This window comes from Fringilla coelebs, assembly GCF_963513975.1.
Source record: "Fringilla coelebs genome assembly, chromosome: Z".
NCBI classification, from domain to species: Eukaryota; Metazoa; Chordata; class Aves; order Passeriformes; family Fringillidae; genus Fringilla; species Fringilla coelebs.
The window spans coordinates 139353-209207 of record NC_140031.1 but is presented as its reverse complement, the minus strand read 5'-3'; the positions used below and the strand labels follow the sequence as shown (position 1 = coordinate 209207).

The following is a 69855-nucleotide window of genomic DNA, read 5'->3' as shown; positions in this document are numbered from 1 at the left end:
TAAGTCAAGATATACTTTTAAAGCACATTTGTTTTTCTCAGTTAGATTAAACTGCTCCTACCAATCCATCAGCTCCAATGCGGCCTCTTCCTGTAACTCGAAAGGTCACTTCCACTTCCCAATATTCAAATATTGATTTGTTTTTTGTCCACACTGAGCCCTTCTGGCTTTTCAAGGAGGTTGTTATACGGATCTGATCTGCACTTGGGATGGCATCTGAAAGAAAACAAGATGTTCTAACTTTCTGTTTAGCAGTATAAAAGAACAACAGGCATACATTCGAGAGAGACTCATTTGCTCGCATTAAATAACATTACTTTTAGGGATTATTTTCTTGAAAAAGAAGGGGGAAAAAACCTCATCTGTAGACAGTTGCCTTCATGTCACTTGCATCATAACGTCAAGTAAAAAAAGGTACATTTAAGAACTAAGCAGTAGCAACTAAATTAAAGTCTGACAAAAACCAAAACCACAGCAAAAGTCACTGCAGAAAAACTATGCGAAGATGGAACTGTAAATGTCAACACCTTTCACAAGGGGGGACACTCAGGAAAGGCGACAAGCCTTTTGGAGCACCACGGAACCCTTAACCCAGAGCGCACAGAAACAAACGTTGTTCAACCAAGTCCTATTTGCCGAGGCACACTTTGCATTTCGAGCTTTGACACGACGAAACCCAACAGTTTGTCAGGCAGCACGGCCCGGGCCGATCTCGAGCGCGGCACAAGTGACACATCAGCACTTCCCGGCAGCGCCACGAGTGCCCTCCCCAGGGCCCGCAGCCACCACACCAGGAGGCCATAGGTGCCTCCGCACCGCAGGTGGGAGCCCGGGCCCGCCCGGGCACCTCCTCGCCGCCGCAGCATCTCCTCTGCGCCTCTGGTGCCACGTGCAGCCCGAGGGCACGGCCGGCACCCACAGCCAGCTTCGCCCGCGGCTTCTCCCCGAGATCCTGCGTCCCCCGACCGGACACTGCTGCGTCCAGCTCAGGAACACCACTGGCCCGGCCCCGTCACCCCCGCCCGGCACTTACTGCCCGTGTGCACCCAGAACGGCACCGTGCCATCCGCCTGCACCAGGTGCGGCCCCTTGAAGCTGTACTTGTACTCGAAGCGCCGATGCGGCGCAGCCGCCGCGCCCTCCGTGGCCTCCGCACCGGAGAGCGCCGGGCGGCCGAGGGCGAGCAGGAGCACCAGCGGGGCGAGCGGCGCCGCCATCTTGGCCGAGCTACGGGGCAATGCACAGGGCCAGCGGGGCGGCCCGTGATTGGACGAGCGCGGGGGCGGGCGCGTGAGGGGCGGGGAGAGAGGCGGGACTGAGGCGGGACTGAGGCGGGACTGAGGCGGGACCGAGGCGGGACCGAGGCGGGACCGAGGCGGGACCGAGGCGGGACCGAGGCGGGACCGAGGCGGGACCGAGGTGAGGGCGAGGAGCGGCAGAGGAGCGGGGCGGGAACGGGGCCGGGCTGAAGGGCGGGAACGGGGCCGGGCTGAAGGGCGGGAACGGGGCCGGGCTGAAGGGCGGGAACGGGGCCGGGCTGAAGGGAGGGAACGGGGCCGGGCTGAAGGGAGGGAACGGGGCCGGGCTGAAGGGCGGGAACGGGGCCGGGCTGAAGGGCGGGAACGGGGCCGGGGACCGCGCACCGGGCACCGGGTACCGCGCACGGGGCGCCGGACACCTTCGGAGCGTGGCCCCGATCCCTGTCCCTCCTGGTGAATTTCCGAGGTGCCCCAGGTCCGAGGGGCCGTGCGCTGTGAGCTGGTGTGCGGGTCAGCCGCGTTCCTGTGGCCTCTCGGACAGCTGCGAGCCGCTAACAGTGCACAGAATGTCTAAAAGATAAATACCCTGTTCGTTCCCCTCAATATTACTTTATTCGCAAAGACGGCACTTCCAGGGACTCTTTTCAGTTCATTTGCAGAGTAGTCGGAAGTCCCGCAGGAAAATCCACAGTTTCTCCCAAAATGCGAGACCAACCTTCCGCAGAGGTGAGCAAAACAAAGCTCAGGTGACAGTCAGGCCCCAGCCGTGACGGGTGACAGTGGTGACAGGTGGGGAGAGCCCCCGACACTGCCAAGATGAGAAACACGGCTGTTTGTCAGTGTGCAGCGTCACAGCACAGGGCAGGGCTTGTCTCAGAGTTAAACCAAGCACTGAACCAACAGTTAAGAGCTTCCTTTCCCATTCTCTTCGTTTTCAGCCTGTCTTACAGCCTTATTGGAGAAGAAAATAATTATCAGGAGTGCTTTTCTTTTTCAGTTTCTTTACACCCTTGGGTTTTGTTCTACATTTTTCATATCCGTTTGATTCTGACATCCCTTCTTTTCCTCTTAATCTGCAAGTATGAGCAATCCAAGACTCAGTAAGTAGGTTCAGAGCCTGCTAAAAAAGAGGATGACCTTGGAGGCATTTGGGAGAGATTAAGTTCTTTTTCTAAAATGGCACACATTTCCTTCAGCATGAGTGAAAGTAAAACCTTACATTCTCATTTCTTTTTCAGCTACACAAAGGTGTAAGCAAATATATGACCAGATGAAACTTGGCAAGCAAAATGTTTCTGAGAAAAAATTTAGAATGGCTACATATAAATATATTGAGGATTCTTGTTTCTATAGATAAATAAGTCCTTGATGTTTCGTTTTGGATAGTGTCTTCCATCCAACAATATTCTAAACCGTCCCTGATTTATGAATCTATTTTGCTTTTTTAGAGCAGATACATGGGAGATGTTAGGAGAATTGGGACTCTCTTCTTGGCAGCTTTCTAGGCCCAGAGAACTCACTTGCTTTTCTGTTCTTTAAAGATCTAGAAAGTAATTTTTGCGGTAAAATTCTGGAATTACTTCAGGGGGATAAAATGGTGTGTGCCTCAGAGGTCCAAACAGAGCAGCATGGGGCCCTCTCCCGTCTGCTTCCTTCATTTGCCAGTAACCTCAGAATTTATGCCTATGAAATACCAGAACCACGCTGAAGGAGACTAGAAAACCAAAAGCACAAGCCTTGAAACAATTCCCTCTTACCCACTCACCCACACATGTGAGAGCAGGCCGAAATTTTGCCATTTAGAGGCATTGACATAGACAGTGTCTTAGCAATTGTGCATGGAGGATTTGTAAAACCTCCTTTGAAAATGGAAAATCCTTTAAAATCTTCTTCCCAGGCATGGAAAGCTGCCCTCCAATCCACTGTGACATGCAGGAAAACATCTAGACTCCCAAAATTATAGATATTAGCAGTTTAGACTCTTCAAGGTAGGTCTCTTCAAATTATTTTGCTACATGAGCTCACTAAAGGAAACAAAAATGTTTCCTATTTGTAACAACTTCTTGAATTCTGTCCTGAAAATTGCATTTTAATTCAAAGCCAGTAACAGGGAAATGAAGGCTCAGCAAAGAGAACAGAAAATGCCCCACTGGCCTGAAACACAATTGGATTGGCAGGAACTGCCTACACTGGCAGTTTGATAAACTGTATAATCATAATAAATGAAATACCTTCACTTTCTCAAATTCTGTCTGGAAGTAGTTAGTATAATTTCTCTATCATTAGTCTTATTAAAATGCCATGATATTTCCCATAGGTCTTATCAGGGAAGTCAAAACCCCTGTGAACACACAGTAACTACAAATCTCTCCTTCAGCCTCCAGACCTCTGAGCATTTGGACACATTAACAAACCCACACTGGAAAGGGCAGAGGAGAAAAAAGGAAAACAAATGAGGCTCCAGTGAGTGAACTCCTAAAAAATGTGGGGAGAACCACTGCTTATACTAATAAATTTTTGAGGTATCTTGTGTTGAATTTGAGGATTTTGAGCAGAAATGCAAGACCTGTCTGGTCTCCCATCTGAGTGACCAGTCCATGATTTTTATAAATATCCCTGAAAGCAAGCCTCTGTACACAGGCAGAATTATTTCCTGCGCCACAATAGATGGGAATGCTGAAACAGACTGGGTTTTTTGCACTGGCTGTGCTTTAAATATGTGCAGTTAATTAAATGCTGTGTGGAAGTCACAGAGGATTGTACTTTTGATTTTTCCTGAGACCATGCCTTAGCATTTGAGCCTTAGCACAGCTTTATAAAGCCACTCATTGAAGCCAAAGACTCACTGTCCTTGAGTTGCCCCGGGAAACAATGGATAGGAAAAGCCCTGGGCATCTTAGAGAGCATTGCCTTTTCTTGTTATTTCTATTTATCAAATCAGTGAAGGGAAGGTGGGCTTTCAGAAATTTTAAGCCATTCTTCAACAACCAACCCGATTTAATCGCTACTCCAAGACATCTGGAAGTAACAACAAGTATTCTTTTTAGAATAATAAAATTATTAAGGTTGGAAAAGACCTCTAAGATCATCAATCCAGCCTTAAAAAAAAAACTTTTTTCCTTTTTTATTTTTTTTGACAGAAGAATTTCTTAAGATGTATCACAATTTTAAAAAGACAATATATTGAGCCCTGTTTTTCTGTGCTTCATCTCCCTGTCACAGCCTTGCAGATTCTCCCTTGCTCCTCCTCCTAGGCCAGCAATCTGTGTGTGAAAGTGTATTATTTAATTTCAATTACAATGTTAATTACAGAAGACAAGTGGTTACTGAATCTTGCACCGTAATTAATCAACCTGATATTTACTTACTCCGTTGTTCACACTGGATTAAGCTGGGTCTGGACAAGCAGGGCAAGGAAAGTGAGTGACAGGAGCATTATCATGGCACACTGCCTCCCATTGGGAAAGTTCATCTTCCTTCTGAAAGAGACGCCTTCAGGGATCATGGAATTTGAATTCCCTGTGAATTTGGTGTCATCTTAGCTTGACCAGCTCTGGAAGAACATATTAACCTCCTCTTGTGATTTTCAGAAAACCATTCTAATTTAGCAAGTAATTAAGGGTCACATGTAGGATAAAGAGCTAGATAAGCTTGGATTACGCACAGGAAGCTTTGTTTCCAAGGCAACCCGAGCAGAGGGGGTGTTAATGCTGAGGTCAGGCACTTAATGAACTGGGAATGGTTTCTGGCTGCAAAATGTATTCGAACTGGGCAAGGCGAACTAACGACTGCATTACCATTTAATGATTTGATGAGAGAAAACAAATGTCTACAGGGCTACTTATCGGGCAAATACTGAAGAAAAAGCTTACAGGCTGTGCCACCGTTCTGCTAAGCGAGGTCAGGAGAAGTCCAAAACAATGACGCTTGACAAGCCTGAAATACTTCAGTCAGCACGGATGGATTTCGTGACTTCCCAGTGCGAAGGTGTCGCTGTTTGCGTCAGCTGCCGCTGCTGACACGCTCGCCCTGTGCTGCGTGCTCTTTTCCCCCGAGGTTAGTCCTGCCCGGAGGTTGCTGCCTGTAGAATCGCCCTGGGGGATTTAGCACACTGAAAAGCAAGACAGCTCTTCCTGGAGCTCCGGACGCAATCCACTCCTGGGACTTTAGACTCTGGGAATTAATCCCTCGGGGCATTTGACAGGGCAAATCTCACACACAAATACCATGCTCATGGAAAAAGTGGCCAAATCTGTAGCAAAATAGATGGATTTAGTAAAACACGTTAATGTTTTCAAAATGGATTCTTGCATTGTTTTGTTCTGTATGCCTAAGGAACAGTTGGGAATGAGATTGCTGTGCTTGAAGAATATTAGAGAGTACAGAAATTGGAGATGACCCATTAAATACCTGCCGCTTTCTCAGTACACTTGGACCATAGCTCTGTGAGAGAAAGAATTGCACAGGCACTTTTCAAAGCTTTCTTTAAAACAGACAGGCATTCTCTGTTTTTTTGGGACAATCACAGGATATTCTGTAAGGCTGGGGTGTTCTTGTGGCAGGAACACAGGCACCTCTAATTTTGTGCCACGCTTTTTCAAAATATGTGGATGTATAAATCAGGGCAATTTTAGAGGTCAGCTGATCTCTCTTTTTCTTCTGTGTAGCCTTGGAATAAAAGCAGATTTTACATTAGGCCACCTGTTTGCACAGTGGAAATTGAAACACTCTGCTCTCTCAAACAGGAACTGTAGGACTTTCAGTTAAGGGTAACTGTGCTGAAGGTGAGCTGACAAAACCTGAGCCGCTCACAATATTCAAAAACAAACCAACACATAAAAAAGCCAGCAACCAAAAAACCCTCAAACCAAGCTAACAAACAAACATCCGGAAGGGAATTTACCTTTACTCACAGGCAGCCAGAAGGAAAAAAAATAGCCTTAAATAAGTTAAATAAGTTAAAGGTTTGAACAGCGGCAAAGAGAATTTATGCAAAATATTAGGGGATATTTTGCTTTTCTTCCAACTGCCAAATACCTGGCGAGAGGGCCAACAAGGCTGTAGTCTCTCTACACAAGATTTTTGAGGATGCCATCACAGGTTTTTTGTTTGATATTTTTTTGAGACACAATTTGATAATTATTCCTGGATCAAGTCTAAATCTTACAAATAATAGCTGGGCATCAATTAAAGGGCATCATGTCTTCCACAGCCCACTTCATAAAAAGGCTAGATTTCAAAAGGATGCATCAACTGGGTGCTAAATCCACTAAAGGAAGCGCAAAGAGCTTAACATGCCTAGGAAAATCAAATGCCTTAATCCAACTTTGGCCTGTAGAAGCTTCAAGGTGACAATTATTGGTTTGATAGTGACCAGAGTCAGGCCATCTGAGATGGAATCAAACTCCACCATCTTCAGTAAGAGACCCCCTTCTAACATGTTCTTCTGTGGTGGCGGATGGCTCTTTTTTATTTGAATTTTATTAAAATGAACGATTTGGCCTTGTTTATCTCAAACAAGGATGAGCTGAACAGATTTAAAACCATCTAAACCTCTTTGAACATTAGGAGTTTTCAAATTTAGAATCTCTATAACAGAATGACCCAGAAGTGAGCCATAAAAACCATGGGAGCACCCCTGCCTTTGAACTTTGGCTTCTGGACTGCCGGCTCTGGGTGAGCTGCTCATGTGATCCTCAGCACAGCTTGAACCACCCAATTTCTCACTGCTTCCTCTCTTCTGGTTGTGTGACAAGTCCCTGTCACTTGTCGGATGCCTACCCCAGACTCACCTCTGCTACACTTTTGTTATTTCCCTTGTTTTATCTCCCGTCCCTACCTTTGCTGATTTCTTTTGCTAGCACATTTCTCTCTCTGCTGACTCTAGGTCTTTCCTCAGCTCTGTCCAAGTTTCCATGTCCTTGTTGTTTCTCTAAAACCCTATATGTCCCAGTCTCAGTGGAGGGGGCAATATCGGGCATGATCCCTAATGCATCTCTTGATGAACAGAGAACCATCCAGATAATTCAATTTTTAATGCAAGCACATCACTGCCACTTTACTCTATTTCTGTATGTGAGCAGGAAGGAATTCTCAGTGGGTTTGGTAACCAAAGGAATAAGTATGGGGAAGTCCCCTTCAATTGAGTTTTACTGAGAAGAGCTCTTGGAAACACCATGAAGAAATCCGGGGAACCCAGGGGAAAATAGACCCACTTACACACCCACACCAAATTCTTTGCTGTCACCCCTTGTGTTTTTTGCCTCCAAACGAAAGTTGTAAACCTATTAGACATTACCCCATGTGAATTCTTATTGAACTAACATTTCTAGAGTGACCAAAATTGAGGAAAAGACATTTTCAGACTATGAGAAAAAACAGCAGGAAAGAGGACTTCCCAGCCTCTCCTCTGCTGCTTGCTTGCTTTCTCCAGCCTTACTGATGTCAGCGATTGATGGGTACACTGTCATCTGCCACCTCTCCTGCAGGGATAGCTGCCAAATTCCCTCTGAGGTCAAAGATGAGGTTTATTGGCCCCTGATGGTAGGAGCCACAGATGAGATGGCCTGAAAATGCAATCAGGTCCCACCAGAAACAAACCAAAAGATGCTCTTCTCTAGCAAAGGCGATGCTGATTACAAAGGTGATTTGGCACATGGCACTCCAGGAGCTTTGCAACCACTGAATTGCTCTCTGCATCTGCAGGAAAAAGCAGGGTTTACCAGTTTTGCATCTTTCTTGGCTCTTTTATAGCTGGATGGCTATGGGCACCCGTTTGGAGGAACTGGTTGTAACTTTGTTCTCTAGGAAATTTCTACCTAGCAGCCAGCAAGAGATCCCTCGTTTTCCTGACAAAAGAAAATAAGTGACCATGCATTAAAGTGAAAAGAATCCAGTTTAGAACGTGAATATAGCTACAAGTTGCCAAGCATAAACATAAACCCAAGGAACTCGTCGTTTGTATACTGATTGAGTTTTCTATACACAGGTGAAAAAAAAAAAAAAGAAGTGAGGAAAGGAGGAGCCCTGACACTTTATTGCTCATCTACATAAATAGATAATCAAAATTGTTTTACTGAAAAGTTCATTATGTTCTTGAGCTGACTGGAGGAGTTTCAGCTCCAGTTTCCTCTTTTCATCCAATAGGAAACTGTTTAGCTCCTGGATTTTGAAGAATTTAGAGAGCTGACTGTTTGTCCTGAGCCCGTGCCAGAGATTCTGAACCTGTCATCATAGGGCAGCCCCTTCCTGGAGGCCCAAAAGTGTTGATTACTTGGACAAACAGCCTGAAAAAGCATCCTGTGCCTACACATGTGCCTATATTGGATATTAAAAAAATCAGAAATAGCAGAGGATTGTGTTTAACACAGAAATTTGCAGTGTCACCTTCAAAAACCTCACAGAATTATTTCTGTGTCTTGCCAGGCAACATCAGCAACACCGCAAGGCCTTTTTGTACTCTCCTTTAGCACTCAGAATACTCCCAGTAGCTGGGAACTACAGAATTGGTCTTGAAAACCAGGAGCTGGTATCAACCCACCGACAGAATGCATGGGAAATACAGAGTATTTAACATTATGCTAACCGTTTTTAGGAAATGCATTTGCATATGGCAAAGGCAGGACCTCTGCTCCAGCTGTAGTGACAACAGGTTTAATACTCAGATGGCAGAACTTTAAATTAAAAAAAAAAAAAAAAAGAAAGAAAAAAAAAGGAAAAAAAAAAGAGAATGCCAAGGACGCTGGCCAAAGTGTGGGCATTCATTTAGTGCTGGAACAGGCCCTTTCGCTCCCAAAACTCAACCCCTTATAGCTATTTCCTTCATGCAGTCATTTTCCTTCTCGGTTTAGTTTCGAACAAGAGGAGTTGATTTGGGTTTTGAGGATGGTTGGTTTTGGTGGAGTGGTTTTGGTTTTTTGGTTGTTTTTTCTCCCCTGCCTTTTTTTTTTTTTTTTTTCCTAAGCCCTCATTAACTCCACTCACGCTGTCTTACTCTGTTTGCCAGTGGTTAAGTAGTGCTTTTTTTAAAAAGCAACCAATTAGCACCTCATCAGCTTCAATTAGAGGAGACAAAAGCAGTGTAAAGATAACTCAATGAGAGGGGGTGGCACAACATCATGTAATCACTTAAGACAGCGGTGAGCATTCACTGTACTGGCTCTGCCGGGCTGGGCCTATTCACCTTTTTTTGCTTCTTTCTGGATGCATGTAAGACCTTTTTTCTTTTTTTTTTCTTTTTCTTTCTTTTTTTTTTTTTTTTTCTGGGAAGCCAGGCCTCCCAGGAGTCTCAGAGTCTGTCATTCAGGGCTACCTGTTTACAGCTCAGCGACCAGAAGGACCTAAACAATCCTATATTGTACGCCCAGTGCTTCCTTAAACTTAGGCCTCTACAAAGGCATGTTTTCAGAAGCTGGGCAGAATAAGTTAAAGGCTGGCTTTATACTCATTAAGTGTTCTGCTTGTACTGTCTTCTAATTACATGGCAGGGCAACAATGTCTTTTTTTTTGTCAATGGCGTTCTTTGGAGCAGTTAATTTGGTGCCTGTACTAAATGCCCCCAAACATTAATTAGTGTGGAAGGAACCCTAATTTCCTCGGCAGCTTTCCTCTCCATTTACTTCCCTTGTTTTCACATAGGCTTGGATGAGCCTCTATAATGAAATTACCTCATTAATGCCTTTATTCTTTCAAAGTAATTCATTCAAGATCTACCATTTAGTTTTAATTTGATGCTGTCAAAAGCAAAAGGTGCATTCATGTCTTTGATTAGTGCATTTTTTTCCTCTCTAAAGAGTGGACAGATTTAAATTATTAAGATGGCAAGTAGTGAGTTATAATTGGATACAAGCAGCACTTCAGTGAATATTAAATGCTTTCAAAGCCTGGCCTATCTGCTCTGCTGACTATTAACTGTGTCCAGTGAGTTCTTCTGTGGGGTTTGAATTAACGGCACATTAGCTACTGTGAAGCAAATGAAGTTTAATTTTGTTTATAAAAAACGTTGCAGTTGCATTTATCAACATGACATTTCCTTGTAGCAGAGCTCAGTTTGCCCCATTATCCTACCCTGACCTCATTGCTTGGTTAGTCCAGCTCACACGGGAGCTCATCCTGTGCTCAGCCTTGCAAACTCTGGAGACCTACCTGGGTATGTCTTGGAGGATAAGATCTGGGAAACTCTAAGTATTGTCACCTTAGCTGCATTTAACCACCCGGATAATTTGCTTACAGAGGGGCACAAAGTGTATTTATGATTAATGGGGAATGCACAGGCATGGACTGAGCAGGGAGGATTTAACACCAAATCTTTGATCTTTTAATGTCTCCATCCTTCCTCCTTTCAACAACTACCTGCCACAAACTACCTGAGATGCATCAGAGAAAAACAGATGGCAGAAGACTTCTTCAATCTGCTTGGCATGTGCAATTTAGGACTAATTACTTAGACCTTATTGCATGGATGCAGTGCTCCTAGTCATCAAAGATCAGTCCCATACTTGGGCCAGGACCTCTGCAGGGCCCTGTGCTCCCAGGGCCTTTCAGCTTGGAATATCTCCAAGGATGGAGATCCCTCAACCTCTCTGGGCACCTGTTGCAGTAGTTACCCCACTCCAGATGTTTTCCTTCAGTAATAGGCAGGGAAATATTATATATTCAATGCAAGTATCAACTGTAATAGGATAACTTGAATTTATAATATTTTATGAATAACATCTATATTAACTTTATATTGTATTATATTTATTAAAATATCTGATACATTTAGTGCATATTACATAGGATATGTGTGATAGATATTATACATCTATTATGACTGCAATCACAAGGTGCACACAGAGCTGTGCTGTTTATACTTAGAATCTTTCCACCTGTGCTGTAAAAGCATCTTGGGTTTGGATTAATTTCTCCACCCAGCAAGAGCAGGAGCAAACCTTTGTATCTGTTTGTTCCACGGTAGAGCAAGGTCAGGGGAGTTTTGAAGTAGTTTCTGAATACATGGCTTTCACCATAAGCTGTGTCTCACTGCCCTCTCATGGCTAGATTATCCATGGGTATCCCATCTCATCTTCCTTAGGTTCTTGCACGAATGTTCTGGCCAGCATCATCTCTCTGAATTCTTGCCCCTCTCGGCACAGCCAAACACCACAACTCCATCATCCCAAAGGAACTCCGGCGTTGGCCTCTTCACCCCCGCCCTTTTCCAGCAGACGCGGGTAGGACCGGGCTGTCAGAAATGTCATTCTCTAGGCAGTTAGTCCCAGCAGACGGGAAAAGAGTTCCCAGGCACATGAACACAACCCCCACGTCCCACCTGGCTGAGCCCGGAGTCTATGCAGCACCCACCGAGAGCTGCGGGGAGCTGAAATTCTCCCTAGGAAGAATTCTGCCCTGCCCGGCAGCCCGCGCCCGCAGCCCCGGCCCCCGCGCCTCTCACCTCCCGGCAAAGAGCGGCTGCCTCCTCCTGCTGGCTGCCCCGGCTGCGGGCAGCTCCGCCGACTGTGCAAGGGCAGGTGACAATGCCAGTGGGTCACGCCAACGCCGAGGAACCTCAGGTTGTTTGCAGGGAACATCCAGCCAAGCAGGGATGCTTTTCCGTGGAAAGGGGACAACCGGGGACAAGAACTAAAGAGGCTGGGGCAGCACAGCCCCCAAACCTGCCCAGGCTCCAGCTACCACCGGCTTCTGTGGCCAGACAGGACCCAAATCCGCCCCCAGAACAGCCTGGAGGGAGGTCAGCTGCTCATCTCCAGCCATGCCCAAGCATCCAGTGCCAGTGTCTGTCAGCCCCGTCTCCTCTCTTGTCCTGAACTACCGGCGCCTGAGCCACATTGGCACTGCTGCATTGATTGAATACCCATTTACACGTATTGCCAGTATCAGATTTCTCTGCCCATCCAGGCACACCAGTTAGGTGTGTCACTTTCTCCTACCCTCCCAAGAGAGACCTCCTCATTCCACATCCCAGTTCAGGGAACACCACCTTAGCCCTGGGCTGGGAAAGACAACAAACATTCAAAAAAACATCCCTGCCTTGAGGCTGTCCAGGCCTGGGAGAAAATGCTTCCCACCACCCTCTTGGCCTTTTCCCAGTCCAAGTAACTGAGGAAATGCACATCCAACCCTAGAGCAGACAGGCTGGAATGTTGTCTGCGCACCAAACACCACAGCCCCAAGCACCAGCTCTGGATTGCACTTTCCAGCCTCAGTCAATGCCACATGGGAAAGCCAGGTGACTTTTCCTTCATTGAGAGACAAAAAACAACAGCAAGGGCTGTCCCAGCTGACCTGGCCCTCGTGGACAGCTGCATCACTGAACAAAATGATCCACCATATTCCACTCTGCTGTAGGAAAATACTGCAAGCCTGGGGTCTGTGATTTAAAAGCTACTTTTAGATTGGCAAAAAGGTCTCTGGCTGGGACAATTCACTGAATTTACTGGTGGGTCCCAAAATCCATTTCCAGGTGCATAAAAACCCAAAGGAAAAGCTGAGCACACAGGAGCTCAAGGTACTTTGGGCACAGGTTCCCTGAACTGCAGCAAAATGGTCCCAAGTCTGCACTTAAGGTACACTCCCTGCACCTTGTGTTCTCCGGACCAGTCCCCCTACCCGAGAAGGCCAGGGAGAAGGGAGGGGGCAAGGGAGCCATTCTGGGAGTGAGCAGTGATGCTGTCAGTGCCTGCAGCCCTCACCCCAGTTTGTCTCAGTCAGTCAGTGGCTCCTGATGTGGCACTTGGGGATGGGGTTGGGGGTGGCCTTGGCAGTCCTGGGGCAGCAGCTGGACCCACTGGTCTCCAAAGGCATTCCCAGCCTCAAGGATTCCATGGGACACTCCGCGACTGTCCTAGCTGCACAGGCAGGCACGGGAAGCTGTTACACACAGATTATATTGCCATGAGCCAGAGCACTCCAGGTCATCCTTGAGAGTGCAGAGAGCAGGAAAAAGACACGGCACTCATCCTGCTCCGTGCTTTCCCAGTGGGGCACGAACACCATTTCATCCTGACCCTGAGAGTTCCAAGGAAAAGAACTACTGAGATGGCACAGAAGATGCCACTTTCCTGACACTCCTGCCCCAGAACCACAGCTCAGCAAGTTTCTGTGAGAATTGGAATTATCTTATTAGCTCAGAAGCTGCATGTCCCTAAAGAAATCCCTTGGGAACATGAAGCTTCCTGCTGGCATTTTTTACTCCAATGTACAATTTCAGTGCACTGAGACTGTTTAAATCAGAATAAAGTGACTTGGTGACAGCACAGCACTAGATCAGGGACACTGGGAGACTTGCCAGACAACATTCACCATGGACTCTCCATTCCCATTGCTCCCGCTGCAGCATTCTCATTTCTCGCAGTTCTGTGTCAAGGACTCCCCTCAGGAAAAGGATCTCATTAGTCCCAGCAGCAAAGACCCAAGGCAATATTTACTCCCTGCAAACAGCAGGAATGACCAAGAACAGCTGCTGTCATAGGAAAAGCAGGGGGTTGTGATGATCAAACACCTTCCCTGGCGAAGGCTTCAGTTCCTACCACCACCCCTGAGCAGCTCTGCCTCGGTTTCCCCCACCTGCTCCAAATGGCTCCCCGGGGTTTAGCTCCAGCTCTCCCGACTTGTCCATCCCCGCTGCTCTGACAGGCAGCACCACCAGCACAGCAGGGGAGCACCTGACCAGGTACAACCAGGGGCACACCAAGGCCACCAGGTCCTGCAGCACAGCTTTTTGTGCTTCAGGGCCTCTGATTTTTGGTAGAGATTCACTAGAATTTATTTATAAATTCATTTTGAAATATGCCCTCTCGATCTACTGTACTATATACAGGAATATAAGAAACTCTGAAGATACATCCGAAGGTTTTGAAAGCAATGCCGTAACGTTTTTATCTGGGAACGAACCAAGCCGTGCCCTGAAACCACAGAGCAGCTGCAGGTGCAGAAGGGAATGGAAAGGGCTCTCCGCACCTTTGGCCGCCCTGCTCCGCCCGCCTCCGAGGCGCGCCGCAGCCCCGCCTGTGGCCCGCGGCAGTGCTGCCGCCTTGTGGACAGGGAGCGGGACTGCGTGCGTGCGCCTCTCAAGATGGCGCGAGCCGCACGTGCTCACTTCAGGAGCCGGCCAACCTCCGGACACGCTCCAGACGGCGCCGCCCCGGCGGGATTTTCCGCGGCGTTTTCAGGGGAGCGGACACGGGCTGCGGGCTCAGCGGCGCCGCGGGCGGGAACCGGGCGGGCGCAAACAGGCAGCAGCGGGGACGCCTCTCTCTGCGAGGTCCTGCCGCCATCCTCGGAGTGGCCCGGCGCCGTGCCGTGCCGGGAGCCCGTCCTGTCCCCGGTGCCTCCTCGGTGCCTCCCGCCGTCCCCGCTCTCCCCCGGCCCGGGGAAATGGAGGAAAACACAAAACATCAGGCCAGAACAGTCTGCCCGCAGCCGGGAGCTGCCAGCAGGAGCCAGCAGCTGCTCTTTGCCAGTAAAGGTGAGACGTGCTCCGAGCCGAGCTGCCTGGAGTCCGGGCTGAGGCAGCCGGAGCTGGGGGTGCCGTTCGCGTCCCCGCGAGCTGCTGGTGCCCAAGGGCAACTCGCGGGCAGCCTGGTGTCTGTGTGCGGAACCCGCTCCAGTGCTCCGGCAGCCCGGCGCGCTTCTTTATTGGATGTGTAGAAAACGCGGCGTTTCAAGCTAGGAGAGCTCCGTTCCCTGGGTAAGTAGCCAAGCTGGGCTTGAATTGCTGAGAATTCCAAGCCTATGTCCCCCTATTATTTTTGATGTGGTGTTTAAATGGTTACCATCGAGTTGAGGCAGCATCGAGTGGATTTGTTAGAGTGGCAGAAATTATTTTTCACATGGAAGTGTATTGGGATAAGCAACCCTCCTTAATGGCAGAATGAATCGGTCTTTCTTCCTTTCCCTTTTTATATTTCAATACTGTAGAGCATCAGGGAGAATATTTGGCATAAAGAAATGAAAGGCACGAAGGAAGGTCCATGTTCCCAAGGGAATTCTTTGGGCACTACGAGCAGATTCTGAACCCCACTGATAATCCTGGCCCCTGCAGAAAACTTCCAAAGCTGGAAGGGACAGGGAAGAAAATTCCAGGAGCAGTGGGAAGTGCTTTCTCACAGGTCAGGGTGGTGTTGAGGTTGGCACGAGATCCAAATACTTCTGGTGTCTCTCCTGTTGCCAGCCCAAGACAGAGGCCGTGTTTCTTGAGTGGCTGCAGTTCCCTGAATGTGGAGGGAGCAGGTCCGTGCTGGAGAGAGGGAGAAAGGTCCGTGCTGGTTGCTGTGTCCTCGGTGGGCAGAGGGCTCTGGCCTTGGCCGGATGGGCTGGTGAGTACTGGATCACTGGGGATGTGCTTTTATGTATTTAGTGACCTTTACAGATTTATTCCCCAGGTTTTTTGAGTTCCTAGAATGATGGAATCATTCCGGTTGGAAGGGTCTCAAAAGATCACCTCGTTCCAAGGCTGCTGCCGTGGGCAGGGACGTCTTTGCCTAGGCCAGCTTGCTCAGAGCCTCATCCCAGAGCACCAATGGACACTTCAAGGCGTGGGGCAGGCACAGCATCTCTGAGCAGCCTGTGCCAGCCAGGTGCCAGAGGAGGAAGAGAACCTGGAGCAGAGAACCCGGAGCAGAGGCCGCTGCAGCTCCGTGTAGCCTTGTGTCACCGAGTGTGTGAGACAGAAAGGCCCTTGCCACAGAGGGATAGCAGCACGGAGAGATCTTTTTTGGGAAAAGCAGAACAATGAAATGCCACAATAGCCTTCAGTTCTTCCAGCAGGTTTGGGAACGACTTGAAGAAGGAGCAGAGCTGGCCTGGCACCTGCCAGCTCTGCAGGCAGTGGGATGGAGAAGCTGCACTGATCTGTCTTCTTGCCTGAGTCTTTAGAATTGAGGCACTTTTCTGTAGCTCCTTTTCAAGCATTACACGTAAGTTCCCCCTAGAAGTCCGAAGGGAGCTGTTTTCTTAGCAGAAGGAAGTCAGGAAGAGGCAAAGCAGGCAAAGACTTCAGATAAGCCTGGGTCAAAAACTTGGCTAACCTATTTCTCCCCCTTCCTCCCAACAGGCTGTTTTGGAGCGCTCTGCAGAGATCTGCGCGGGAGGAAAAGCAGAGCCGGTCACTGAGAAGTGACGGGTGAGCTGCGGTGAGAACTGCTGCTCCCCCTGCCTTGGTGTGGGACCTCCTGAGCTCCCCTTCCCGTGGTGGCGGCGTTTCTCCTCTCATCCAGCCAAGCCAGACACCTCCGAGGTCACGAGCGGGGAAGGTTTAAGTTCCGAGATCTCCCCGGTAAGAAGCGACAGGACCAGAGGAAATGGCCTCAAGCTGCAGCAGGGAAGGCTCAGGTTGGATTCGAGGAACAATTCCTTCACTGACAGGGTGGTCAGGCACGGGAGCAGGCTGGGCGGGGAAGCCCCCATCCCCGGAGACATTTAAAGGATGTCAAGATGTGGTGTTTAGGGACCTGATTTGGGAGGGGCTTGGCAGTGCCGGGGCAGCAGCTGGGCTGGATGACCTCAGAGGGCTTTTCCAACCTGAAGGATCCTATGGTTCTGGAAAGCCTTGACTCCCCTGGCTCTACCACAGCCTCTGGATGCTGACAGAGTGAGGCTGGTCATAGGCCTTGGAGGTCCCTGTCCCCCGGGGAGGGGACAAGCCAGTGTCACCTGCAGGGAGGGTCTCGTCCTCAGAGAGCAGTCAGTGGCTCCATCCCTGCCCGGGGCTCTGTGTGCAGCCTCAGGGTGGACACCTGCCCTCAGGTTTCCCTCTGGGCATCCGGGAAGAGAACCGGGTCCATCCATGTGACAGCTCCAGGGCTTGCAGGCTTTGGGACTTTGCAGGTGTGTGCCTCGTGACAAGGTGGCAGGGACGTGGCACTGCCTGGCAACGCTCCCGGCCTCGGATCCTTGCTGCTTTCTTCCTTATCCCATAGGGATTTACCAGCAATCCTCTGTCTTTTCTTTAAAACCGTCCTTGGGATAGCTCAAAGAGAGGGTAATTGGTTATTTCAAAGCCTACGTGTTTTACCTGTTGGCACTCAAGAGAAAAGACAAAAAGCTGCTTTGCATCCTTCTGCCTGGAAGTCACTGTGACGCAGGGAGGTGAGGAGGGGGCTGGCCCGGGTCAGTCTCTGCTGAGCCTCAGCCCTGGCTGCTCCTGCTTCCAGGGTGAACCCAAAAGCTGTCATGATCAAAAGAGCAGGCAGCCCCTCTGTCCTGAGTCACAGGGGCCATTTCTTCCTAAGTGACTCGAGACGGGAAATCATTCTTGGATTGTCAAAAGAAAGAAAGAAAAAAAAAAAAGCCGTACGTCCATTTATAAGTGTGTGTATATACACATACATTTCCTTCAATGAAGCAGAAAATCTCAGGAATATCATGTCACGTCTGGCTTCCTAGAGAAGACCCTTAACTCTGGGCTTCTGAAAGCAAATGTCTGTGCATTTCTAGGACCATTTCCCTTCTTTTTGTGCCTCCCACAGTAATCCTCTCCCCTTCCCCATGGCAAGAGGAGTTTGGTGATTTTGCCGCCCTGCTCTCTCCGGGGTGTCGCAGGCTGTGTGGCAGGGAGTGAAGCCTTTGTCGCTGCTCATCAGACCTTTTCCTACAGAATTCTAGCAGCAGGGATAAAATTAGATTAGACTTGTGTTACTGAGCTGTCAAGTGGAGCAGGTAACATTAGGAAAGGGTTGTTTCTGAGCTGCTGTTCAGTAGAACGTGTTTCCCCTTTCCAGCACAATGCCCCCACCCAGGAAGGGATTTTTTGTGGGTCAGCCAGATGTGCTCCTGCCTCCCACTGAGGCTCTGAGATGGAGCTGAGTTTGCATTCCAGTGCATTGGAGCAGAGGGTCATCAGAAGTTTTCTCAGCTGCCTAAGGCACAGCCCCGTGGAATCGAGAGAGCCTGAGCTCCTGCGTGCTTGCTGTGAGCCTTGAGATGAGTGTGCACCATTGCAGGCTTGCAATTTCTTGAAGCGCACTAAGGGAACCAGCTCTGGGTTGGGAGGGAGGGAGGGAGGGAGGGAAATGCTCTGTATAACACGTGCCAGTTGGTCTGTGAAACTCATCCTGGCAGGACAGCATGAAGACTGGAAGTGTAAGAAGACACGGAGTGACATGGAGAATCTGACAGGAGCATCCAAAGGACAAGTACACGAGTTTTGCTTTTTGCTTGGATTCAAACTTGGAAGTTGTAAGGAATTTGGGAATGAGATGGGATGTTTCAGAAGAAGAGGAAGGAGAAGAAGTTGTTGTTACAGCCCTGGCAACATCTTTTGTTCTAGCTAATAGAAGAAAAAATAAAAAAAGAAAAAAAAGTGTGTTTTTTTTTTTTCCTTCAATAATATATTCATTGGTGGTGTATGCTGTGTTATTTTCTACTTTGGTATTATGAACTCTGTGCAATTTGTTTTTTGAGTGAAGCTGACTTTATGGATGGGTTGGTTTGTATTTGAGGTAGAATTAATTTCAGTAGGTTTCTGTAATAGACTTCTGATATGTATTACTGGGATTTTGGTGTTGTTGATTGTATGTGTAAACATAGAGATTTGGTAGGGCTAGCTCGGGTGCTGGAGTTTTGGGTGGTAATTGATTAGATGGCTTTTGTTAGATGCAGTTTTTAATTTCTGAAAGGTTTTTTTTACTGTAGTGGTTTTAGGGTGGTTTTTAAGAATTGACTGTATTGTTTTATGTTGTTTCTAGTTTGTGTATGATAAGGGCTATGGTGTGCTTCTTGAATGTGATGGTTTTAGTGTTCCCAAGTTCTGATTTATTTTTGGTTCAATGGGATTTTATTGGTTTTAATTTTGGGGACAGGGGCATTTCTATGTTGCGTTTTTATAGGCAATATTTTTAAAATTTGGGTAGTGATATGTTTTAATATTCTAAAAGTTTAGATTTTTTATTTTTATACTTTTACTTAGTGTTTTACATTTTTAAGATAATTTTTATAGATGTTTTTGTTATTACTTGTGAATTAGCATGCAGGTTGAGCTTTGGGGGCTTTTTGTAGTAATGTTTAGAGTCAGTTGTCCAGTTTTGAGTTGACTGAGTTGGTTTGATTTTTTTTAAATGGGTTTTTGTTATTATTAGCAGTTGTTTAATTTTCAATGTGTGTTTGAGTTTTTTGGGTTTCTGAGATGCTGGTTTAGGAGGAAGTTTAGAATTAGAATGTGCAGAGGTTTTGGGCTAGTTATAGTCAGGTTTTAAAATTTATTTGTAGTTAGGTTTATTTGAGCTTTTATGGGGTTAAATGTGTGGGTTCATTGTCAGTAATAGAAACGGGTTTTGTTTGGATACGCTGCGATGGGATGAGCGCGCGCTGCGCACCGGTGCTGACCGAGGGGCAGCGTTTCTGTGGGCCTGATGTGTAAGGTGAGTGATCTTCTATGGTTTAATATACAGTTGAAAATAGACATAAATATAAATGTAAAAAGAAATATAAAATTCTAACGGTAAACATAAACATAGAAAGCAGAGAAATACATAAAACTATAATATAATGTATATTATTGTAGCATAATAGATAGAAATTATAGTCATATATATACAAAGATATATAAATATAGATTATAAATATGAAAATATTAAATAGAGTTTACAATAAGTTGGTGATTTTTTGGTTTATATTAGGTTATACGCTGGGTTTTTAATAAATAATATAAAACAATAAATCCAACTGTACAAATATGTAATATATGTACTGATACCTATAAATATTTAGTAGAATGAAATAGTAATAATAGAAATATATACTATAAAAACATATTGATTAATATTTTAAAAGGTATTCTCTATGCTATATATAATACCTATAAATATAAAAATGAATAAGTGATTATAATTATGAAAAATGAATTGTTGAAATTTTAAATATAGTTTAAATAAAGGGGGTGTTTGGTTTTTATTTGGTTAGATGTGGGAGTTTTGTTTTAAATAATGTAAGTATTATAGAAATGTAAATCTAAGTATAGAAATATATAATAAATATATAAAGATATATAACTAAAACTGAGCTATAAATATAGATATAGATATAAATATATGTATGTAATATGAAGAAATGTAATATAGAATATCAATAACATTATAGGGGAATATAAAATATAAGTATAAATGTCAATATAAATATGAAAAATATAAGTATATAAGATGTAAATATAGTTTAAAAAAAAGGGATTTTTTTGTTGTTTTTATTTGGTTAGTGGCAGGGTTTTTATTTCAAATAATATGAATATAGATATTGTTTTATATTTCTAAATATAGAAATCTATAAACCAGATTAAAAATATAGAAATATAAAATAGAAAAAAAATATAAATAATAGGAAGATATGTAATGTAGAACAAAAATAACTCTATACATTAATATACATTTAAAATATAAATATGAAAAATTTTTAAAACTTAATGACAGTTGAAAAGAAAGGCGTTCTTTTTGGCTTTTATTTGGGTGGAGGCAGGGGATTTATTTTAAATAATAGAAATGCTACAGAGGTAAAAATCTTAACCAGAAATATGTAATCAATATATAAAAATATAGAAATAAATCTAAGTAACAGGAATAGATAAAATATAGAATTTAAATTTATATCTAAATAGAGATTAGAAATATAAATGTATAAATTAACATTATACATCAATATACATGATAAATATAAATGTGAATATAAATATGAAAATTTTTTAAAATAAAATACATTGAAATATTGTTTAAAAGGAATGATACGGTTAGGGTTTGTTTGTTTGTTTTTGTTCATAGTGGGTTAGAAGCAGGGTTTTTTTTATTCCGGGTTGTTAATTGGCGTTTATTCCGGAGGAGTTTTTGGCGGGGCTCCGCCCTGTTCTTTTTCGCCGCCTTCCCTGCCCGCAGCCCCGAGGCGCGCGGCGGCCCCCGGCTGGGGTGGGCGGCAGTGCTGCCACCCTGTGGGCAGAGCGCGGTACTGCAGCGGCGCAGCGGCAGGCAGCCCCCAGGCCGCCATGTTGGGAGTGGCATGCCGCGGGTGTCGCGGACTCGCTTGACCTTCTCAATGTGGCGGCGAAAAGGGCGGGCAAATCGAAGGCCCCCGGACCGTCTAACCGAACTGCCTATACAGAAAGCCGACGCCATGGCGGCGCCGGTGGGATTTTCTGCGGCGTTTCGAGTGCCGCGGACGCGGGCTGTGCGGTCAGCGGCGCGGCGGGCGGGCGTATTTGGGCGGGTTTCCGACAGGCATCTGCAAAAACGCCTATCTCTGCTGCGGGTCCTGTAGCGTAGCCGCCATGTTGGGAGTGGCGGGTCGCCGAAGTCGCGGACTCGCTTGACCTTCTCAATGTGGCGGCAAAAAGGGCGGGCAAATCGAAGGCCCCCGGTCCGTTTAACCGAACTGCCTATACAGAAAGCCGACGCCATGGCGGCGCCGGTGGGATTTTCTGCGGCGTTTCGAGTGCCTCGAACGCGGGCTGTGTGGTCAGCGGCGCGGCGGGCGGGCATATTTCGGCGGGTTTCCGACAGGCATCTGCAAAAACGCCTATCTCTGTTGCGGGTCCTGTAGCATGGCCGCCATGTTGAGAGTGGCGGATCGCCGATGTCGCGGACGCGCTTGACCTTCTCAATGTGGCGGCGAAAAGGGCGGGCAACTCGAAGGCCCCCAGACCGTCTAACCGAACTGCCTGTACAGAAAGCCGACGCCATGGCGGCGCCGGTGGGATTTTCTGCGGCGTTTCGAGTGCCCCGGACGCAGGATGTGTGGTCAGCGGCGCGGCGGGCGGGCGTATTTCGGCGGGTTTCCGACAGGCATCTGCGAAAACGCCTATCTCTGCTGCGGGTCCTGTCGCGGCCGCCATGTTGGGAGTGGCAGGTCGCCGATGTCGCGGACTCGCTTGACCTTCTCAATGTGGCGGCGAAAAGGGCGGGCAACTCGAAGGCCCCCAGACCGTCTAACCGAACTGCCTGTACGGAAACCCGACGCCATGGCGGCGCCGGTGGGATTTTCTGCGGCGTTTCGAGTGCCGCGGACGCGGGCTGTGTGGTCAGCGGCGCGGCGGGCGGGCGTGTTTCGGCGGGTTTCCGACAGGCATCTGCGAAAACGCCTATCTCTGCTGCGGGTCCTGTCGCGGCCGCCATGTTGGGAGTGGCGGGTCGCCGATGTCGCGGACTCGCTTGACCTTCTCAATGTGGCGGCGAAAAGGGCGGGCAACTCGAAGGCCTCGTCCCCGGTTAGTCTGCCGCCTTGTGGACAGAGAGTGGTATTGCAGAGCCCGCGTCAGCGCCCTGCCTCTCTCCAGCCGGTGGAACAGACTGCAAAAAGGCCGGTAAGATGATATATTTCTATACAGAGACATATAAACATAGATTGTCAATATAGAAACATGAAATTGTAGTTTAAAATAAATTGTGGAATGTTTGGATTTTATTAGGTTATTGGCTGGGGTTATCTTAAAATAATATAAATATAAAGAAGATAAAAATAGCAATCCAACTATTCAAATATATATTATGCATACCGATACCTAGAAACATTTAATATAAATAATAATAAGTAATAAAACTACCCAATATAAAAATAATTTTTTATTGTTATAATAAAAGGTCTTCTCTATAATATATATAATATCTATAAATAGAAAAAAAAATTACAGAAGTAGTTGTGAATATAGTTATGAATAATCAAATTATTTTAAAATCTTTAATATGGTGTAAATAAAGGGGGTCTTTGGTTTTTATTTGGTTAGAGGAAGGTAGTCTATTTTTATTAATAGAAGTAATCTAGGAATGTATATCTAAATATAGAAATATATGAAATATGTAAAAATATATATAAATAGAACTAAATTAGAAATTTAATTTTAAATATAAATATAAGAAAGTAATTGAAGAGATGTAATATAGACTATAAATAACATTATAGGGCAATAAAAATTGTAAATTTAAATGTCACTATAAATATGAAAAATATAAATATAAAAATATATCAATATAATTTAAAAGAAAGGGCTTTTTTTGTTTCCATTTGGTTAGGGGCAGGGTTTTTACTTTAAATAATATGATTATAGGTAGTATTGTTCTATATTTTGAAATATAGAAATATGTAATCAATATATTAATATAGATATAGAAACACAATATATACATAAATATAAATAATAGGAAGAGATGTAGTATAGAACACAAATAGCACCGTACATTAATATACATTTAAATGTAAATGTGGGTATAAATCTGAAAACCATAATCAAAAAAACAAACTTAAATACACTTAAAAATAAACGGGTTGTTCTCGGCTTTTATTTGGGTTAGAGGTAGGGTTGTTTTTTTAAATAATAGAAGTGTTACAGAAGTAAAAATCTTAAACAGAGATATACAATTGATATACAAGCATATGTAGAAACATATTAAAAATATATATAAGTAATAGGAGTGGATGTAATACAGAATATAAATTTATAAATAAATAGAAAATATAAATCTATAAATAAATGTTATCCATAAATATACATTTTAAACTAAAATATAATATAAATATAGAAACATATCTATTTAAATATTGTTTACAAGAAGGAGTTGTGGGGTTTTTTTGGTACTTATTCGGCTAGAGGCAGGATTTTATTTTAAAGACTATGAATATAGATATTGTTGTTTTCTATTTCTAAATATATACAAATATATAAACAAGATTTTAAAACATAGATCGAAATAAAAATATATAACTATATAAATAATAGGAAGACAGGTAATATAGAACACAAATAACACTACATATTATTAAAAATTAGAAATGTAAATGTGAGTATTAAGATGAAAAATATAATTTTAAAAAAAACTTTAAATACTGTTGAAAAGAAAGGGGTTCCTTTTGCTTTTTTTTTTTTTTTGGGTAGAGGCAGGGGCTTCATTTGAAATAATATAATGTTTACAGAAGCAAAAAATCTTAACCAGAAATATATAATCAATAGATAAAAATATGTATAAAAACATAGAAATACATCTAAGGAATAGGAATAGATAAAATATAGAGTTTAAATTAATATCTAAATACAAATTAGAAAAATAAATTTATAAATCAACATAATACATCAATATACATGATAAATATAATTGTGAATACAAATATGAAACAATATTTTGAAAAAAAATGTAAAATATTTAAATATTTTTTAAAAGAAATTGTTGGTGGTTCAGTTTTTTTGTTTTTTTTTTTTTAAGCCTGTTGGGTTAGAGGCAGGGGTGGGGTTGTTTTTTGGCGTTTATTCCGGAGGAGTTTTTGGCGGGGCTCCGCCCTGTTCTTTTTCGCCGCCTTCCCTGCCCGCAGCCCCGAGGCGCGCGGCGGCCCCCGGCTGGGGTGGGCGGCAGTGCTGCCGCCCTGTGGGCAGAGCGCGGTACTGCAGCGGCGCAGCGGCAGGCAGCCGCCAGGCCGCCATGTTGGGAGTGGCATGCCGCGGGTGTCGCGGACTCGCTTGACCTTCTCGATATGGCGGCGAAAAAGCGCGGGCAAATCGAAGGCCCCCGGTCCGTTTAACCGAGTTGCCTGTACGGAAACCCGACGCCACGGCGGCGCCGGTGGGATTTTCTGCGGCGTTTCGAGTGCCCCGGACGCGGGCTGTGTGGTCAGCGGCGCGGCGGGCGGGCGGGCGTATTTGGGCGGGTCTCTGACAGGCAGCAGGGTAAACGCCTATCTCTGCCGGGGTCCTTTCGCAGCCGTCGGGTTGGGGACGGCGTGTCGCGGACGCGCTTGACCTTCTCGAGATGGGGGGGGGGGGGGGAAATCGCAGTCTCCGGTAAGTCTGCTGCCTTGGGGACGGGCAGCGGTACCGCAGGCAGCCCCCCGCCCCGAGCCAGCGCCCTGCCCCTCGCCGCTGGGTGCCGGGGAAGGTGGAGGGGCGGCGGGAGCGAGCGGCGGGCGGGTCGGTGTCTGTGAGGGGAGGGGTGACGGGCATTCCGGAGCGGAAAGGGACGCCGCGGCTGAGAAGAATGGCGGGGCGGGGCCGGTTTCGGCGGGCGGCGGAGGCGCGGTGGCAGCGCTCCGCGGGCCGGGGGCAGCGGGCGGGGGCGGGCGAGCGGCGTCGGAACAGGGCGGCGCCCCCCGAGCCCCGTGCGCGCCCCGCTCCGGGCGGTGGAAGCGACCGCGTGCCCGAAAATCCCGCCGGGGCGGCGCAGGAGGCGGAGCGGGGTCCCGGCGCTGCCCGCCCTTTGTGCCGCCAGCTTGAAAAGGTGAGGCGAGTCGCCCGTCCCGTCCCGCCGCCTCCCTGTGCCGGTGAACTTGTGTCCGTGCTGGTTGCCGTGTCCTCGGTGGGCAGAGGGCTCTGGCCTTGGCCGGATGGGCTGGTGAGTACTGGATCACTGGGGATGTGCTTTTATGTGTTTAGTGACCTTTACAGATTTATTCCCCAGGTTTTTTGAGTTCCTAGAATGATGGAATCATTCCGGTTGGAAGGGTCTCAAAAGATCACTCGTTCCAAGGCTGCTGCCGTGGGCAGGGACGTCTTTGCCTAGGCCAGCTTGCTCAGAGCCTCATCCCAGAGCACCAATGGACACTTCAAGGCGTGGGGCAGGCACAGCATCTCTGAGCAGCCTGTGCCAGCCAGGTGCCAGAGGAGGAAGAGAACCTGGAGCAGAGAACCCGGAGCAGAGGCCGCTGCAGCTCCGTGTAGCCTTGTGTCACCGAGTGTGTGAGACAGAAGGGCCCTTGCCACGGAGGGATAGCAGCACGGAGAGATCTTTTTCGGGTAAAGCAGAGCAATGGAACGCCACAGTAGCCTTCAGTTCTTCCAGCAGGTTTGGGAACGACTTGAGGGAGGAGCAGAGCTGGCCTGGCACCTGCCAGCTCTGCAGGCAGTGGGGATGGAGTTGATCTGTTGATCTGGAGCTGCAGTGAGGCAAAGCAGGCAAAGACATCAGATAAGCCCGGGTCAAAAACTTGGCTAACCTATTTCTCCCCCTTCCTCCCAACAGGCTGTTTTGGAGCGCTCTGCAGAGATCTGCGCGGGAGGAAAAGCAGAGCCGGTCACTGAGAAGTGACGGGTGAGCTGCGGTGAGGACTGCTGCTCCCCCTGCCTTGGTGTGGGACCTCCTGAGCTCCCCTTCCCGTGGTGGCGGCGTTTCTCCTCTCATCCAGCCAAGCCAGACACCTCCGAGGTCACGAGCGGGGAAGGTTTAAGTTCCGAGATCTCCCCGGTAAGAAGCGACAGGACCAGAGGAAATGGCCTCAAGCTGCAGCAGGGAAGGCTCAGGTTGGATTCGAGGAACAATTCCTTCACTGACAGGGTGGTCAGGCACGGGAGCAGGCTGGGCGGGGAAGCCCCCATCCCCGGAGACATTTAAAGGATGTCAAGATGTGGTGTTTAGGGACCTGATTTGGGAGGGGCTTGGCAGTGCCGGGGCAGCAGCTGGGCTGGATGACCTCAGAGGGCTTTTCCAACCTGAAGGATCCTATGGTTCTGGAAAGCCTTGACTCCCCTGGCTCTACCACAGCCTCTGGATGCTGACAGAGTGAGGCTGGTCATAGGCCTTGGAGGTCCCTGTCCCCCGGGGAGGGGACAAGCCAGTGTCACCTGCAGGGAGGGTCTCGTCCTCAGAGAGCAGTCAGTGGCTCCATCCCTGCCCGGGGCTCTGTGTGCAGCCTCAGGGTGGACACCTGCCCTCAGGTTTCCCTCCGGGCATCCGGGAAGAGAACCGGGTCCATCCGTGTGACAGCTCCAGGGCTTGCAGGCTTTGGGACTTTGCAGGTGTGTGCCTCGTGACAAGGTGGCAGGGACGTGGCACTGCCTGGCAACGCTCCCGGCCTCGGATCCTTGATGCTTTCTTCCTTATCCCATAGGGATTTACCAGCAATCCTCTGTCTTTTCTTTAAAACCGTCCTTGGGATAGCTCAAAGAGAGGGTAATTGGTTATTTCAAAGCCTACGTGTTTTACCTGTTGGCACTCAAGAGAAAAGACAAAAAGCTGCTTTGCATCCTTCTGCCTGGAAGTCACTGTGACACAGGGAGGTGAGGAGGGGGCTGGCCCGGGTCAGTCTCTGCTGAGCCTCAGCCCTGGCTGCTCCTGCTTCCAGGGTGAACCCAAAAGCTGTCATGATCAAAAGAGCAGGCAGCCCTTCTGTCCTGAGTCACAGGGGCCATTTCTTCCTAGGTGACTCAGGATGGGAAATCATTCTTGGATTGTCAAAAGAAAGAAAGAAAGAAAAAAGCCATACGTGCATTTATAAGTGTGTGTATATACACATACATTTCCTTCAATGAAGAAGAAAATCTTAGGAATATCATGTCATGTCTGGCTTCCTAGAGAAGACCCTTAACTCTGGGCTTCTGAAAGCAAATGTCTGTGCATTTCTAGGACCATTTCCCTTCTTTTTGTGCCTCCCACAGTAATCCTCTCCCCTTCCCCATGGCAAAAGGAGTTTGGGGATTTTGCTGCCCTGCTCTCTCCGGGGTGTCGCAGGCTGTGTGGCAGGGAGTGAAGCCTTTGTCGCTGCTCATCAGACCTTTTCCTACAGAATTCTACCAGCAGGGATAAAATTAGATTAGACTTGTGTTACTGAGCTGTCAAGTGGAGCAGGTAACATTAGGAAAGGGTTGTTTCTGAGCTGCTGTTCAGTAGAACGTGTTTCCCCTTTCCAGCACAATGCCCCCACCCAGGAAGGGATTTTTTGTGGGTCAGCCAGATGTGCTCCTGCCTCCCACTGAGGCTCTGAGATGGAGCTGAGTTTGCATTCCAGTGCATTGGAACAGAGGGTCATCAGAAGTTTTCTCAGCTGCCTAAGGCACAGCCCCGTGGAATCGAGAGAGCCTGAGCTCCTGCGTGCTTGCTGTGAGCCTTGAGATGAGTGTGCACCATTGCAGGCTTGCAATTTCTTGAAGTGCACTAAGGGAACCAGCTCTGGGTTGGGAGGGAGGGAGGGAAATGCTCTGTATAACACGTGCCAGTTGGTCTGTGAAACTCATCCTGGCAGGACAGCATGAAGACTGGAAGTGTAAGAAGACACGGAGTGACATGGAGAATCTGACAGGAGCATCCAAAGGACAAGAGCACGAGTTTTGCTTTTTGCTTGGATTCAAACTCGGAAGTTGTAAGGAATTTTGGAAGGAGATGGGATGTTTCAGAAGAAGAGGAAGGAGGAGAAGTTGTTGTTACAGCCCTGGCAACATCTTTTGTTCTAGCTAATAGAAGAAAAAATAAAAAAGAAAAAAAAGTGTGTTTTTTTTTGTCCTTCAATAATATATTCATTGGTGGTGTATGCTGTGTTATTTTCTATTTTGGTATTATGAACTCTGTGCAATTTGTTTTTTGAGTCAAGCTGACCTTATGGATGGCTTGGTTTGTATTTGAGGTAGGATTAATTTCAGGAGGTTTCTGTAATAGACTTCTGGTACGTATTACTGGGATTTTGGTGTTGTTGATTGCATGTGTAAACGTAGAGATTTGGTAGGGCTAGCTCGGGTGCTGGAGTTTTGGGTGGTAATTGATTAGATGGCTTTTGTTAGATGCAGTTTTTAATTTTTGAAAGGGTATTTTTTGCTGTAGCGGTTTTAGGGTGGTTTTTAAGAAATGACTGTATTGTTTTATGTTGTTTCTGCTTGGTGTATGCTAAGGGCCATGGTGTGCTTCTTGAACGTGATGGTTTTAGTGTTCCCGAGTTCCGATTTATTTGTGTTGGACGAGTTTTTTTGGTTTTATTTTTGGGGACAGGGGCGTTTCTATGTTGGGTTTTTATAGGCAATATTTTTTTAATTTGGGTAGTGATATTTAGATTTTTAATTTTTATGCTTTTAATGATTTTTTTTAAATTTCTGAGAACTTTTATAGATGATTGGTTATTACTTGTGAGTTAGCATAAAGGTAGAGCTTTGGGGGCTTTTTGTAGTAATGTTTAGAGTCAGTAGTGCAGTTTTGAATTGACTGAGTTGGTTTGGTTTTTGGGTTTTTTATTGTTGTTTTGGGTTTGGTTTTTTTTTTTTTTTTTGGTTTGTTTGTTTGGGTTTTTTTTGGGTGTTTGTTTTTATTGGCAGTTATTTCATTTCCAGTGTGTATTTTGATTTTTTTCTGTTTTTGAGATACTGGTTTAGGAGGAAGTTTAGGATTAGGATGTGTAGAGGTTTTGGGCCAGTTATAGTGGGGGTTTTAAATTTCATTTCTAGTTCGGGCTCTTTGAGTTTTTAGCAGGGTTAAATGTTGTGGGATCTTTGTTCTGCTAGCAATAGAAACAGGTTTTGTTTGGATACGCTGCGACGGGATGAGCGCGCACTGCGCACCGGTGCTGACCGAGGGGCAGCGTTTCTGTGGTCCTGATTTGCTAGGTAAGTGATCTTGTATGGTTTGATCCATAGTTTAAAATAAAAACAACTATAAACTTAAAAATAAATATCATATGATAGTGGTGAACATAAATATAGAAGACAGATAGATAAATATATAAACCTATAGTGTAATGTATTATTGTAACATTGTAATCGATGAAAATTTTAGTCTATGATATAAATACAGGAATATATAAAAACAGATTGTAAAGATAAAATGTTTCAATGTAGTTAAAATAAATTGGGGATTTTTTGGTTTTTATTGTGCTATAGGTTTGGGTTTTCATAGATAATATAAAAATATCAATTCACACTTATAATATATATACCAATACTTATAAATACTTGATATAAATAAATATTAGTAAAAGAAATATCTAATAGAAAAATGATATATCTATTATTATATTAATAGGTAATCTCATATATATAATATCGATAAGTATAATAAATAACAATTTTAAATAGAATGATGAAAAATAAAATAATTTTTAAAGTTTAAATATGATTTAAATCAAGGGGTGTCTTTGGTTTTTATTGGGTGTGAGGCAGGGTTTTCATTTCAAATAATATAAGTATTTTAGAAATGTATATCTAAATATAGAAATGTATAATAAATAGATAAAGATATATAACTGTAATTAAAATATAAATATAAACATATGTAAGTAATATGAATAGATGTAATATAGAATATAAATAACATTAAATGGCAATATAAATGATAAATATCATTGTGAGTATAAATATGTAAAAATTTTAAAAAAAATTTAAATACAGTTGAAAACAAAGGAATTCTATTTGGCTTTTTTTGGGGTAGATGCAGGGGGGCTATTCTAAATAACGTCAGTGTTACAGAATGTATAAATAAATCTAAGCAGTGGAATACATGTAAAATAGAATATAAATTTATATATAATTGAAATTTATAATTACAAAGGTATAAATATTAGACAACAATATACATTATAAATAGAAATGGGAATATAAATATGAAAAATGATAGAAATAAAGTCTATTTAAATATTGTTTAAAAGAAAGGTTGTGGGTTTTTCTCAGCTGTGTTGGGGGTAGAGGCAGGAGATTTATTTTAAATAATAGAAGTGTTACAGAAGCAAAAATCTAAACCAGAAATATATAATCAATCTATAAAGATATATAAATGAATGGAAGTAATAGCAATAGATGTAATATAGAATATGAATTTATTTAGAAATAGAAGTGTATACATGAATAGAGATCAATATTCATTTTACATCTGAATATGAAAATGAAAGAATATTTTGAAAAAAAAATTTAAAACTATTTCAATATTTTTTTAAAGATATTGTCAGGTGGTTTTGGGGGTTTTTTTGGGTTTTGTTTGTTGTTGTTGTTGTTGTTGTTGTTTTTGTTTTTTAATCCTGTTGGGTTAGAGGCAGAGGATTTTTTTTTTTTCGGGGTTGTTTTTTGGCATTTATTTCGGAGGAGTTTTTGGCGGGGCTCGCCCCCGTTCTTTTTTGCCGCCTTCCCTGCCCGCTGCCCCCGGCTGGGGTGTGCGGCAGTGCTGCCACCCTGTGGGCAGAGCGCGGTACTGCAGCGGCGCAGCGGCAGGCAGCCGCCAGGCCGCCATGTTGGGAGTGGCATGCCGCGGGTGTCGCGGACTCGCTTGACCTTCTCGATATGGCGGCGAAAAAGCGCGGGCAAATCGAAGGCCCCCGGTCCGTTTAACCGAGTTGCCTGTACGGAAACCCGACGCCATGGCGGCGCCGGTGGGATTTTCTGCGGCGTTTCGAGTGCCCCGGACGCGGGCTGTGCGGTCAGCGGCGCGGCGAGCGGGCGTATTTGGGCGGGTTTCCGACAGGCATCTGCGAAAACGCCTATCTCTGCTGCGGGTCCTGTCGCGGCCGCCATGTTGGGAGTGGCAGGTCGCCGATGTCGCGGACTCGCTTGACCTTCTCAATGTGGCGGCGAAAAGGGCGGGCAAATCGAAGGCCCCCAGACCGTCTAACCGAACTGCCTGTACGGAAACCCGACGCCATGGCGGCGCCGGTGGGATTTTCTGCGGCGTTTCGAGTGCCGCGGACGCGGGCTGTGTGGTCAGCGGCGCGGCGGGCGGGCGTATTTCGGCGGGTTTCCGACAGGCATCTGCGAAAACGCCTATCTCTGCTGCGGGTCCTGTCGCGGCCGCCATGTTGGGAGTGGCGGGTCGCCGATGTCGCGGACTCGCTTGACCTTCTCAATGTGGCGGCGAAAAGGGCGGGCAACTCGAAGGCCTCGTCCCCGGTTAGTCTGCCGCCTTGTGGACAGAGAGTGGTATTGCAGAGCCCGCGTCAGCGCCCTGCCTCTCTCCAGCCGGTGGAACAGACTGCAAAAAGGCCGGTAAGATGATATATTTCTATACAGAGACATATAAACATAGATTGTCAATATAGAAACATGAAATTGTAGTTTAAAATAAATTGTGGAATGTTTGGATTTTATTAGGTTATTGGCTGGGGTTATCTTAAAATAATATAAATATAAAGAAGATAAAAATAGCAACCCAACTATTCAAATATATATTATGCATACCGATACCTAGAAACATTTAATATAAATAATAATAAGTAATAAAACTACCCAATATAAAAATAATTTTTTATTGTTATAATAAAAGGTCTTCTCTATAATATATATAATATCTATAAATAGAAAAAAAAATTACAGAAGTAGTTGTGAATATAGTTATGAATAATCAAATTATTTTAAAATCTTTAATATGGTGTAAATAAAGGGGGTCTTTGGTTTTTATTTGGTTAGAGGAAGGTAGTCTATTTTTATTAATAGAAGTAATCTAGGAATGTATATCTAAATATAGAAATATATGAAATATGTAAAAATATATATAAATAGAACTAAATTAGAAATTTAATTTTAAATATAAATATAAGAAAGTAATTGAAGAGATGTAATATAGACTATAAATAACATTATAGGGCAATAAAAATTGTAAATTTAAATGTCACTATAAATATGAAAAATATAAATATAAAAATATATCAATATAATTTAAAAGAAAGGGCTTTTTTTGTTTCCATTTGGTTAGGGGCAGGGTTTTTACTTTAAATAATATGATTATAGGTAGTATTGTTCTATATTTTGAAATATAGAAATATGTAATCAATATATTAATATAGATATAGAAACACAATATATACATAAATATAAATAATAGGAAGAGATGTAGTATAGAACACAAATAGCACCGTACATTAATATACATTTAAATGTAAATGTGGGTATAAATCTGAAAACCATAATCAAAAAAACAAACTTAAATACACTTAAAAATAAACGGGTTGTTCTCGGCTTTTATTTGGGTTAGAGGTAGGGTTGTTTTTTTAAATAATAGAAGTGTTACAGAAGTAAAAATCTTAAACAGAGATATACAATTGATATACAAGCATATGTAGAAACATATTAAAAATATATATAAGTAATAGGAGTGGATGTAATACAGAATATAAATTTATAAATAAATAGAAAATATAAATCTATAAATAAATGTTATCCATAAATATACATTTTAAACTAAAATATAATATAAATATAGAAACATATCTATTTAAATATTGTTTACAAGAAGGAGTTGTGGGGTTTTTTTGGTACTTATTCGGCTAGAGGCAGGATTTTATTTTAAAGACTATGAATATAGATATTGTTGTTTTCTATTTCTAAATATATACAAATATATAAACAAGATTTTAAAACATAGATCGAAATAAAAATATATAACTATATAAATAATAGGAAGACAGGTAATATAGAACACAAATAACACTACATATTATTAAAAATTAGAAATGTAAATGTGAGTATTAAGATGAAAAATATAATTTTAAAAAAAACTTTAAATACTGTTGAAAAGAAAGGGGTTCCTTTTGCTTTTTATTTTTTTGGGGAGAGGCAGGGGCTTCATTTGAAATAATATAATGTTTACAGAAGCAAAAAATCTTAACCAGAAATATATAATCAATAGATAAAAATATGTATAAAAACATAGAAATACATCTAAGGAATAGGAATAGATAAAATATAGAGTTTAAATTAATATCTAAATACAAATTAGAAAAATAAATTTATAAATCAACATAATACATCAATATACATGATAAATATAATTGTGAATACAAATATGAAACAATATTTTGAAAAAAAATGTAAAATATTTAAATATTTTTTAAAAGAAATTGTTGGTGGTTCAGTTTTTTTGTTTTTTTTTTTTTAAGCCTGTTGGGTTAGAGGCAGGGGTGGGGTTGTTTTTTGGCGTTTATTCCGGAGGAGTTTTTGGCGGGGCTCCGCCCTTGTTCTTTTTCGCCGCCTTCCCTGCCCGCAGCCCCGAGGCGCGCGGCGGCCCCCGGCTGGGGTGGGCGGCAGTGCTGCCGCCCTGTGGGCAGAGCGCGGTACTGCAGCGGCGCAGCGGCAGGCAGCCGCCAGGCCGCCATGTTGGGAGTGGCATGCCGCGGGTGTCGCGGACTCGCTTGACCTTCTCGATATGGCGGCGAAAAAGCGCGGGCAAATCGAAGGCCCCCGGTCCGTTTAACCGAGTTGCCTGTACGGAAACCCGACGCCACGGCGGCGCCGGTGGGATTTTCTGCGGCGTTTCGAGTGCCCCGGACGCGGGCTGTGTGGTCAGCGGCGCGGCGGGCGGGCGGGCGTATTTGGGCGGGTCTCTGACAGGCAGCAGGGTAAACGCCTATCTCTGCCGGGGTCCTTTCGCAGCCGTCGGGTTGGGGACGGCGTGTCGCGGACGCGCTTGACCTTCTCGAGATGGGGGGGGGGGAAATCGCAGTCTCCGGTAAGTCTGCTGCCTTGGGGACGGGCAGCGGTACCGCAGGCAGCCCCCCGCCCCGAGCCAGCGCCCTGCCCCTCGCCGCTGGGTGCCGGGGAAGGTGGAGGGGCGGCGGGAGCGAGCGGCGGGCGGGTCGGTGTCTGTGAGGGGAGGGGTGACGGGCATTCCGGAGCGGAAAGGGACGCCGCGGCTGAGAAGAATGGCGGGGCGGGGCCGGTTTCGGCGGGCGGCGGAGGCGCGGTGGCAGCGCTCCGCGGGCCGGGGGCAGCGGGCGGGGGCGGGCGAGCGGCGTCGGAACAGGGCGGCGCCCCCCGAGCCCCGTGCGCGCCCCGCTCCGGGCGGTGGAAGCGACCGCGTGCCCGAAAATCCCGCCGGGGCGGCGCAGGAGGCGGAGCGGGGTCCCGGCGCTGCCCGCCCTTTGTGCCGCCAGCTTGAAAAGGTGAGGCGAGTCGCCCGTCCCGTCCCGCCGCCTCCCTGTGCCGGTGAACTTGTGTCCGTGCTGGTTGCCGTGTCCTCGGTGGGCAGAGGGCTCTGGCCTTGGCCGGATGGGCTGGTGAGTACTGGATCACTGGGGATGTGCTTTTATGTGTTTAGTGACCTTTACAGATTTATTCCCCAGGTTTTTTGAGTTCCTAGAATGATGGAATCATTCCGGTTGGAAGGGTCTCAAAAGATCACCTCGTTCCAAGGCTGCTGCCGTGGGCAGGGACGTCTTTGCCTAGGCCAGCTTGCTCAGAGCCTCATCCCAGAGCACCAATGGACACTTCAAGGCGTGGGGCAGGCACAGCATCTCTGAGCAGCCTGTGCCAGCCAGGTGCCAGAGGAGGAAGAGAACCTGGAGCAGAGAACCCGGAGCAGAGGCCGCTGCAGCTCCGTGTAGCCTTGTGTCACCGAGTGTGTGAGACAGAAGGGCCCTTGCCACGGAGGGATAGCAGCACGGAGAGATCTTTTTCGGGTAAAGCAGAGCAATGGAACGCCACAGTAGCCTTCAGTTCTTCCAGCAGGTTTGGGAACGACTTGAGGGAGGAGCAGAGCTGGCCTGGCACCTGCCAGCTCTGCAGGCAGTGGGGATGGAGTTGATCTGTTGATCTGGAGCTGCAGTGAGGCAAAGCAGGCAAAGACATCAGATAAGCCCGGGTCAAAAACTTGGCTAACCTATTTCTCCCCCTTCCTCCCAACAGGCTGTTTTGGAGCGCTCTGCAGAGATCTGCGCGGGAGGAAAAGCAGAGCCGGTCACTGAGAAGTGACGGGTGAGCTGCGGTGAGGACTGCTGCTCCCCCTGCCTTGGTGTGGGACCTCCTGAGCTCCCCTTCCCGTGGTGGCGGCGTTTCTCCTCTCATCCAGCCAAGCCAGACACCTCCGAGGTCACGAGCGGGGAAGGTTTAAGTTCCGAGATCTCCCCGGTAAGAAGCGACAGGACCAGAGGAAATGGCCTCAAGCTGCAGCAGGGAAGGCTCAGGTTGGATTCGAGGAACAATTCCTTCACTGACAGGGTGGTCAGGCACGGGAGCAGGCTGGGCGGGGAAGCCCCCATCCCCGGAGACATTTAAAGGATGTCAAGATGTGGTGTTTAGGGACCTGATTTGGGAGGGGCTTGGCAGTGCCGGGGCAGCAGCTGGGCTGGATGACCTCAGAGGGCTTTTCCAACCTGAAGGATCCTATGGTTCTGGAAAGCCTTGACTCCCCTGGCTCTACCACAGCCTCTGGATGCTGACAGAGTGAGGCTGGTCATAGGCCTTGGAGGTCCCTGTCTCCCAGGGAGGGGACAAGGCAGTGTCACCTGCAGGGAGGGTCTCGTCCTCAGAGAGCAGTCAGTGGCTCCATCCCTGCCCGGGGCTCTGTGTGCAGCCTCAGGGTGGACACCTGCCCTCAGGTTTCCCTCCGGGCATCCGGGAAGAGAACCGGGTCCATCCGTGTGACAGCTCCAGGGCTTGCAGGCTTTGGGACTTTGCAGGTGTGTGCCTCGTGACAAGGTGGCAGGGACGTGGCACTGCCTGGCAACGCTCCCGGCCTCGGATCCTTGCTGCTTTCTTCCTTATCCCATAGGGATTTACCAGCAATCCTCTGTCTTTTCTTTAAAACCGTCCTTGGGATAGCTCAAAGAGAGGGTAATTGGTTATTTCAAAGCCTACGTGTTTTACCTGTTGGCACTCAAGAGAAAAGACAAAAAGCTGCTTTGCATCCTTCTGCCTGGGAGTCACTGTGACACAGGGAGGTGAGGAGGGGGCTGGCCCGGGTCAGTCTCTGCTGAGCCTCAGCCCTGGCTGCTCCTGCTTCCAGGGTGAACCCAAAAGCTGTCATGATCAAAAGAGCAGGCAGCCCCTCTGTCCTGAGTCACAGGGGCCATTTCTTCCTAAGTGACTCGAGACGGGAAATCATTCTTGGATTGTCAAAAGAAAGAAAGAAAAAAAAAAGCCGTATGTCCATTTATAAGTGTGTGTATATACACATACATTTCCTTCAATGAAGCAGAAAATCTTAGGAATATCATGTCACGTCTGGCTTCCTAGAGAAGACCCTTAACTCTGGGCTTCTGAAAGCAAATGTCTGTGCATTTATAGGACCCTTTCCCTTCTTTTTGTGCCTCCCACAGTAATCCTCTCCCCTTCCCCATGGCAAAAGGAGTTTGGGGATTTTGCTGCCCTGCTCTCTCCGGGGTGTCGCAGGCTGTGTGGCAGGGAGTGAAGCCTTTGTCGCTGCTCATCAGACCTTTTCCTACAGAATTCTAGCAGCAGGGATAAAATTAGATTAGACTTGTGTTACTGAGCTGTCAAGTGGAGCAGGTAACATTAGGAAAGGGTTGTTTCTGAGCTGCTGTTCAGTAGAACGTGTTTCCCCTTTCCAGCACAATGCCCCCACCCAGGAAGGGATTTTTTGTGGGTCAGCCAGATGTGCTCCTGCCTCCCACTGAGGCTCTGAGATGGAGCTGAGTTTGCATTCCAGTGCATTGGAACAGAGGGTCATCAGAAGTTTTCTCAGCTGCCTAAGGCACAGCCCCGTGGAATCGAGAGAGCCTGAGCTCCTGCATGCTTGCTGTGAGCCTTGAGATGAGTGTGCACCATTGCAGGCTTGCAATTTCTTGAAGTGCACTAAGGGAACCAGCTCTGGGTTGGGAGGGAGGGAGGGAAATGCTCTGTATAACACGTGCCAGTTCGTCTGTGAAACTCATCCTGGCAGGACAGCATGAAGACTGGAAGTGTAAGAAGACACGGAGTGACACGGAGAATCTGACAGGAGCATCCAAAGGACAAGAGCACGAGTTTTGCTTTTTGCTTGGATTCAAACTCGGAAGTTGTAAGGAATTTTGGAAGGAGATGGGATGTTTCAGAAGAAGAGGAAGGAGGAGAAGTTGTTGTTACAGCCCTGGCAACATCTTTTGTTCTAGCTAATAGAAGAAAAAATAAAAAAGAAAAAAAAGTGTGTTTTTTTTTGTCCTTCAATAATATATTCATTGGTGGTGTATGCTGTGTTATTTTCTATTTTGGTATTATGAACTCTGTGCAATTTGTTTTTTGAGTCAAGCTGACTTTATGGATGGCTTGGTTTGTATTTGAGGTAGGATTAATTTCAGGAGGTTTCTGTAATAGACTTCTGGTACGTATTACTGGGATTTTGGTGTTGTTGATTGCATGTGTAAACATAGAGATTTGGTAGGGCTAGCTCGGGTGCTGGAGTTTTGGGTGGTAATTGATTAGATGGCTTTTGTTAGATGCAGTTTTTAATTTTTGAAAGGGTATTTTTTACTGTAGCGGTTTTAGGGTGGTTTTTAAGAAATGACTGTATTGTTTTATGTTGTTTCTGCTTGGTGTATTCTAAGGGCCATGGTGTGCTTCTTGAACGTGATGGTTTTAGTGTTCCCGAGTTCCGATTTATTTGTGTTGGACGAGTTTTTTTGGTTTTATTTTTGGGGACAGGGGCGTTTCTATGTTGGGTTTTTATAGGCAATATTTTTTTAATTTGGGTAGTGATATTTTTTAGTATTTTAATAGTTTAGATTTTTAATTTTTATGCTTTTAATGATTTTTTTTAAATTTCTGAGAACTTTTATAGATGATTGGTTATTACTTGTGAGTTAGCATAAAGGTAGAGCTTTGGGGGCTTTTTGTAGTAATGTTTAGAGTCAGTAGTGCAGTTTTGAATTGACTGAGTTGGTTTGGTTTTTGGGTTTTTTTTTGTTGTTTTGGGGTTTTTTTTTTTGGTTTGTTTGTTTGGGTTTTTTTTGGGTGTTTGTTTTTATTGGCAGTTATTTCATTTCCAGTGTGTATTTTGATTTTTTTCTGTTTTTGAGATACTGGTTTAGGAGGAAGTTTAGGATTAGGATGTGTAGAGGTTTTGGGCCAGTTATAGTGGGGGTTTTAAATTTCATTTCTAGTTCGGGCTCTTTGAGTTTTTAGCAGGGTTAAATGTTGTGAGATCTTTGTTCTGCTAGCAATAGAAACGGGTTTTGTTTGGATACGCTGCGACGGGATGAGCGCACCGGTGCTGACCGAGGGGCAGCGTTTCTGTGGTCCTGATTTGCTAGGTAAGTGATCTTGTACGGTTTGATCCATAGTTTAAAATAAAAACAACTATAAACTTAAAAATAAATATCATATGATAGTGGTGAACATAAATATAGAAGACAGATAGATAAATATATAAACCTATAGTGTAATGTATTATTGTAACATTGTAATCGATGAAAATTTTAGTCTATGATATAAATACAGGAATATATAAAAACAGATTGTAAAGATAAAATGTTTCAATGTAGTTAAAATAAATTGGGGATTTTTTGGTTTTTATTGTGCTATAGGTTTGGGTTTTCATAGATAATATAAAAATATCAATTCACACTTATAATATATATACCAATACTTATAAATACTTGATATAAATAAATATTAGTAAAAGAAATATCTAATAGAAAAATGATATATCTATTATTATATTAATAGGTAATCTCATATATATAATATCGATAAGTATAATAAATAACAATTTTAAATAGAATGATGAAAAATAAAATAATTTTTAAAGTTTAAATATGATTTAAATCAAGGGGTGTCTTTGGTTTTTATTGGGTGTGAGGCAGGGTTTTCATTTCAAATAATATAAGTATTTTAGAAATGTATATCTAAATATAGAAATGTATAATAAATAGATAAAGATATATAACTGTAATTAAAATATAAATATAAACATATGTAAGTAATATGAATAGATGTAATATAGAATATAAATAACATTAAATGGCAATATAAATGATAAATATCATTGTGAGTATAAATATGTAAAAATTTAAAAAAAAATTTAAATACAGTTGAAAACAAAGGAATTCTATTTGGCTTTTTTTGGGGTAGATGCAGGGGGGCTATTCTAAATAACGTCAGTGTTACAGAATGTATAAATAAATCTAAGCAGTGGAATACATGTAAAATAGAATATAAATTTATATATAATTGAAATTTATAATTACAAAGGTATAAATATTAGACAACAATATACATTATAAATAGAAATGGGAATATAAATATGAAAAATGATAGAAATAAAGTCTATTTAAATATTGTTTAAAAGAAAGGTTGCGGGTTTTTCTCAGCTGTGTTGGGGGTAGAGGCAGGAGATTTATTTTAAATAATAGAAGTGTTACAGAAGCAAAAATCTAAACCAGAAATATATAATCAATCTATAAAGATATGTAAATGAATGGAAGTAATAGCAATAGATGTAATATAGAATATGAATTTATTTAGAAATAGAAGTGTATACATGAATAGAGATCAATATTCATTTTACATCTGAATATGAATATGAAAGAATATTTTGAAAAAAAAATTTAAAACTATTTCAATATTTTTTTAAAGATATTGTCAGGTGGTTTTGGGGGTTTTTTTTGGTTTCGTTTTTTTGTTGTTGTTGTTGTTGTTGTTGTTTTTGTTTTTGTTTTTTAATCCTGTTGGGTTAGAGGCAGAGGATTTTTTTTTTTTCGGGGTTGTTTTTTGGCATTTATTTCGGAGGAGTTTTTGGCGGGGCTCGGCCCCGTTCTTTTTTGCCGCCTTCCCTGCCCGCTGCCCCCGGCTGGGGTGTGCGGCAGTGCTGCCACCCTGTGGGCAGAGCGCGGTACTGCAGCGGCGCAGCGGCAGGCAGCCGCCGGGCCGCCATGTTGGGAGTGGCATGCCGCGGGTGTCGCGGACTCGCTTGACCTTCTCGATATGGCGGCGAAAAAGCGCGGGCAAATCGAAGGCCCCCGGTCCGTTTAACCGAGTTGCCTGTACGGAAACCCGACGCCATGGCGGCGCCGGTGGGATTTTCTGCGGCGTTTCGAGTGCCCCGAACGCGGGCTGTGTGGTCAGCGGCGCGGCGGGCGGGCGTATTTGGGCGGGTTTCCGACAGGCATCTGCGAAAACGCCTATCCCTGCTGCGGGTCCTGTCGCGGCCGCCATGTTGGGAGTGGCAGGTCGCCGATGTCGCGGACTCGCTTGACCTTCTCAATGTGGCGGCGAAAAGGGCGGGCAACTCGAAGGCCCCCAGACCGTCTAACCGAACTGCCTGTACGGAAACCCGACGCCATGGCGGCGCCGGTGGGATTTTCTGCGGCGTTTCGAGTGCCGCGGACGCGGGCTGTGTGGTCAGCGGCGCGGCGAGCGGGCGTATTTCGGCGGGTTTCCGACAGGCATCTGCGAAAACGCCTATCCCTGCTGCGGGTCCTGTCGCGGCCGCCATGTTGGGAGTGGCGGGTCGCCGATGTCGCGGACGCGCTTGACCTTCTCAATGTGGCGGCGAAAAGGGCGGGCAACTCGAAGGCCTCGTCCCCGGTTAGTCTGCCGCCTTGTGGACAGAGAGTGGTATTGCAGAGCCCGCGTCAGCGCCCTGCCCCTCTCCAGCCGGTGGAACAGACTGCAAAAAGGCCGGTAAGATGATATATTTCTATACAGAGACATATAAACATAGATTGTAAATATAGAAACGTTAAATTGTAGTTTAAAATAAATTGTGGAATGTTTGGATTTTATTAGGTTATTGGCTGGGGTTATCTTAAAATAATATAAATATAAAGAAGATAAAAATAGCAATCCAACTATTCAAATATATATTATGCATACCGATACCTAGAAACATTTAATATAAATAATAATAAGTAATAAAACTACCCAATATAAAAATAATTTTTTATTGTTATAATAAAAGGTCTTCTCTATAATATATATAATATCTATAAATAGAAAAAAAAAATTACAGAAGTAGTTGTGAATATAGTTATGAATAATCAAATTATTTTAAAATCTTTAATATGGTGTAAATAAAGGGGGTCTTTGGTTTTTATTTGGTTAGAGGAAGGTAGTCTATTTTTATTAATAGAAGTAATCTAGGAATGTATATCTAAATATAGAAATATATGAAATATGTAAAAATATATATAAATAGAACTAAATTAGAAATTTAATTTTAAATATAAATATAAGAAAGTAATTGAAGAGATGTAATATAGACTATAAATAACATTATAGGGCAATAAAAATTGTAAATTTAAATGTCACTATAAATATGAAAAATATAAATATAAAAATATATCAATATAATTTAAAAGAAAGGGCTTTTTTTGTTTCCATTTGGTTAGGGGCAGGGTTTTTACTTTAAATAATATGATTATAGGTAGTATTGTTCTATATTTTGAAATATAGAAATATGTAATCAATATATTAATATAGATATAGAAACACAATATATACATAAATATAAATAATAGGAAGAGATGTAGTATAGAACACAAATAGCACCGTACATTAATATACATTTAAATGTAAATGTGGGTATAAATCTGAAAACCATAATCAAAAAAACAAACTTAAATACACTTAAAAATAAACGGGTTGTTCTCGGCTTTTATTTGGGTTAGAGGTAGGGTTGTTTTTTTAAATAATAGAAGTGTTACAGAAGTAAAAATCTTAAACAGAGATATACAATTGATATACAAGCATATGTAGAAACATATTAAAAATATATATAAGTAATACGAGTGGATGTAATACAGAATATAAATTTATAAATAAATAGAAAATATAAATCTATAAATAAATGTTATCCATAAATATACATTTTAAACTAAAATATAATATAAATATAGAAACATATCTATTTAAATATTGTTTACAAGAAGGAGTTGTGGGGTTTTTTTGGTACTTATTCGGCTAGAGGCAGGATTTTATTTTAAAGACTATGAATATAGATATTGTTGTTTTCTATTTCTAAATATATACAAATATATAAACAAGATTTTAAAACATAGATCGAAATAAAAATATATAACTATATAAATAATAGGAAGACAGGTAATATAGAACACAAATAACACTACATATTATTAAAAATTAGAAATGTAAATGTGAGTATTAAGATGAAAAATATAATTTTTAAAAAAACTTTAAATACTGTTGAAAAGAAAGGGGTTCCTTTTGCTTTGTTTTTTTTTGGGTAGAGGCAGGGGCTTCATTTGAAATAATATAATGTTTACAGAAGCAAAAAATCTTAACCAGAAATATATAATCAATAGATAAAAATATGTATAAAAACATAGAAATACATCTAAGGAATAGGAATAGATAAAATATAGAGTTTAAATTAATATCTAAATACAAATTAGAAAAATAAATTTATAAATCAACATAATACATCAATATACATGACAAATATAATTGTGAATACAAATATGAAACAATATTTTGAAAAAAAATGTAAAATATTTAAATATTTTTTTAAAGAAATTGTTGGTGGTTCAGTTGTATGTTTTTTTTTTTTTTTTTTTTTGGTTTTTTTTTTTTTTTTTTTTTTAAGCCTGTTGGGTTAGAGGCAGGGGTGGGGTTGTTTTTTGGCGTTTATTTCGGAGGAGTTTTTGGCGGAGCTCCGCCCTGTTCTTTTTCGCCGCCTTCCCTGCCCGCAGCCCCGAGGCGCGCGGCGGCCCCCGGCTGGGGTGGGCGGCAGTGCTGCCGCCCTGTGGGCAGAGCGCGGTACTGCAGCGGCGCAGCGGCAGGCAGCCGCCAGGCCGCCATGTTGGGAGTGGCATGCCGCGGGTGTCGCGGACTCGCTTGACCTTCTCGATATGGCGGCGAAAAAGCGCGGGCAAATCGAAGGCCCCCGGTCCGTTTAACCGAGTTGCCTGTACGGAAACCCGACGCCATGGCGGCGCCGGTGGGATTTTTTGCGGCGTTTCGAGTGCCCCGGACGCGGGCTGTGTGGTCAGCGGCGCGGCGGGCGGGCGGGCGTATTTGGGCGGGTCTCTGACAGGCAGCAGGGTAAACGCCTATCTCTGCCGGGGTCCTTTCGCAGCCGTCGGGTTGGGGACGGCGTGTCGCGGACGCGCTTGACCTTCTCGAGATGGGGGGGGGGGGGGGGGGGGGAATCGCAGTCTCCGGTAAGTCTGCTGCCTTGGGGACAGGGAGTGGTACCGCAGGCACCCCCCCGCCCCGAGCCAGCGCCCTGCCCCTCGCCGCTGGGTGCCGGGGAAGGTGGAGGGGTGGCGGGAGCGAGCGGCGGGCGGGTCGGTGTCTGTGAGGGGAGGGGTGACGGGCATTCTGGAGCGCAAAGGGACGCCGCGGCTGAGAAGAATGGCGGGGCGGGGCCGGTTTCGGCGGGCGGCGGAGGCGCGGTGGCAGCGCTCCGCGGGCCGGGGGCAGCGGGCGGGGGCGGGCGAGCGGCGTCGGAACAGGGCTGCGCTCCCCGAGCCCCGTGCGCGCCCCGCTCCGGGCGGTGGAAGCGACCGCGTGCCCGAAAATCCCGCCGGGGCGGCGCAGGAGGCGGAGCGGGGTCCCGGCGCTGCCCGCCCTTTGTGCCGCCAGCTTGAAAAGGTGAGGCGAGTCGCCCGTCCCGTCCCGCCGCCTCCTTGTGCCGGTGAACTTGTGTCCGTGCTGGTTGCCGTGTCCTCGGTGGGCAGAGGGCTCTGACCTTGGCCGGATGGGCTGGTGAGTACTGGATCACTGGGGATGTGCTTTTATGTGTTTAGTGACCTTTACAGATTTATTCCCCAGGTTTTTTGAGTTCCTAGAATGATGGAATCATTCCGGTTGGAAGGGTCTCAAAAGATCACCTCGTTCCAAGGCTGCTGCCGTGGGCAGGGACGTCTTTGCCTAGGCCAGCTTGCTCAGAGCCTCATCCCAGAGCACCAATGGACACTTCAAGGCGTGGGGCAGGCACAGCATCTCCGAGCAGCCTGTGCCAGCCAGGTGCCAGAGGAGGAAGAGAACCTGGAGCAGAGAACCCGGAGCAGAGGCCGCTGCAGCTCCGTGTAGCCTTGTGTCACCGAGTGTGTGAGACAGAAAGGCCCTTGCCACGGAGGGATAGCAGCACGGAGAGATCTTTTTCGGGTAAAGCAGAGCAATGGAACGCCACAGTAGCCTTCAGTTCTTCCAGCAGGTTTGGGAACGACTTGAAGGAGGAGCAGAGCTGGCCTGGCACCTGCCAGCTCTGCAGGCAGTGGGGATGGAGTTGATCTGTTGATCTGGAGCTGCAGTGAGGCAAAGCAGGCAAAGACATCAGATAAGCCTGGGTCAAAAACTTGGCTAACCTATTTCTCCCCCTTCCTCCCAACAGGCGGTTTTGGAGCGCTCTGCAGAGATCTGCGCGGGAGGAAAAGCAGAGCCGGTCACTGAGAAGTGACGTGTGAGCTGCGGTGAGGACTGCTGCTCCCCCTGCCTTGGTGTGGGACCTCCTGAGCTCCCCTTCCCGTGGTGGCGGCGTTTCTCCTCTCATCCAGCCAAGCCAGACACCTCCGAGGTCACGAGCAGGGAAGGTTTAAGTTCCGAGATCTCCCCGGTAAGAAGCGACAGGACCAGAGGAAATGGCCTCAAGCTGCAGCAGGGAAGGCTCAGGTTGGATTCGAGGAACAATTCCTTCACTGACAGGGTGGTCAGGCACGGGAGCAGGCTGGGCGGGGAAGCCCCCGTCCCCGGAGACATTTAAAGGATGTCAAGATGTGGTGTTTAGGGACCTGATTTGGGAGGGGCTTGGCAGTGCCGGGGCAGCAGCTGGGCTGGATGACCTCAGAGGGCTTTTCCAACCTGAAGGATCCTATGGTTCTGGAAAGCCTTGACTCCCCTGGCTCTACCACAGCCTCTGGATGCTGACAGAGTGAGGCTGGTCATAGGCCTTGGAGGTCCCTGTCCCCCGGGGAGGGGACAAGCCAGTGTCACCTGCAGGGAGGGTCTCGTCCTCAGAGAGCAGTCAGTGGCTCCATCCCTGCCCGGGGCTCTGTGTGCAGCCTCAGGGTGGACACCTGCCCTCAGGTTTCCCTCTGGGCATCCGGGAAGAGAACCGGGTCCATCCGTGTGACAGCTCCAGGGCTTGCAGGCTTTGGGACTTTGCAGGTGTGTGCCTCGTGACAAGGTGGCAGGGACGTGGCACTGCCTGGCAACGCTCCCGGCCTCGGATCCTTGCTGCTTTCTTCCTTATCCCATAGGGATTTACCAGCAATCCTCTGTCTTTTCTTTAAAACCGTCCTTGGGATAGCTCAAAGAGAGGGTAATTGGTTATTTCAAAGCCTACGTGTTTTACCTGTTGGCACTCAAGAGAAAAGACAAAAAGCTGCTTTGCATCCTTCTGCCTGGAAGTCACTGTGACACAGGGAGGTGAGGAGGGGGCTGGCCCGGGTCAGTCTCTGCTGAGCCTCAGCCCTGGCTGCTCCTGCTTCCAGGGTGAACCCAAAAGCTGTCATGATCAAAAGAGCAGGCAGCCCCTCTGTCCTGAGTCACAGGGGCCATTTCTTCCTAAGTGACTCGAGACGGGAAATCATTCTTGGATTGTCAAAAGAAAGAAAGAAAAAAAAAAAGCCGTATGTCCATTTATAAGTGTGTGTATATACACATACATTTCCTTCAATGAAGCAGAAAATCTTAGGAATATCATGTCACGTCTGGCTTCCTAGAGAAGACCCTTAACTCTGGGCTTCTGAAAGCAAATGTCTGTGCATTTCTAGGACCATTTCCCTTCTTTTTGTGCCTCCCACAGTAATCCTCTCCCCTTCCCCATGGCAAGAGGAGTTTGGGGATTTTGCTGCCCTGCTCTCTCCGGGGTGTCGCAGGCTGTGTGGCAGGGAGTGAAGCCTTTGTCGCTGCTCATCAGACCTTTTCCTACAGAATTCTAGCAGCAGGGATAAAATTAGATTAGACTTGTGTTACTGAGCTGTCAAGTGGAGCAGGTAACATTAGGAAAGGGTTGTTTCTGAGCTGCTGTTCAGTAGAAGGTGTTTCCCCTTTCCAGCACAATGCCCCCACCCAGGAAGGGATTTTTTGTGGGTCAGCCAGATGTGCTCCTGCCTCCCACTGAGGCTCTGAGATGGAGCTGAGTTTGCATTCCAGTGCATTGGAACAGAGGGTCATCAGAAGTTTTCTCAGCTGCCTAAGGCACAGCCCCGTGGAATCGAGAGAGCCTGAGCTCCTGCATGCTTGCTGTGAGCCTTGAGATGAGTGTGCACCATTGCAGGCTTGCAATTTCTTGAAGTGCACTAAGGGAACCAGCTCTGGGTTGGGAGGGAGGGAGGGAAATGCTCTGTATAACACGTGCCAGTTCGTCTGTGAAACTCATCCTGGCAGGACAGCATGAAGACTGGAAGTGTAAGAAGACACGGAGTGACACGGAGAATCTGACAGGAGCATCCAAAGGACAAGAGCACGAGTTTTGCTTTTTGCTTGGATTCAAACTCGGAAGTTGTAAGGAATTTTGGAAGGAGATGGGATGTTTCAGAAGAAGAGGAAGGAGGAGAAGTTGTTGTTACAGCCCTGGCAACATCTTTTGTTCTAGCTAATAGAAGAAAAAATAAAAAAGAAAAAAAAGTGTGTTTTTTTTTGTCCTTCAATAATATATTCATTGGTGGTGTATGCTGTGTTATTTTCTATTTTGGTATTATGAACTCTGTGCAATTTGTTTTTTGAGTCAAGCTGACTTTATGGATGGCTTGGTTTGTATTTGAGGTAGGATTAATTTCAGGAGGTTTCTGTAATAGACTTCTGGTACGTATTACTGGGATTTTGGTGTTGTTGATTGCATGTGTAAACATAGAGATTTGGTAGGGCTAGCTCGGGTGCTGGAGTTTTGGGTGGTAATTGATTAGATGGCTTTTGTTAGATGCAGTTTTTAATTTTTGAAAGGGTATTTTTTACTGTAGCGGTTTTAGGGTGGTTTTTAAGAAATGACTGTATTGTTTTATGTTGTTTCTGCTTGGTGTATTCTAAGGGCCATGGTGTGCTTCTTGAACGTGATGGTTTTAGTGTTCCCGAGTTCCGATTTATTTGTGTTGGACGAGTTTTTTTGGTTTTATTTTTGGGGACAGGGGCGTTTCTATGTTGGGTTTTTATAGGCAATATTTTTTTAATTTGGGTAGTGATATTTTTTAGTATTTTAATAGTTTAGATTTTTAATTTTTATGCTTTTAATGATTTTTTTTAAATTTCTGAGAACTTTTATAGATGATTGGTTATTACTTGTGAGTTAGCATAAAGGTAGAGCTTTGGGGGCTTTTTGTAGTAATGTTTAGAGTCAGTAGTGCAGTTTTGAATTGACTGAGTTGGTTTGGTTTTTGGGTTTTTTTTTGTTGTTTTGGGGTTTTTTTTTTTGGTTTGTTTGTTTGGGTTTTTTTTGGGTGTTTGTTTTTATTGGCAGTTATTTCATTTCCAGTGTGTATTTTGATTTTTTTCTGTTTTTGAGATACTGGTTTAGGAGGAAGTTTAGGATTAGGATGTGTAGAGGTTTTGGGCCAGTTATAGTGGGGGTTTTAAATTTCATTTCTAGTTCGGGCTCTTTGAGTTTTTAGCAGGGTTAAATGTTGTGAGATCTTTGTTCTGCTAGCAATAGAAACGGGTTTTGTTTGGATACGCTGCGACGGGATGAGCGCACCGGTGCTGACCGAGGGGCAGCGTTTCTGTGGTCCTGATTTGCTAGGTAAGTGATCTTGTACGGTTTGATCCATAGTTTAAAATAAAAACAACTATAAACTTAAAAATAAATATCATATGATAGTGGTGAACATAAATATAGAAGACAGATAGATAAATATATAAACCTATAGTGTAATGTATTATTGTAACATTGTAATCGATGAAAATTTTAGTCTATGATATAAATACAGGAATATATAAAAACAGATTGTAAAGATAAAATGTTTCAATGTAGTTAAAATAAATTGGGGATTTTTTGGTTTTTATTGTGCTATAGGTTTGGGTTTTCATAGATAATATAAAAATATCAATTCACACTTATAATATATATACCAATACTTATAAATACTTGATATAAATAAATATTAGTAAAAGAAATATCTAATAGAAAAATGATATATCTATTATTATATTAATAGGTAATCTCATATATATAATATCGATAAGTATAATAAATAACAATTTTAAATAGAATGATGAAAAATAAAATAATTTTTAAAGTTTAAATATGATTTAAATCAAGGGGTGTCTTTGGTTTTTATTGGGTGTGAGGCAGGGTTTTCATTTCAAATAATATAAGTATTTTAGAAATGTATATCTAAATATAGAAATGTATAATAAATAGATAAAGATATATAACTGTAATTAAAATATAAATATAAACATATGTAAGTAATATGAATAGATGTAATATAGAATATAAATAACATTAAATGGCAATATAAATGATAAATATCATTGTGAGTATAAATATGTAAAAATTTAAAAAAAAATTTAAATACAGTTGAAAACAAAGGAATTCTATTTGGCTTTTTTTGGGGTAGATGCAGGGGGGCTATTCTAAATAACGTCAGTGTTACAGAATGTATAAATAAATCTAAGCAGTGGAATACATGTAAAATAGAATATAAATTTATATATAATTGAAATTTATAATTACAAAGGTATAAATATTAGACAACAATATACATTATAAATAGAAATGGGAATATAAATATGAAAAATGATAGAAATAAAGTCTATTTAAATATTGTTTAAAAGAAAGGTTGTGGGTTTTTCTCAGCTGTGTTGGGGGTAGAGGCAGGAGATTTATTTTAAATAATAGAAGTGTTACAGAAGCAAAAATCTAAACCAGAAATATATAATCAATCTATAAAGATATGTAAATGAATGGAAGTAATAGCAATAGATGTAATATAGAATATGAATTTATTTAGAAATAGAAGTGTATACATGAATAGAGATCAATATTCATTTTACATCTGAATATGAATATGAAAGAATATTTTGAAAAAAAAATTTAAAACTATTTCAATATTTTTTTAAAGATATTGTCAGGTGGTTTTGGGGGTTTTTTTGGGTTTCGTTTTTTTGTTGTTGTTGTTGTTGTTGTTGTTTTTGTTTTTGTTTTTTAATCCTGTTGGGTTAGAGGCAGAGGATTTTTTTTTTTTCGGGGTTGTTTTTTGGCATTTATTTCGGAGGAGTTTTTGGCGGGGCTCGGCCCCGTTCTTTTTTGCCGCCTTCCCTGCCCGCTGCCCCCGGCTGGGGTGTGCGGCAGTGCTGCCACCCTGTGGGCAGAGCGCGGTACTGCAGCGGCGCAGCGGCAGGCAGCCGCCGGGCCGCCATGTTGGGAGTGGCATGCCGCGGGTGTCGCGGACTCGCTTGACCTTCTCGATATGGCGGCGAAAAAGCGCGGGCAAATCGAAGGCCCCCGGTCCGTTTAACCGAGTTGCCTGTACGGAAACCCGACGCCATGGCGGCGCCGGTGGGATTTTTTGCGGCGTTTCGAGTGCCCCGAACGCGGGCTGTGTGGTCAGCGGCGCGGCGGGCGGGCGTATTTGGGCGGGTTTCCGACAGGCATCTGCGAAAACGCCTATCTCTGCTGCGGGTCCTGTCGCGGCCGCCATGTTGGGAGTGGCAGGTCGCCGATGTCGCGGACTCGCTTGACCTTCTCAATGTGGCGGCGAAAAGGGCGGGCAACTCGAAGGCCCCCAGACCGTCTAACCGAACTGCCTGTACGGAAACCCGACGCCATGGCGGCGCCGGTGGGATTTTCTGCGGCGTTTCGAGTGCCGCGGACGCGGGCTGTGTGGTCAGCGGCGCGGCGAGCGGGCGTATTTCGGCGGGTTTCCGACAGGCATCTGCGAAAACGCCTATCCCTGCTGCGGGTCCTGTCGCGGCCGCCATGTTGGGAGTGGCGGGTCGCCGATGTCGCGGACGCGCTTGACCTTCTCAATGTGGCGGCGAAAAGGGCGGGCAACTCGAAGGCCTCGTCCCCGGTTAGTCTGCCGCCTTGTGGACAGAGAGTGGTATTGCAGAGCCCGCGTCAGCGCCCTGCCCCTCTCCAGCCGGTGGAACAGACTGCAAAAAGGCCGGTAAGATGATATATTTCTATACAGAGACATATAAACATAGATTGTAAATATAGAAACGTTAAATTGTAGTTTAAAATAAATTGTGGAATGTTTGGATTTTATTAGGTTATTGGCTGGGGTTATCTTAAAATAATATAAATATAAAGAAGATAAAAATAGCAATCCAACTATTCAAATATATATTATGCATACCGATACCTAGAAACATTTAATATAAATAATAATAAGTAATAAAACTACCCAATATAAAAATAATTTTTTATTGTTATAATAAAAGGTCTTCTCTATAATATATATAATATCTATAAATAGAAAAAAAAAATTACAGAAGTAGTTGTGAATATAGTTATGAATAATCAAATTATTTTAAAATCTTTAATATGGTGTAAATAAAGGGGGTCTTTGGTTTTTATTTGGTTAGAGGAAGGTAGTCTATTTTTATTAATAGAAGTAATCTAGGAATGTATATCTAAATATAGAAATATATGAAATATGTAAAAATATATATAAATAGAACTAAATTAGAAATTTAATTTTAAATATAAATATAAGAAAGTAATTGAAGAGATGTAATATAGACTATAAATAACATTATAGGGCAATAAAAATTGTAAATTTAAATGTCACTATAAATATGAAAAATATAAATATAAAAATATATCAATATAATTTAAAAGAAAGGGCTTTTTTTGTTTCCATTTGGTTAGGGGCAGGGTTTTTACTTTAAATAATATGATTATAGGTAGTATTGTTCTATATTTTGAAATATAGAAATATGTAATCAATATATTAATATAGATATAGAAACACAATATATACATAAATATAAATAATAGGAAGAGATGTAGTATAGAACACAAATAGCACCGTACATTAATATACATTTAAATGTAAATGTGGGTATAAATCTGAAAACCATAATCAAAAAAACAAACTTAAATACACTTAAAAATAAACGGGTTGTTCTCGGCTTTTATTTGGGTTAGAGGTAGGGTTGTTTTTTTAAATAATAGAAGTGTTACAGAAGTAAAAATCTTAAACAGAGATATACAATTGATATACAAGCATATGTAGAAACATATTAAAAATATATATAAGTAATACGAGTGGATGTAATACAGAATATAAATTTATAAATAAATAGAAAATATAAATCTATAAATAAATGTTATCCATAAATATACATTTTAAACTAAAATATAATATAAATATAGAAACATATCTATTTAAATATTGTTTACAAGAAGGAGTTGTGGGGTTTTTTTGGTACTTATTCGGCTAGAGGCAGGATTTTATTTTAAAGACTATGAATATAGATATTGTTGTTTTCTATTTCTAAATATATACAAATATATAAACAAGATTTTAAAACATAGATCGAAATAAAAATATATAACTATATAAATAATAGGAAGACAGGTAATATAGAACACAAATAACACTACATATTATTAAAAATTAGAAATGTAAATGTGAGTATTAAGATGAAAAATATAATTTTTAAAAAAACTTTAAATACTGTTGAAAAGAAAGGGGTTCCTTTTGCTTTGTTTTTTTTTGGGTAGAGGCAGGGGCTTCATTTGAAATAATATAATGTTTACAGAAGCAAAAAATCTTAACCAGAAATATATAATCAATAGATAAAAATATGTATAAAAACATAGAAATACATCTAAGGAATAGGAATAGATAAAATATAGAGTTTAAATTAATATCTAAATACAAATTAGAAAAATAAATTTATAAATCAACATAATACATCAATATACATGACAAATATAATTGTGAATACAAATATGAAACAATATTTTGAAAAAAAATGTAAAATATTTAAATATTTTTTTAAAGAAATTGTTGGTGGTTCAGTTGTATGTTTTTTTTTTTTTTTTTTTGGTTTTTTTTTTTTTTTTTTTTTTTAAGCCTGTTGGGTTAGAGGCAGGGGTGGGGTTGTTTTTTGGCGTTTATTTCGGAGGAGTTTTTGGCGGGGCTCCGCCCTGTTCTTTTTCGCCGCCTTCCCTGCCCGCAGCCCCGAGGCGCGCGGCGGCCCCCGGCTGGGGTGGGCGGCAGTGCTGCCGCCCTGTGGGCAGAGCGCGGTACTGCAGCGGCGCAGCGGCAGGCAGCCGCCAGGCCGCCATGTTGGGAGTGGCATGCCGCGGGTGTCGCGGACTCGCTTGACCTTCTCGATATGGCGGCGAAAAAGCGCGGGCAAATCGAAGGCCCCCGGTCCGTTTAACCGAGTTGCCTGTACGGAAACCCGACGCCATGGCGGCGCCGGTGGGATTTTTTGCGGCGTTTCGAGTGCCCCGGACGCGGGCTGTGTGGTCAGCGGCGCGGCGGGCGGGCGGGCGTATTTGGGCGGGTCTCTGACAGGCAGCAGGGTAAACGCCTATCTCTGCCGGGGTCCTTTCGCAGCCGTCGGGTTGGGGACGGCGTGTCGCGGACGCGCTTGACCTTCTCGAGATGGGGGGGGGGGGGGGGGGGGAATCGCAGTCTCCGGTAAGTCTGCTGCCTTGGGGACAGGGAGTGGTACCGCAGGCACCCCCCCGCCCCGAGCCAGCGCCCTGCCCCTCGCCGCTGGGTGCCGGGGAAGGTGGAGGGGTGGCGGGAGCGAGCGGCGGGCGGGTCGGTGTCTGTGAGGGGAGGGGTGACGGGCATTCTGGAGCGCAAAGGGACGCCGCGGCTGAGAAGAATGGCGGGGCGGGGCCGGTTTCGGCGGGCGGCGGAGGCGCGGTGGCAGCGCTCCGCGGGCCGGGGGCAGCGGGCGGGGGCGGGCGAGCGGCGTCGGAACAGGGCGGCGCACCCCGAGCCCCGTGCGCGCCCCGCTCCGGGCGGTGGAAGCGACCGCGTGCCCGAAAATCCCGCCGGGGCGGCGCAGGAGGCGGAGCGGGGTCCCGGCGCTGCCCGCCCTTTGTGCCGCCAGCTTGAAAAGGTGAGGCGAGTCGCCCGTCCCGCCGCCTCCTTGTGCCGGTGAACTTGTGTCCGTGCTGGTTGCCGTGTCCTCTGTGGGCAGAGGGCTCTGACCTTGGCCGGATGGGCTGGTGAGTACTGGATCACTGGGGATGTGCTTTTATGTGTTTAGTGACCTTTACAGATTTATTCCCCAGGTTTTTTGAGTTCCTAGAATGATGGAATCATTCCGGTTGGAAGGGTCTCAAAAGATCACCTCGTTCCAAGGCTGCTGCCGTGGGCAGGGACGTCTTTGCCTAGGCCAGCTTGCTCAGAGCCTCATCCCAGAGCACCAATGGACACTTCAAGGCGTGGGGCAGGCACAGCATCTCTGAGCAGCCTGTGCCAGCCAGGTGCCAGAGGAGGAAGAGAACCTGGAGCAGAGAACCCGGAGCAGAGGCCGCTGCAGCTCCGTGTAGCCTTGTGTCACCGAGTGTGTGAGACAGAAAGGCCCTTGCCACGGAGGGATAGCAGCACGGAGAGATCTTTTTCGGGTAAAGCAGAGCAATGGAACGCCACAGTAGCCTTCAGTTCTTCCAGCAGGTTTGGGAACGACTTGAAGGAGGAGCAGAGCTGGCCTGGCACCTGCCAGCTCTGCAGGCAGTGGGGATGGAGTTGATCTGTTGATCTGGAGCTGCAGTGAGGCAAAGCAGGCAAAGACATCAGATAAGCCTGGGTCAAAAACTTGGCTAACCTATTTCTCCCCCTTCCTCCCAACAGGCGGTTTTGGAGCGCTCTGCAGAGATCTGCGCGGGAGGAAAAGCAGAGCCGGTCACTGAGAAGTGACGTGTGAGCTGCGGTGAGGACTGCTGCTCCCCCTGCCTTGGTGTGGGACCTCCTGAGCTCCCCTTCCCGTGGTGGCGGCGTTTCTCCTCTCATCCAGCCAAGCCAGACACCTCCGAGGTCACGAGCAGGGAAGGTTTAAGTTCCGAGATCTCCCCGGTAAGAAGCGACAGGACCAGAGGAAATGGCCTCAAGCTGCAGCAGGGAAGGCTCAGGTTGGATTCGAGGAACAATTCCTTCACTGACAGGGTGGTCAGGCACGGGAGCAGGCTGGGCGGGGAAGCCCCCGTCCCCGGAGACATTTAAAGGATGTCAAGATGTGGTGTTTAGGGACCTGATTTGGGAGGGGCTTGGCAGTGCCGGGGCAGCAGCTGGGCTGGATGACCTCAGAGGGCTTTTCCAACCTGAAGGATCCTATGGTTCTGGAAAGCCTTGACTCCCCTGGCTCTACCACAGCCTCTGGATGCTGACAGAGTGAGGCTGGTCATAGGCCTTGGAGGTCCCTGTCCCCCGGGGAGGGGACAAGCCAGTGTCACCTGCAGGGAGGGTCTCGTCCTCAGAGAGCAGTCAGTGGCTCCATCCCTGCCCGGGGCTCTGTGTGCAGCCTCAGGGTGGACACCTGCCCTCAGGTTTCCCTCTGGGCATCCGGGAAGAGAACCGGGTCCATCCGTGTGACAGCTCCAGGGCTTGCAGGCTTTGGGACTTTGCAGGTGTGTGCCTCGTGACAAGGTGGCAGGGACGTGGCACTGCCTGGCAACGCTCCCGGCCTCGGATCCTTGCTGCTTTCTTCCTTATCCCATAGGGATTTACCAGCAATCCTCTGTCTTTTCTTTAAAACCGTCCTTGGGATAGCTCAAAGAGAGGGTAATTGGTTATTTCAAAGCCTACGTGTTTTACCTGTTGGCACTCAAGAGAAAAGACAAAAAGCTGCTTTGCATCCTTCTGCCTGGAAGTCACTGTGACACAGGGAGGTGAGGAGGGGGCTGGCCCGGGTCAGTCTCTGCTGAGCCTCAGCCCTGGCTGCTCCTGCTTCCAGGGTGAACCCAAAAGCTGTCATGATCAAAAGAGCAGGCAGCCCCTCTGTCCTGAGTCACAGGGGCCATTTCTTCCTAAGTGACTCGAGACGGGAAATCATTCTTGGATTGTCAAAAGAAAGAAAGAAAAAAAAAAAGCCGTATGTCCATTTATAAGTGTGTGTATATACACATACATTTCCTTCAATGAAGCAGAAAATCTTAGGAATATCATGTCACGTCTGGCTTCCTAGAGAAGACCCTTAACTCTGGGCTTCTGAAAGCAAATGTCTGTGCATTTCTAGGACCATTTCCCTTCTTTTTGTGCCTCCCACAGTAATCCTCTCCCCTTCCCCATGGCAAGAGGAGTTTGGGGATTTTGCTGCCCTGCTCTCTCCGGGGTGTCGCAGGCTGTGTGGCAGGGAGTGAAGCCTTTGTCGCTGCTCATCAGACCTTTTCCTACAGAATTCTAGCAGCAGGGATAAAATTAGATTAGACTTGTGTTACTGAGCTGTCAAGTGGAGCAGGTAACATTAGGAAAGGGTTGTTTCTGAGCTGCTGTTCAGTAGAACGTGTTTCCCCTTTCCAGCACAATCCCCCCACCCAGGAAGGGATTTTTTGTGGGTCAGCCAGATGTGCTCCTGCCTCCCACTGAGGCTCTGAGATGGAGCTGAGTTTGCATTCCAGTGCATTGGAACAGAGGGTCATCAGAAGTTTTCTCAGCTGCCTAAGGCACAGCCCCGTGGAATCGAGAGAGCCTGAGCTCCTGCATGCTTGCTGTGAGCCTTGAGATGAGTGTGCACCATTGCAGGCTTGCAATTTCTTGAAGTGCACTAAGGGAACCAGCTCTGGGTTGGGAGGGAGGGAGGGAAATGCTCTGTATAACACGTGCCAGTTCGTCTGTGAAACTCATCCTGGCAGGACAGCATGAAGACTGGAAGTGTAAGAAGACACGGAGTGACACGGAGAATCTGACAGGAGCATCCAAAGGACAAGAGCACGAGTTTTGCTTTTTGCTTGGATTCAAACTCGGAAGTTGTAAGGAATTTTGGAAGGAGATGGGATGTTTCAGAAGAAGAGGAAGGAGGAGAAGTTGTTGTTACAGCCCTGGCAACATCTTTTGTTCTAGCTAATAGAAGAAAAAATAAAAAAGAAAAAAAAGTGTGGTTTTTTTTGTCCTTCAATAATATATTCATTGGTGGTGTATGCTGTGTTATTTTCTATTTTGGTATTATGAACTCTGTGCAATTTGTTTTTTGAGTCAAGCTGACTTTATGGATGGCTTGGTTTGTATTTGAGGTAGGATTAATTTCAGGAGGTTTCTGTAATAGACTTCTGGTACGTATTACTGGGATTTTGGTGTTGTTGATTGCATGTGTAAACATAGAGATTTGGTAGGGCTAGCTCGGGTGCTGGAGTTTTGGGTGGTAATTGATTAGATGGCTTTTGTTAGATGCAGTTTTTAATTTTTGAAAGGGTATTTTTTACTGTAGCGGTTTTAGGGTGGTTTTTAAGAAATGACTGTATTGTTTTATGTTGTTTCTGCTTGGTGTATTCTAAGGGCCATGGTGTGCTTCTTGAACGTGATGGTTTTAGTGTTCCCGAGTTCCGATTTATTTGTGTTGGACGAGTTTTTTTGGTTTTATTTTTGGGGACAGGGGCGTTTCTATGTTGGGTTTTTATAGGCAATATTTTTTTAATTTGGGTAGTGATATTTTTTAGTATTTTAATAGTTTAGATTTTTAATTTTTATGCTTTTAATGATTTTTTTTTAATTTCTGAGAACTTTTATAGATGATTGGTTATTACTTGTGAGTTAGCATAAAGGTAGAGCTTTGGGGGCTTTTTGTAGTAATGTTTAGAGTCAGTAGTGCAGTTTTGAATTGACTGAGTTGGTTTGGTTTTTGGGTTTTTTTTTGTTGTTTTGGGGTTTTTTTTTTTTGTTTGTTTGTTTGGGTTTTTTTTGGGTGTTTGTTTTTATTGGCAGTTATTTCATTTCCAGTGTGTATTTTGATTTTTTTCTGTTTTTGAGATACTGGTTTAGGAGGAAGTTTAGGATTAGGATGTGTAGAGGTTTTGGGCCAGTTATAGTGGGGGTTTTAAATTTCATTTCTAGTTGGGGCTCTTTGAGTTTTTAGCAGGGTTAAATGTTGTGGGATCTCTGTTCTGCTAGCAATAGAAACAGGTTTTGTTTGGATACGCTGCGACGGGATGAGCGCGCACTGCGCACCGGTGCTGACCGAGGGGCAGCGTTTCTGTGGTCCTGATTTGCTAGGTAAGTGATCTTGTACGGTTTGATCCATAGTTTAAAATAAAAACAACTATAAACTTAAAAATAAATATCATATGATAGTGGTGAACATAAATATAGAAGACAGATAGATAAATATATAAACCTATAGTGTAATGTATTATTGTAACATTGTAATCGATGAAAATTTTAGTCTATGATATAAATACAGGAATATATAAAAACAGATTGTAAAGATAAAATGTTTCAATGTAGTTAAAATAAATTGGGGATTTTTTGGTTTTTATTGTGCTATAGGTTTGGGTTTTCATAGATAATATAAAAATATCAATTCACACTTATAATATATATACCAATACTTATAAATACTTGATATAAATAAATATTAGTAAAAGAAATATCTAATAGAAAAATGATATATCTATTATTATATTAATAGGTAATCTCATATATATAATATCGATAAGTATAATAAATAACAATTTTAAATAGAATGATGAAAAATAAAATAATTTTTAAAGTTTAAATATTATTTAAATCAAGGGGAGTCTTTGGTTTTTATTTGGTGTGAGGCAGGGTTTTTATTTCAAATAATATAAGTATTATAGAAATGTATATCTAAAGATAGATAATATCTAAAGATATATAACTGTAACTAAAGTATAAATGTAAATATAAATAAATGTAAGTAATATGAAGAGATGTAATATAGAATATAAATAACATTAAATGGCAATATAAATTATAAATATTGTGAGTATAAATATGTAAAAATTTTTTTAAAAAATTTTAATACAGTTGAAAACAAAGGAATTCTATTTGGCTTTTTTTGGGGTAGATGCAGGGGGGCTATTCTAAATAACGTCAGTGTTACAGAATGTATAAATAAATCTAAGCAGTGGAATACATGTAAAATAGAATATAAATTTATATATAATTGAAATTTATAATTATAAAGGTATAAATATTAGACAACAATATACATTATAAATAGAAATGGGAATATAAATATGAAAATTGGTACAAATAGGCTACGGGGAAAAAACAGAACTGTCCATTCCTTGTGCTGTGTATGGAATTTTGGGGGGGTGGAGGGGGTGTTTAAATAAAATCGAGACGCAAATGAAGGAATTGCTTGTACACGTACATATTCTTCTCCTACAGGAGCCCTCAGCTGTGTCCCGAAAGTTAGTTAAACTGACATTTCTTTAAAAACCCGCAAGCATTTTGGAGATTGCAGTTTGTGTCACGTAGAATTCCTAGGGGCTGCCGTCAGGAAATGTGTGAGCCGAATCCAGCCGGGCTGCGCCGAACCGAGCCGAGCTCTGCCGAATGTGGCCGAGTGTAGCCGATAATGGCTGAGGGTAGCCCGAAGCGCCGAGTGTAGGCGACGAGCCGAACCTGGCCGAGATTTCCCGAAGCAGGCGGGTTCAGACCAAAGGCCGAACGGAGCCGAGTGGGACCGAACAGAAGCGAACGTCGCCGCCTTCAGCCGCATCGAACGAGCTCAGCCGAACAAAGCCGAGGTCGGCCGAGCCGAAGAGAACCAAAGCGGATCTTACGAGCTCGGCTGGGCCGAACCGAGCTCCGCCGAACCCAGCCTCCTGCTTTCATGGGCATGAATTAGCGTGAGTACGGTTACTGCCCAATTAGCTCCTGCCCAATTAGCTCCGTCCGTGTCCCTGCGATGGCCGAGCCCGCGGGAGGCGGCAGTGGGAGAGCCCCGAACCGTGCGAGTTGAACGTGAGGGGCGGCGCTTTCCCGCCCTCAGGGAGCCGTCCCGCCCTCAGGGAGCCGAGCCCAACCGAGCCGCGCCGAACACACAGAGCGGCTCCGAGTTGGCTCGAACCGCGCCCAAGAGGCGAATCTAGGTGAATACAGCCTACAATAGCCGAGGTTAGCAAAAAAATAGCAAAAAAATTTAGCCGGACAGTGTCGCCGAACCGAGCTCCGCCCAGCGCACCATCCCGGGCAGGCCGGGGCGGGCTCGGGGTGGAGCCGGGGCTCTGTGGGGCTTCCCCGCCTGTCCCTCTCTCTACCCCTCCTTTCCTCCTCTCTTCCTGGCCTTCTCTCCCTCCCTTTCCCCCGTTTCCCTCTCCCCCCACAAACCCGGCTCCTTCCTGTCCTGTCCCTGTCCCGCTACTCCCTTCTGTTCCCCCTCTCTCCTTCCTCTGTCCACTGTCCTCCTTCCTCCCCTCACGGGAGAGGCGCTGTTGGAGGGCGGCACCAGCCCCAGGTGTGAGTGTGAGGATGATGAGGGCTCGGAGCAGCCCCAGGTGTGAGCTGTGAGGATGATGAGGGCTCGGAGCAGCCTCAGGTGTGAGCTGTGAGGATGATGAGGGGCCGGCCCGTGCCGGGGGCTGTTTTAGGGGGAGGGTATGCCTCAGCTCTTTTTTGTGTGGAGCTGCTGAGTAGAGGGGTTTATAGGGACTCCCGGGGCTGTCTCCTGGAAGGACGGTGAGAGCTTCTCGCAGGGTCTGGGGGAACACCAGGATCCGCACTTGGATGCTGGAGCGTTGCCTAAAGGAGGTGCCGAGGGACGAATGTTTGTGGCGGGAAGCAGCATCCGAACTGGTGAGCCCGTGTGGATTTGGAGCGGGGACTTTTGTCCTTTCCCTTTTAAATTTCATCTTGCCAATCCCTCCCCGGTGCCCCCAGGAAATAAAAATGGAGCTTCTGAGGAGAAAAAAAATGAAGCAGAGGGAAGCAGCTACTCTTCTATTATTGTCTGTGTTTGAGCTGGGGAGGGATCCCCCTTCACTTGCGGTTTTAAGGGTGTTGATTGAAGGCAAACCTGGCTTTTCCAGGCTGTTAGGGGTACCACAGGGGTTTAGAGTGCTTTGTCCGTAGGTTTTTTTTTTTTTTTTTTTTTTTTGTTTGGTGTGTTGTGTTTTTTTGTTTTGTTTTGGTTTGTTTTTTTTTTTTTTTTTTGCCTGTTGATGCATTTGGTTTTTGTTTATTCGTTTTATTTTTTGGAACATGGGTATTTATATGGTGGGTGTCTTTAGTGGTTGAGATTTTTATACCTTGTGAATTTCTTCTGTTTATTAAATTATTTTTCTAAAGTATCGGTTATTCCTTAAGTTAGAGGCCGAGTTTTGGTGGTTTTTTTAGCAACATTCAGGGTCAGTTGTACGTTTTGGAGTTTAGTACGTTGGTTTGATTGGTTTTTTTAGTAGTTTTTATGGTTTGCTGTATGTGTGTCTCTAGGGTTTTCTTTCATTTTCGTTCTACTTTTCTGATGTGATAGGAGTTGTTAATGAAAAGAATCTTGTGTGGGTTCTTTTTGCAGGCAGCTGGTTGGCTGGGGGAGGTATTTTGATTTTTTTGGACGATATTGGTGGGAATTTGAAGCTGTTCATTTTGTCATTTTATTTGGGAATTGGATTTTAAATGTAGAGTTTTAACTCTATTTAAACAAAACAAATATATGTATAGAAATAGGAATAAAAAACGAATGTTTTAAATATAGTCCGAAGATAGAAGAATAAAACCTATGTAGTATTATATATTACAATATATTTGAAACTATACATGTCAGCTATTCCTGATTTCTTATAATATGCTATATATATTATTTATGTATAATTTATAATATGTATTGCAATAAGTTACTATATTGTTTAATATGGAATGTGTTATATGTTTATAAAGTAAATATGAATATAGATTATAACTATTTTTAAAACCCGTACAAAATATAAATCTGGAAATGTATTACAAGTATATGCATCCATATATGAAGATATAAAGCATTCATAAATAATAACTAATAAAAATCGATACAATCCATAATACTAGTAATACTGCATATATCCTATTGCAATATAGGAAATATATATAAAAATATATATTTATAGTACATCAGTATGGTATCATATATAACAAATTTTAAATATAAATATCTTTTAAAAATAGTTTAAAATGAAAGGTTTGTTTTTTTTTATTTGGCAATAGGCAGGGTTTATATCAAAGAAAATATGAATACAAATAATATAAAGGTAGAAATTTAGGTATGGAAATAGATGATAAATACCTAGATAGGTATAAAATTTGAAAAAAATAGTTGTAGCAGGAAATATGATACCTAAAAATAATAATTTATTTTATTTGAGTAATATATTTATTATATATATATATATAATATAATGTATCAATAGACCTAAATATAAATATGGTGGATTTGTTAAGCTATTTTCTTTATTTGAGTAGTTATGCTCTTATCTTTTAGTGGCTTAGATATTGTTTCTATCGTCAATTTGTCTGGAGTTTTAAGTTAATTTTATAGAGCATTGGTTTCTCTGAGTTCAAGTAGTAGTGCTTTGGTTATTTTTTTTTAGTACCATTCAGGGTCTGTTGTACGGTTTGGAGTGCAGTAATTTGGTTGGGTTTATTTTCTCTTAGTTGCTTTTGTGATTTGCTGTGTGGGTTTCTATAGGGTTGTTTTATATTTTTGTTCTATTTTTGTGCTGTGATAAGAAATCTTAGTTAGAAGGGCGTAGTGAGGGTTTTTTCCTGGTAGTTGGTTGCATGGTGGAGTTTTTTCAGTTTGTGTAATTTAGGGGTTTTTTATTAGTTAGAGATCAGTTTTTTCATTAGAGATTCAAGTTGTTATTTTGGGGTATTTTGATACTATTTTCAAGGTTTGAGGGTGAAACAAATTATCGATATGGGTGTGCTGTATGATGAGAGTAATTTATTTGTTTTATGTGGAATTGATGGCAGAGCAGAGGAGGTTTTTGTATCGAATATGTGTTTTAGTCACAGTACTTGGGAGGGTAGGAGGAGTTGTGTTTCAGTGTTTGTTTTTGAGGTGCTTTGGAGTTTTCTTGTCGGCTGTGTTTTTTTGTTGGCCGGTGGAGCTATTCTGACTTTCTTATGATATTGGTGGGAATTTGATGCTGTTTCTTTTGTTATTTTATTTTTAGGAAATTGGTATTTTCATTAGGCTTAGGATTTTGCTTTATTCAATGGTAAATTTTATTAAGGAGAATGTGGATGAGTTTTGAAAATATTTTGTTATTCAGAGTTTTTTTTAGTTCAATTTGGATGAATTTATGGTAGACAGTAGGATTGTGTTTTTATTTTTGGGGTAGTTGGTTATAGGCGTATTGTATGTTTCTTAAGTGAAGGTGAATTGAGGTTTGCATTCGGTTGTTAGAGGATTGGAGAAAAAGGTATTGGTAATGTTAATAGTGGCATGTTATTTTGTTGCTTCGGATTTTAGGTTGTACTGGAGTTGTAATAAGTTGTTACAGTAGTGTTGAATGGTGGAGTTATTTAAGGTATGATAGTATATAGTAAATTTTGTAAATTTCTATTTCTATTAGATTTGTGTATAGGTTGAATGGGGTTGTGGAAGGCTGAGTGGGCTTTATTGATTCCTTTTTGGTGTTTTAGTTAATGGAGTATTTTTTGGATGGGAGTTACACTATTTTGTTTGGTGTTGCTGGAGGTGTATTGTTGTGAGATGGCAATGGGTATTTAGGTTTTCTTTTAAACACGTTTTGTTGTAGCTGGTCCTAGATAGCTGAGGTGAGGTGTTTAATTGTTTTATGTTCTTTGGCTTGATAGAAGTTATTTTAAATGTTTATTGGAGTTTTTTTGGTTTTTAAGATATTTGGTTTGGGGGAAGTTCATGTATAGAATGTATGAATTTTTGTATCATAATAGATCTATAAATTCTTCCTGTTAGTGAGTTTTTCTAGCTTTTATTCCAGTTAAGTTTTGTGATAATTGTGTTCAGTTAGGAATAGAAGTAGGTTTTGTCTTCTATGTTGCGATGAGGGTAGCAGGGACTGCATAAGGGTGTAAATGTTAACTAGGGTTGTTATTGTTGGTGGTTTGAATGTGTTAGGTTAATTAATTTATATAGCTCACAAGACAGGTTTTTTTTTTTTTTTATTTGGTTAGAGGTGCAACTTTTTTAGCTTTAAGGGGGTTTTGACAGAGATTTTAGAATTTTTCTTAAGGAGATTGGGCATGGGGTCTTTCTAATTGCGTTCAAGAGTTTAGTTGGGGTAAAGGGAGTTGACTGTTTTTGGTGGAATATTTGGGTTTTGTTCTTTTTTTAAATGTATGTCTGTGTTCTTGATTGTAGCTGACCAAGGGACCTCAGCTGGGTGACTGCGGGAAATTCCCGGCGGGCGAGGCGGCCTTCCTTCGCACCAGGCGTGGATTCTCATCTCCGGACGTCCAAGAGATAAGCTGAGGGCTATGTAACCCAGAGGGGATGAAAGCGAGGTGCTGGGAGGGCCTTTGGAGTGGCCACTTTGGGGGCGGGCATGTGGGAGAGGTGGGCCCGGTGCTGAGGTGCTCAGGGCAGAGCAGTCCCGGTGCTGCATGTCACTTGTGTCACTTGTCTCTTGTGCCTTCTGTGTCTTATTGTCCCTTGTGTCTCTTTTGCCTTAATCCTTTGAGGGGCTGATCAGAAACCCCGGTGTCCATCTTTGCAAGCGAGATCTCTCTGTTCCTCGGCCCAGTGCTGATTCCTTCCAAGCCTGTGCCCAGGAGCCTGGGCAGGCATTGGCATAGCATTTCTCTTCAGACCCACTCAGTCAGATGTCTTCTCAGGTCTTGTTCGGAGCTGTTCAGGACAGCTGTGCATTGCAGTGATCCATTCTGACTGATTGGGACTTGCGCAGATTCCAGGCTAGCTAGAGGATTCTGCCGGTAGGATCCTCGGGCACCCTTCTTTGCCGTGCTTGCCCTAAGTCCTTCAGGTAGCGTCTTGTTCCTCCAGGGTTCTCTGAGCCTCGTGGGCTCGCCCTCACTCACACCTCAGTCATCTCGTCCCGCCTTCTCTCGGTCCTCACCGGCATCCTTCTCGCCGAGAGCTTTCTCTCCCCGCTGCGTCCCCTCGTTTGTCTTGTTCTGTGTCACTAGTGTCTGGGTGTTTGGCCCGAAGCTGCTCTGCTCTGCTGCCCAGCCTGCTGTAGGCATATTAGGACAAGTCCTGGAGATTGGTAATGCAGGGTGTAGCTGGACTCGAGATGGGATTTGCAGATTGGCACAAGATGTCTGGAGCTCTTAAGTTATCCTGCAGCGGTCTGCCTTTTGTCCTCCCATTCTTTCAGGTGCTGCCAGATGAAATCCATGGCAGAGCGTCCCGTGCCTGGTGTTCGCTTCTCTGGAGCAGGTGAGGCGCCGTTTGCCTTTGCAGGGGAAGCGTTCATGGTGACTGTGTGTTTACAGCACTGTTCTTTGCCTTTATTTTTAGGAAGTGAAGCAGGAGGAGTGAAGGTAAGTGGGCAAGGTGAGCAGTGGCCCCCGGATGGAAGCGGTCGGTGTTGCGCAGGTCTCGCTTTCTGCTGCATCTCTCAGCCTCCGCTCTCCTTTGTGCGCTTCAGGCGGTCCGGTGGAATTAGGCCGAGACCCCCTCAGCAACTGGCCGTCAGACCCGGTTCGTCGCTCTCGTAAGAGCTGTTATTGAGGATCGAATTTGTGTTTGAGTCATTTTGGTTTTTTTTTTCATGTGTTTTTATGATCACTCCTGGTCATTTTGATTCTTTTAAATTATAATTTTGCTTCCTTGAGGTATCTTTTTTGTGTTTTTTTGTGAGTTTTCTAACTAAATATTATACAATTGTGTATATATTGTGTTAATTTTAGTGGTTTTTATTTGAGTGGTTGAATGTTTTTTAGGTAAGAGCGTATAAATGTTTTTTTAAGAATTTATCTTATGTATTGGATTGTTTGATTTGCAATTTCAATTTTTTGAGGGATAAGTTTTGTTGTTACCAAGTATACTAACCATGGATGTAGGAAATGGATTTTAGGATTGGTAGCCAATAAACAGTGTATTTGGATGTGTGGTTTTAGTTGGAGTTGCTTATAAGTTTTGTTTTGGTTTTAGAACTGTTTGTGTTAGTTTTTCTTGTGTGTTTTAAAAAAGGTTTGACACAGTAAGTAGCAATCTCCTGTGATTTCTTTTCTGTGGAAACAGAAGTATAACTTTTAGTTTAGGTTATGAAATTTACTGGCTAGCCTGGTGGAATAGGAAAAGTCCTAGGGACTTGCAGTTTGTGGTGTGGCGTTGCACTCTAGATGGTATTCCTAGATTGACACAAGATGTTTGGAGCTGTGAAGTTTTGACTTTTGTCCTAACTTTTTTTCAGATGCAGAAGGATAAAATCTGTGGCAGAGTGCCCCATCCCAGGTGAGGGGATTCACCTGAGCAGATCAGTCACTGTTTGTCTCTGCTGCAGAAGTGTAAATGGTGACTCTGTCAGAGCGCTGTTCTTTGTCTACATTTTTAGGATGCAAAGCCACATATGAGCATTTAAGGTCAGGTGGGCAAGGTGAGCAGTTACCAGCAGAGAGAAGTAGTTGTTATTGCTGAGGTCTCAATTTCTGGTGCAACTCTAAGTCTCCATTCGTGTTTGTGTGCTTTAGGCAATCCAGTCGGAGAATGCCAAGCCCCCGTCACCAACCGGCTGATGCACCGAGTTTGCTGCTCTTGTGAGTCCTGGGGAAGTATTGCAGGACTCTGTGATGAAGCCTTTGTTTTTCTGTTCAAAGGTGTCACCCGGGTAGCCTTTGGCCAGAGCCAAGTGAGTCAGGGAAGCAGAGAGGAGGAGCGAGGCTCCCCTCAGGTTTCAGCAGTGCCACATCACCTTGTCTCCTCTTAATCCAGGTGTGCCCTGCGACGACGGCGTCGGCTTCCGAGCAGCCAGGCGTTCTTAGGAGAAGAATGGTTAGGAGCAGAATGGCTGTGTTTTGGCCAATGTGCTGCCAAGATCAGGCATTGATGTTTGGTTTTCTTTATTGTAGCAGACTAAGGGACAACAGCCTGCTGACAGCAGGGACTTCCCAGCTGGCGAGGTGGCCTCCTTTGGAACCTGACACGGACTGGTATCCCCAGATGTGCGAGAGATAAGTCAAGGGCTACAACCCACAGAGGAGATGAAAGTGGGGTGCTGGGTTGTGACCCACTGAGCAGGGGTTTTGAGTCTGTATTGGAGAGGGGGATGTCCTTGAAGTGACCCCTTAGCCCAGATAATAGGGAAGTGTCACTTTTGGTCACAGCGCTGAGGTGCACAGGGCAGAGCAGTACCGGTGTGTGTTGTGTCACTTGTCTATCGTGCATTGTGTATCTGGGTGTCTCATGTCTTTTACCTAAGCCCCTTTGAGGGGCCTATCAGAAACCTTGGCACCATCCTTAGCATCTGTGATCTCTGTGTTCCTTGGCCTGGCACCAATGCCATAGAATTTTTGACTCAGGAGCTCAGACTGGCATCAGACTCGCATCTCTCTTTGGAAGCATCCATTCCCATGTCTTTTCAGGTCTTGTTCTGAGCTGTCTGGACAGCTGCACCCTGCAAGGATCCATTATGGCAGATTAGGACTTGTTAGAATGTGAGGTCAGGGAGAGGATTCTGGCTGTAGGATTCTCGGGCATCCATCTTTGATTTATTCCAGGAACTGCATTCAGTTAGCATCTTCTTCTTCCAGGCTTTTCTGACCCTCATCAGCGCACCATCAGTCTCATCTCAGTTATCTCATTTTGCATTCTCTCAGTCCTTGCAGTCTTTTTCCTTGCCAGGAGATTTCTGTCCCTGTTGTGTCCCCATTGTTTGTCCCGTCCTGTCCTGTGTCACGGGTGTCTGCACAGGTTTGTGCTGGAGCTGCTCTGCCCTGCTGCTGAGCCTGGTTCAAAAGGGGAAGTCGTGGGGACTTGGAGTTTGTAATGTGGGGAGTAGTGGGTCTCTAGATGGGATTTGTAGATGGACACAAGATATCTGGAGCTCTTAAGTTATCCTGCAACACTTTGACCTTTCTCCTAACATTTTTTTCAGATTCATCTGGATTAAATCTGTGCCAGAGGGCCCCATCCCGGGTGAGGAGGTTCCCCCAAGCAGGTCAGTCAGTGTTGGTCTGTGCAGGGCGAGTGTCAAGTGGGATTCTGTTACAGCACTGTTCTTTGTCTTTCTTTTTAGGAAGTAAAGCTGGATATCAGTTGTCCAGGTGAGGCGGGCAAGGTGAGCATTAAGTAGCGTACAGAAGCAGTTGTTATTGCTCAAGTCTCCCTTGGTGGTGCAACTCTAAGCCTCGGTTCTTGTTCTCGGTTCTTGTTCTTAGGCAGTCCCCTCGGCTTATGCCAAGCCCGGTCACCGAGCGGCCGATGCACCAGGTTTGCTGCTCCTGTGAGCCCTCTGGAAGTCTTACAGGAGTTGGCGAGGAAGCCTCTGGCTTTTCTCTTTCAAGGTTTCACCCGGGAAGACTTTGGCAACTGCTGAGGAGATGCGGTGAGTCGGGGAAGTAGGGAGAAGGAGCGAGGGTCCCCTCAGGTTTCAGCAATGTCCCATCACCTTGTCTCCCCTTAACCCAGGTTCGCCCGGCCACAGTGGTGTCTGCCTCGGAGCAAGCCTGGAGTGAGGGGCCCGAGGAGCCGGGCATTCTCAGGAGAATGGTGAGTATCAGAATTGTTGGGTTTTGGCCCCTGTGCTGCAGAGATGATGCACTGATGTTTGGTTTTTCTTAATGTAGCTGACTAAGAAACAACAGGATGGTGTTGAAGAACAGTGCCAGCAGGAGCTTCCCAGATGTGGAGGCTGCCTTCTTTTGCAGCTGGCATGGATTGGCATCCCCAGATGTCTGAGAGATAAGTAGAAGGTTAAGACCCACAGAGGGGATGAAAGTGGGGTGCTGGGTTGGGAGCCATCAGGAGGGGGTTTTAAGTGCACTTTGGAGATGGAAGTGTCCATGAAGTGGCTCCTTAGGCCACATAAAAGGACCCGGGCTGGTGAGTTTTGTTGCTCAGGGAAAAGGGCTGGCATTGGCGGTCGGGGGGCTGTGGCACGGACTGGCTGCTGAAATTCCACAGGTCCCAGGATGCCTTCCAGACCCAGGCAGCCCCCACCCCAAAATCAGGCTGCTTTGAGAGTCCCAAGTACCTCCTGCAAACCTCTTCTGGCCATTCCTCCTTCTTAATGGTTTGGATTGAGGGAAAAATCCCTCCTTTTCCATTACTAGAGAGATTTATGGTGAGGAGGACTCCTCTTTCCATACTATTTCAGGCAATTAAATTAAATGGCAGGGGCCAACTATTTGCCATTTTATCAGTTTCAGTGGAGGTAACTGCCCCATTTTCTTATTGTAAGGGGTTCACTTGAAGGAAGCTCTGCCTTTTCCAGCATTTTAAGCGTTTAAATGTGCATTTCAGGGCACTTCATTCTGTACCTTAGGACCAGATAACTCAGAGAAGGGTGAGCCTGGCATCTCCTTCACCCTTATACTGCCAAGGAGGCTTTTATTTATTTTTTTATTTTGTTCATAATATAGATAGCCCTAATTAGCAATCCCATGGAGACTTACACTATTTCACATCATTAACATTCTTCTCCTTCTCAGTAGTCATCAAGGCTATCCGGGCGACACCTGTAGGAATAATTTTGTAAGTTAGCAGCAAATTACCAGATTCATTTAGCTGTGCTTCCTAAGCACAAAGTTTTATTTCTTACCAGTTTTCTGCCCTTCTCTAAGTGGTTGGAGCAAAAAAGAAAGTGCTGTTATTTCTCTGAAGAGTTTTTTTCTTTATCAAGCCCTTTACCCCCTGGAATCCAAATCGGAGGAGCCAAACCAGCTGCAGCTGCTCTGAGGGCTTTTATACCCCGTGGGATTTGCCCCCTCCCTTTTCCTGGGTGTGGTGGGAACGAGAGGCGGGCACAATCAGGGGTATATTAACCCCAGCCTTGGCTGAGGGGCTTCATTCCATCTCTGGGCTGTGCTGGGGTAAGTGCTGTCCTTTTATTTCTGTGATGAGGCTTTTTCTGCTTGTTTTCTGCAGGTGTTTTTGGACATCTAAAATAATAGAAGTTTTGAAGATACCGGAAGAAAACAGCATTGAACACAGGGAGTATTTAAGTACATCATTTTGGGTTGTGCTTAGGGGTGATAAAGTGCTTTTCTAATGCCTGGTTTTGTTCTTTTTTTTTTTTGGGTTTTTTTTTTTTTTTTTTTTTTTTTTTTTTTTTTTTTAGGAGGAATGCAGCTTCCAGAAATTCCAGGCTGTTTCAAGTACAGCACTTTTTTCAGCAGATTCATCGTGTCACAAAAGGCATCTGCTCAGTGTCAAAGACTATTTTTGAGATTGAGGCTTCAGGTGAGTTGAGGATTGTGATGAGGAGAGGGAGGGTGAGCAGGTGTCCCGTTAGGAGTTATTGGGGTGGGTTGAAGGCAACAGGGTGAGAAAGGGTGTCTATTTGAGAGCCCCCCAAGGCTTTTCACAAGCATAGCAGAGGCATTCACATGTCTT

At 44.5% G+C, this 69855-nt stretch overlaps 3 protein-coding genes and 2 long non-coding RNA genes across 17 annotated transcripts in view; 4 read left to right on the top strand and 1 right to left on the bottom strand.

Annotated features, from left to right (window-relative positions):
* The window catches only part of LMAN1 (lectin, mannose binding 1), a 13374-nt gene extending 12151 nt beyond the window's left edge, over window positions 1-1223 (bottom strand). For both annotated transcript variants that reach the window (XM_084225072.1, XM_084225073.1), the window contains exons 1-2: window positions 1034-1223; window positions 62-216 (exon numbers count right to left, since the gene is read on the bottom strand). In XM_084225072.1, coding sequence (XP_084081198.1) covers window positions 62-216; window positions 1034-1217 — 339 coding nt within the window. In that variant the 5' untranslated portion in view covers window positions 1218-1223. The remainder of the gene's footprint in view (window positions 1-61; window positions 217-1033) is intronic.
* A 23691-nt stretch (window positions 1224-24914) lies between these two features.
* Window positions 24915-28410, top strand: LOC311165636 (uncharacterized protein). 7 transcript variants are annotated; one of them, XR_014616943.1, is made up of 3 exons: window positions 24915-24992; window positions 25424-25947; window positions 26174-28071. XR_014616943.1 is itself a non-coding variant. In XM_084225801.1 (3 exons), exons 1-2 carry the CDS (start codon window positions 25193-25195, stop codon window positions 26237-26239), a joined length of 420 nt encoding a protein of 139 aa, XP_084081927.1. In that variant the 5' UTR covers window positions 25128-25192; the 3' UTR covers window positions 26240-28027; window positions 28170-28410. The 7 variants fall into 7 exon arrangements, 1 of the variants encoding a protein (XP_084081927.1); XR_014616944.1 differs by having other exon boundaries at window positions 24930-24999; window positions 25424-25546; XR_014616945.1 differs by having other exon boundaries at window positions 24930-24999.
* A 5852-nt stretch (window positions 28411-34262) lies between these two features.
* On the top strand, window positions 34263-37379 carry LOC311165634 (uncharacterized protein). 5 transcript variants are annotated; one of them, XR_014616938.1, is made up of 3 exons: window positions 34263-34333; window positions 34947-35282; window positions 35509-37379. XR_014616938.1 is itself a non-coding variant. In XM_084225797.1 (2 exons), the coding sequence occupies exons 1-2, from the start codon at window positions 34527-34529 to the stop codon at window positions 35572-35574; spliced, it is 420 nt and encodes a 139-aa protein (XP_084081923.1). In that variant the 5' UTR covers window positions 34462-34526; the 3' UTR covers window positions 35575-37379. The 5 variants fall into 5 exon arrangements, 1 of the variants encoding a protein (XP_084081923.1); XR_014616939.1 differs by lacking the exon at window positions 34947-35282 and adding an exon at window positions 34758-34880 and having other exon boundaries at window positions 34264-34333; XR_014616940.1 differs by having other exon boundaries at window positions 34264-34333; window positions 34758-35282.
* A 6261-nt stretch (window positions 37380-43640) lies between these two features.
* Window positions 43641-47131, top strand: LOC311165625. Of its 2 annotated transcripts, none has more exons than XR_014616935.1 (3): window positions 43641-43718; window positions 44143-45115; window positions 46891-47131. It is a non-coding gene; the product is annotated as an uncharacterized lncRNA (long non-coding RNA). The 2 variants fall into 2 exon arrangements; XR_014616936.1 differs by lacking the exon at window positions 43641-43718 and having other exon boundaries at window positions 43922-44667; window positions 44894-45115.
* Window positions 47132-53347: 6216 nt separating this feature from the next.
* Window positions 53348-56510, top strand: LOC311165286. The gene is made up of 3 exons (XR_014616915.1): window positions 53348-54046; window positions 54273-54494; window positions 56270-56510. It is a non-coding gene; the product is annotated as an uncharacterized lncRNA (long non-coding RNA).
* The last annotated feature ends 13345 nt before the right edge of the window (window positions 56511-69855 follow it).

Bases quoted from the DNA above. Each gene is read 5' to 3' on its own strand.
- LOC311165636 (XM_084225801.1), top strand. From the start codon at position 25,193: ATGGCGGGGCGGGGCCGGTTTCGGCGGGCGGCGGAGGCGCGGTGGCAG. The intron at 25,547-26,173 runs GTGAGTACTGGA...TCCTCCCAACAG, and splicing joins GGCCTTGGCCGGATGGGCTG to GCTGTTTTGGAGCGCTCTGC.
- LOC311165634 (XM_084225797.1), top strand. From the start codon at position 34,527: ATGGCGGGGCGGGGCCGGTTTCGGCGGGCGGCGGAGGCGCGGTGGCAG. The intron at 34,881-35,508 runs GTGAGTACTGGA...TCCTCCCAACAG, and splicing joins GGCCTTGGCCGGATGGGCTG to GCTGTTTTGGAGCGCTCTGC.